This window comes from Convolutriloba macropyga, chromosome 9, assembly GCF_964194025.1.
Source record: "Convolutriloba macropyga chromosome 9, txConMacr16.3, whole genome shotgun sequence".
Lineage (NCBI taxonomy): Eukaryota > Metazoa > Xenacoelomorpha > Acoela > Convolutidae > Convolutriloba > Convolutriloba macropyga.
Window position 1 is genome coordinate 63994875 of NC_134476.1, and position 71686 is coordinate 64066560.

A 71686-nucleotide genomic window follows, 5' to 3' on the forward strand; every position below is an offset into this window, starting at 1 on the left:
GCGCGGATACTTTTTTGGAAATTGGTGAAAACTTGTCAAAAATGGTTCGCTGTGCCAGATTTTTTTATTTTATCCCCAACTATGGCTCAAGTGGAGCATGCCCACAAAAAATGAGCCAATTCGGACTAAAATTGACGATTTGGTGGCCAAAACAAAGTTCGGTGATCGAAAAAGTTAAGCCTCATCGAGCGCGGATACTTTTTTGGAAATTGGTGAAAACTTGTCAAAAATGGTTCGCTGTGCCAGATTTTTTTATTTTATCCCCAACTACGGCTCAAGTGGAGCATGCCCACAAAAAATGAGCCAATTGGGACTAAAATTGACGATTTGGTGGCCAAAACAAAGTTCGGTGATCGAAGAAGTTAAGCCTCATCGAGCGCGGATACTTTTTTTGGAAATTGGTGAAAACTTGTCAAAAATGGTTCGCTGTGCCAGATTTTTTTATTTTATCCCCAACTATGGCTCAAGTGGAGCATGCCCACAAAAAATGAGCCAATTCGGACTAAAATTGACGATTTGGTGGCCAAAACAAAGTTCGGTGATCGAAAAAGTTAAGCCTCATCGAGCGCGGATACTTTTTTGGAAATTGGTGAAAACTTGTCAAAAATGGTTCGCTGTGCCAGATTTTTTTTATTTTATCCCCAACTACGGCTCAAGTGGAGCATGCCCACAAAAAATGAGCCAATTCGGACTCAAATTGACGATTTGGTGGCCAAAACAAAGTTCGGTGATCGAAAAAGTTAAGCTTCATCGAGCGCGGATACTTTTTTGGAAATTGGTGAAAACTTGTCAAAAATGGTTCGCTGTGCCAGATTTTTTTATTTTATCCCCAACTACGGCTCAAGTGGAGCATGCCCACAAAAAATGAGCCAATTGGGACTAAAATTGACGATTTGGTGGCCAAAACAAAGTTCGGTGATCGAAAAAGTTAAGCCTCATCGAGCGCGGATACTTTTTTTGGAAATTGGTGAAAACTTGTCAAAAATGGTTCGCTGTGCCAGATTTTTTTATTTTATCCCCAACTATGGCTCAAGTGGAGCATGCCCACAAAAAATGAGCCAATTCGGACTAAAATTGACGATTTGGTGGCCAAAACAAAGTTCGGTGATCGAAAAAGTTAAGCCTCATCGAGCGCGGATACTTTTTTGGAAATTGGTGAAAACTTGTCAAAAATGGTTCGCTGTGCCAGATTTTTTTATTTTATCCCCAACTATGGCTCAAGTGGAGCATGCCCACAAAAAATGAGCCAATTCGGACTAAAATTGACGATTTGGTGGCCAAAACAATGTTCGGTGATCGAAAAAGTTAAGCCTCATCGAGCGCGGATACTTTTTTGGCAATTGGTGAAAACTTGTCAAAAATGGTTCGCTGTGCCAGATTTTTTTTATTTTATCCCCAACTACGGCTCAAGTGGAGCATGCCCACAAAAAATGAGCCAATTCGGACTCAAATTGACGATTTGGTGGCCAAAACAAAGTTCGGTGATCGAAAAAGTTAAGCCTCATCGAGCGCGGATACTTTTTTTGGAAATTGGTAAAAACTTGTCAAAAATGGTTCGCTGTGCCAGATTTTTTTATTTTATCCCCAACTATGGCTCAAGTGGAGCATGCCCACAAAAAATGAGCCAATTCGGACTAAAATTGACGATTTGGTGGACAAAACAAAGTTCGGTGATCGAAAAAGTTAAGCCTCATCGAGCGCGGATACTTTTTTGGAAATTGGTGAAAACTTGTCAAAAATGGTTCGCTGTGCCAGATTTTTTTATTTTATCTCCAACTACGGCTCAAGTGGAGCATGCCCACAAAAAATGAGCCAATTCGGACTAAAATTGACGATTTGGTGGCCAAAACAAAGTTCGGTGATCGAAAAAGTTAAGCCTCACCGAGCGCGGATACTTTTTTGGAAATTGGTGAAAACTTGTCAAAAATGGTTCGTTGTGCCAGATTTTTTAATTTTATCCCCAACTATGGCTCAAGTGGAACATGCCCACAAAAAATGAGCCATTTCGGACTAAAATTGACGATTTGGTGGCCAAAACAAAGTTCGGTGATCGAAAAAGTTAAGCCTCATCGAGCGCGGATACTTTTTTGGAAATTGGTGAAAACTTGTCAAAAATGGTTCGCTGTGCCAGATTTTTTTATCTTATCCCCAACTATGGCTCAAGTGGAGCATGCCCACAAAAAATGAGCCAATTCGGACTAAAATTGACGATTTGGTGGCCAAAACAAAGTTCGGTGATCGAAAAAGTTAAGCCTCATCGAGCGCGGATACTTTTTTGGAAATTGGTGAAAACTTGTCAAAAATGGTTCGCTGTGCCAGATTTTTTTATTTTATCCCCAACTACGGCTCAAGTGGAGCATGCCCACAAAAAATGAGCCAATTGGGACTAAAATTGACGATTTGGTGGCCAAAACAAAGTTCGGTGATCGAAGAAGTTAAGCCTCATCGAGCGCGGATACTTTTTTTGGAAATTGGTGAAAACTTGTCAAAAATGGTTCGCTGTGCCAGATTTTTTTATTTTATCCCCAACTATGGCTCAAGTGGAGCATGCCCACAAAAAATGAGCCAATTCGGACTAAAATTGACGATTTGGTGGCCAAAACAAAGTTCGGTGATCGAAAAAGTTAAGCCTCATCGAGCGCGGATACTTTTTTGGAAATTGGTGAAAACTTGTCAAAAATGGTTCGCTGTGCCAGATTTTTTTTATTTTATCCCCAACTACGGCTCAAGTGGAGCATGCCCACAAAAAATGAGCCAATTCGGACTCAAATTGACGATTTGGTGGCCAAAACAAAGTTCGGTGATCGAAAAAGTTAAGCTTCATCGAGCGCGGATACTTTTTTGGAAATTGGTGAAAACTTGTCAAAAATGGTTCGCTGTGCCAGATTTTTTTATTTTATCCCCAACTACGGCTCAAGTGGAGCATGCCCACAAAAAATGAGCCAATTGGGACTAAAATTGACGATTTGGTGGCCAAAACAAAGTTCGGTGATCGAAAAAGTTAAGCCTCATCGAGCGCGGATACTTTTTTTGGAAATTGGTGAAAACTTGTCAAAAATGGTTCGCTGTGCCAGATTTTTTTATTTTATCCCCAACTATGGCTCAAGTGGAGCATGCCCACAAAAAATGAGCCAATTCGGACTAAAATTGACGATTTGGTGGCCAAAACAAAGTTCGGTGATCGAAAAAGTTAAGCCTCATCGAGCGCGGATACTTTTTTGGAAATTGGTGAAAACTTGTCAAAAATGGTTCGCTGTGCCAGATTTTTTTATTTTATCCCCAACTATGGCTCAAGTGGAGCATGCCCACAAAAAATGAGCCAATTCGGACTAAAATTGACGATTTGGTGGCCAAAACAATGTTCGGTGATCGAAAAAGTTAAGCCTCATCGAGCGCGGATACTTTTTTGGCAATTGGTGAAAACTTGTCAAAAATGGTTCGCTGTGCCAGATTTTTTTTATTTTATCCCCAACTACGGCTCAAGTGGAGCATGCCCACAAAAAATGAGCCAATTCGGACTCAAATTGACGATTTGGTGGCCAAAACAAAGTTCGGTGATCGAAAAAGTTAAGCCTCATCGAGCGCGGATACTTTTTTGGAAATTGGTGAAAACTTGTCAAAAATGGTTCGCTGTGCCAGATTTTTTTAATTTATCCCCAACTACGGCTCAAGTGGAGCATACCCACAAAAAATGAGCCAATTCGGACTAAAATTGACGATTTGGTGGCCAAAACAAAGTTCGGTGATCGAAAAAGTTAAGCCTCATCGAGCGCGGATACTTTTTTGGAAATTGGTGAAAACTTGTCAAAAATGGTTCGCTGTGCCAGAGTTTTTTATTTTATCCCAAACTATGGCTCAAGTGGAGCATGCCCACAAAAAATGAGCCAATTCGGACTAAAATTGACGATTTGGTGGCCAAAACAAAGTTCGGTGATCGAAAAAGTTAAGCCTCATCGAGCGCGGATACTTTTTTGGAAATTGGTGAAAACTTGTCAAAAATGGTTCGCTGTGCCAGATTTTTTTATTTTATCCCCAACTACGGCTCAATTGGAGCATGCCCACAAAAAATGAGCCAATTCGGACTAAAATTGACGATTTGGTGGCCAAAACAAAGTTCGGTGATCGAAAAAGTTAAGCCTCATCGAGCGCGGATACTTTTTTGGAAATTGGTGAAAACTTGTCAAAATTGGTTCGCTGTGCCAGATTTTTTTATTTTATCCCCAACTATGGCTCAAGTGGAGCATGCCCACAAAAAATGAGCCAATTCGGACTAAAATTGACGATTTGGTGGCCAAAACAAAGTTCGGTGATCGAAAAAGTTAAGCCTCATCGAGCGCGGATACTTTTTTGGAAATTGGTGAAAACTTGTCAAAAATAGTTTGCTGTGCCAGATTTTTTTATTTTATCCCCCACTATGGCTCAAGTGGAGCATGCCCACAAAAAATGAGCCATTTCGGACTAAAATTGACGATTTGGTGGCCAAAACTAAGTTCGGTGATCGAAAAAGTTAAGCCTCATCGAGCGCGGATACTTTTTTGGAAATTGTTGAAAACTTGTCAAAAATGGTTCGCTGTGCCAGATTTTTTTATTTTATCCCCAACTACGGCTCAAGTGGAGCATACCCACAAAAAATGAGCCAATTCGGACTAAAATTGACGATTTGGTGGCCAAAACAAAGTTCGGTGATCGAAAAAGTTAAGCCTCATCGAGCGCGGATACTTTTTTGGAAATTGGTGAAAACTTGTCAAAAATGGTTCGCTGTGCCAGGTTTTTTTATTTTATCCCCAACTATGGCTCAAGTGGAGCATGCCCACAAAAAATGAGCCAATTCGGACTAAAATTGACGATTTGGTGGCCAAAACAAAGTTCGGTGATCGAAAAAGTTAAGCCTCATCGAGCGCGGATACTTTTTTGGAAATTGTTGAAAACTTGTCAAAAATAGTTTGCTGTGCCAGATTTTTTTATTTTATCCCCCACTATGGCTCAAGTGGAGCATGCCCACAAAAAATGAGCCATTTCGGACTAAAATTGACGATTTGGTGGCCAAAACTAAGTTCGGTGATCGAAAAAGTTAAGCCTCATCGAGCGCGGATACTTTTTTGGAAATTGGTGAAAACTTGTCAAAAATGGTTCGCTGTGCCAGATTTTTTTTATTTTATCCCCAACTATGGCTCAAGTGGAGCATGCCCACAAAAAATGAGCCATTTCGGACTAAAATTGACGATTTGGTGGCCAAAACAAAGTTCGGTGATCGAAAAAGTTAAGCCTCATCGAGCGCGGATACTTTTTTGGAAATTGGTCAAAACTTGTCAAAAATGGTTCGCTGTGCCAGATCTTTTTATTTTATCCCCAACTATGGCTCAAGTGGAGCATGCCCACAAAAAATGAGCCATTTCGGACTAAAATTGACGATTTGGTGGCCAAAACAAAGTTCGGTGATCGAAAAAGTTAAGCCTCATCGAGCGCGGATACTTTTTTGGAAATTGGTGAAAACTTGTCAAAAATGGTTCGTTGTGCCAGATTTTTTTATTTTATCCCCAACTATGGCTCAAGTGGAGCATGCCCACAAAAAATGAGCCATTTCGGACTAAAATTGACGATTTGGTGGCCAAAACAAAGTTCGGTGATCGAAAAAGTTAAGCCTCATCGAGCGCGGATACTTTTTTGGAAATTGGTAAAAACTTGTCAAAAATGGTTCGCTGTGCCAGATTTTTTTATTTTATCCCCAACTAAGGCTCAAGTGGAGCATGCCCACAAAAAATGAGCCAATTCGGACTAAAATTGACGATTTGGTGGCCAAAACAATGTTCGGTGCTCGAAAAAGTTAAGCCTCATCGAGCGCGGATACTTTTTTGGAAATTGTTGAAAACTTGTCAAAAATGGTTCGCTGTGCCAGATTTTTTTATTTTATCCCCAACTACGGCTCAAGTGGAGCATACCCACAAAAAATGAGCCAATTCGGACTAAAATTGACGATTTGGTGGCCAAAACAAAGTTCGGTGCTCGAAAAAGTTAAGCCTCATCGAGCGCGGATACTTTTTTGGAAATTGGTGAAAACTTGTCAAAAATGGTTCGCTGTGCCAGATTTTTTTATTTTATCCCCAACTATGGCTTAAGTGGAGCATGCCCACAAAAAATGAGCCAATTCGGACTAAAATTGACGATTTGGTGGCCAAAACAAAGTTCGGTGCTCGAAAAAGTTAAGCCTCATCGAGCGCGGATACTTTTTTGGAAATTGGTGAAAACTTGTCAAAAATGGTTCGTTGTGCCAGATTTTTTTATTTTATCCCCAACTACGGCTCAAGTGGAGCATACCCACAAAAAATGAGCCAATTCGGACTAAAATTGACGATTTGGTGGCCAAAACAAAGTTCGGTGCTCGAAAAAGTTAAGCCTCATCGAGCGCGGATACTTTTTTGGAAATTGGTGAAAACTTGTCAAAAATGGTTCGCTGTGCCAGATTTTTTTATTTTATCCCCAACTATGGCTTAAGTGGAGCATGCCCACAAAAAATGAGCCAATTCGGACTAAAATTGACGATTTGGTGGCCAAAACAAAGTTCGGTGCTCGAAAAAGTTAAGCCTCATCGAGCGCGGATACTTTTTTGGAAATTGGTGAAAACTTGTCCAAAATGGTTCGCTGTGCCAGATTTTTTTGTTTTATCCCTAACTATGGCTCAAGTGGAGCATGCCCACAAAAAATGAGCCAATTCGGACTAAAATTGACGATTTGGTGGCCAAAACAATGTTCGGTGATCGAAAAAGTTAAGCCTCATCGAGCGCGGATACTTTTTTGGAAATTGGTGAAAACTTGTCAAAAATGGTTCGCTGTGCCAGATTTTTTTATTTTATCCCCAACTATGGCTTAAGTGGAGCATGCCCACAAAAAATGAGCCAATTCGGACTAAAATTGACGATTTGGTGGCCAAAACAAAGTTCGGTGATCGAAAAAGTTAAGCCTCATCGAGCGCGGATACTTTTTTGGAAATTGGTGAAAACTTGTCAAAAATGGTTCGCTGTGCCAGATTTTTTTATTTTATCCCCAACTATGGCTCAAGTGAAGCATGCCCACAAAAAATGAGCCATTTCGGACTAAAATTGACGATTTGGTGGCCAAAACAAAGTTCGGTGATCGAAAAAGTTAAGCCTCATCGAGCGCGGATACTTTTTTGGAAATTGGTGAAAACTTGTCAAAAATGGTTCGCTGTGCCAGATTTTTTTATTTTATCCCCAACTATGGCTCAAGTGGAGCATGCCCACAAAAAATGAGCCAATTCGGGCTAAAATTGACGATTTGGTGGCCAAAACAAAGTTCGGTGATCGAAAAAGTTAAGCCTCATCGAGCGCGGTTACTTTTTTGGAAATTGTTGAAAACTTGTCAAAAATGGTTCACTGTGCCAGATTTTTTTATTTTATCCCCAACTACGGCTCAAGTGGAGCATACCCACAAAAAATGAGCCAATTCGGACTAAAATTGACGATTTGGTGGCCAAAACAAAGTTCGGTGATCGAAAAAGTTAAGCCTCATCGAGCGCGGATACTTTTTTGGAAATTGGTGAAAACTTGTCAAAAATGGTTCGCTGTGCCAAATTTTTTTGTTTTATCCCCAACTATTGCTCAAGTGGAGCATGCCCACAACAAATGAGCCAATTCGGACTAAAATTGACGATTTGGTGGCCAAAACAAAGTTCGGTGATCGAAAAAGTTAAGCCTCATCGAGCGCGGATACTTTTTTGGAAATTGTTGAAAACTTGTCAAAAATGGTTCGCTGTGCCAAATTTTTTTATTTTATCCCCAACTACGGCTCAAGTGGAGCATACCCACAAAAAATGAGCCAATTCGGACTAAAATTGACGATTTGGTGGCCAAAACAAAGTTCGGTGATCGAAAAAATTAAGCCTCATCGAGCGCGGATACTTTTTTGGAAATTGGTGAAAACTTGTCAAAAATGGTTCGCTGTGCCAGATTTTTTATTTTATCCCCAACTATGGCTCAAGTGGAGCATGCCCACAAAAAATGAGCCATTTCGGACTAAAATTAACGATTTGGTGGCCAAAACAAAGTTCGGTGATCGAAAAAGTTAAGCCTCATCGAGCGCGGATACTTTTTTGGAAATTGGTGAAAACTTGTCAAAAATGGTTCGCTGTGCCAGATTTTTTTATTCTATCCCCAACTATGGCTCAAGTGGAGCATGCCCACAAAAAATGAGCCATTTCGGACTATAATTGACGATTTGGTGGCCAAAACAAAGTTCGGTGATCGAAAAAGTTAAGCCTCATCGAGCGCGGATACTTTTTTGGAAATTGTTGAAAACTTGTCAAAAATGGTTCGCTGTGCCAGATTTTTTTATTTTATCCCCAACTACGGCTCAAGTGGAGCATACCCACAAGAAATGAGCCAATTCGGACTAAAATTGACGATTTGGTGGCCAAAACAAAGTTCGGTGATCGAAAAAGTTAAGCCTCATCGAGCGCAGATACTTTTTTGGAAATTGGTGAAAACTTGTCAAAAATGGTTCGCTGTGCCAGATTTTTTTTATTTTATCCCCAACTATGGCTCAAGTGGAGCATGCCCACAAAAAATGAGCCATTTCGGACTAAAATTGACGATTTGGTGGCCAAAACAATGTTCGGTGATCGAAAAAGTTAAGCCTCATCGAGCGCGGATACTTTTTTGGAAATTGGTGAAAACTTGTCAAAAATGGTTCGCTGTGCCAGATTTTTTTGTTTTATCCCCAACTATGGCTCAAGTGGAGCATGCCCACAAAAAATGAGCCAATTCGGACTAAAATTGACGATTTGGTGGCCAAAACAAAGTTCGGGATCGAAAAAGTTAAGCCTCATCGAGCGCGGATACTTTTTTGGAAATTGTTGAAAACTTGCCAAAAATGGTTCGCTGTGCCAGATTTTTTTATTTTATCCCCAACTACGGCTCAAGTGGAGCATACCCACAAAAAATGAGCCAATTCGGACTAAAATTGACGATTTGGTGGCCAAAACAAAGTTCGGTGATCGAAAAAGTTAAGCCTCATCGAGCGCAGATACTTTTTTGGAAATTGGTGAAAACTTGTCAAAAATGGTTCGCTGCGCCAGATTTTTTTATTTTATCCCCAACTATGGCTCAAGTGGAGCATGCCCACAAAAAATGAGCCAATTCGGACTAATATTGACGATTTGGTGGCCAAAACAAAGTTCGGGATCGAAAAAGTTAAGCCTCATCGAGCGCGGATACTTTTTTGGAAATTGTTGAAAACTTGCCAAAAATGGTTCGCTGTGCCAGATTTTTTTATTTTATCCCCAACTACGGCTCAAGTGGAGCATACCCACAAAAAATGAGCCAATTCGGACTAAAATTGACGATTTGGTGGCCAAAACAAAGTTCGGTGATCGAAAAAGTTAAGCCTCATCGAGCGCAGATACTTTTTTGGAAATTGGTGAAAACTTGTCAAAAATGGTTCGCTGCGCCAGATTTTTTTATTTTATCCCCAACTACGGCTCAAGTGGAGCATGCCCACAAAAAATGAGCCATTTCGGACTAAAATTGACGATTTGGTGGTCAAAACAAAGTTCGGTGATCGAAAAAGTTAAGCCTCATCGAGCGCGGATACTTTTTTGGAAATTGTTGAAAACTTGTCAAAAATGGTTCGCTGTGCCAGATTTTTTATTTTATACCCAACTACGGCTCAAGTGGAGCATACCCACAAAAACTGAGCCAATTCGGACTAAAATTGACGATTTGGTGGCCAAAACAAAGTTCGGTGATCGAAAAAGTTAAGCCTCATCGAGCGCAGATACTTTTTTGGGAATTGGTGAAAACTTGTCAAAAATGGTTCGCTGTGCCAGATTTTTTTATTTTATCCCCAACTATGGCTCAAGTGGAGCATGCCCACAAAAAATGAGCCAATTCGGACTAAAATTGACGATTTGGTGGCCAAAACAAAGTTCGGTGATCGAAAAAGTTAAGCCTCATCGAGCGCGGATACTTTTTTGGAAATTGGTAAAAACTTGTCAAAAATGGTTCGCTGTGCCAGATTTTTTTATTTTATCCCCAACTATGGCTCAAGTGGAGCATGCCCACAAAAAATGAGCCATTTCGGACTAAAATTGACGATTTGGTGGTCAAAACAAAGTTCGGTGATCGAAAAAGTTAAGCCTCATCGAGCGCGGATACTTTTTTGGAAATTGTTGAAAACTTGTCAAAAATGGTTCGCTGTGCCAGATTTTTTATTTTATACCCAACTACGGCTCAAGTGGAGCATACCCACAAAAACTGAGCCAATTCGGACTAAAATTGACGATTTGGTGGCTAAAACAAAGTTCGGTGATCGAAAAAGTTAAGCCTCATCGAGCGCAGATACTTTTTTGGAAATTGGTGAAAACTTGTCAAAAATGGTTCGCTGTGCCAGATTTTTTTATTTTATCCCCAACTATGGCTCAAGTGGAGCATGCCCACAAAAAATGAGCCAATTCGGACTAAAATTGACGATTTGGTGGCCAAAACAAAGTTCGGTGATCGAAAAAGTTAAGCCTCATCGAGCGCGGATACTTTTTTGGAAATTGGTGAAAACTTGTCAAACATGGTTCGCTGTGCCAGATTTTTTTATTTTATCCCCAACTATGGCTCAAGTGGAGCATGCCCACAAAAAATGAGCCATTTCGGACTAAAATTGACGATTTGGTGGCCAAAACAAAGTTCGGTGATCGAAAAAGTTAAGCCTCATCGAGCGCAGATACTTTTTTGGAAATTGGTGAAAACTTGTCAAAAATGGTTCGCTGTGCCAGATTTTTTTGTTTTATCCCCAGCTATGGCTCAAGTGGAGCATGCCCACAAAAAATGAGCCAATTCGGACTAAAATTGACGATTTGGTGGCTAAAACAAAGTTCGGGATCGAAAAAGTTAAGCCTCATCGAGCGCGGATACTTTTTTGGAAATTGTTGAAAACTTGCCAAAAATGGTTCGCTGTGCCAGATTTTTTTCTTTTATCCCCAACTACGGCTCAAGTGGAGCATACCCACAAAAAATGAGCCAATTCGGACTAAAATTGACGATTTGGTGGCCAAAACAAAGTTCGGTGATCGAAAAAGTTAAGCCTCATCGAGCGCAGATACTTTTTTGGAAATTGGTGAAAACTTGTCAAAAATGGTTCGCTGCGCCAGATTTTTTTATTTTATCCCCAACTATGGCTCAAGTGGAGCATGCCCACAAAAAATGAGCCATTTCGGACTAAAATTGACGATTTGGTGGTCAAAACAAAGTTCGGTGATCGAAAAAGTTAAGCCTCATCGAGCGCGGATACTTTTTTGGAAATTGTTGAAAACTTGTCAAAAATGGTTCGCTGTGCCAGATTTTTTATTTTATACCCAACTACGGCTCAAGTGGAGAATACCCACAAAAACTGAGCCAATTCGGACTAAAATTGACGATTTGGTGGCCAAAACAAAGTTCGGTGATCGAAAAAGTTAAGCCTCATCGAGCGCAGATACTTTTTTGGAAATTGGTGAAAACTTGTCAAAAATGGTTCGCTGTGCCAGATTTTTTTATTTTATCCCCAACTATGGCTCAATTGGAGCATGCCCACAAAAAATGAGCCAATTCGGACTAAAATTGACGATTTGGTGGCCAAAACAAAGTTCGGTGATCGAAAAAGTTAAGCCTCATCGAGCGCGGATACTTTTTTGGAAATTGGTGAAAACGTGTCAAAAATGGTTCGCTGTGCCAGATTTTTTTATTTTATCCCCAACTATGGCTCAAGTGGAGCATGCCCACTAAAAATGAGCCATTTTGGACTAAAATTGACGATTTGGTGGCCAAAACAATGTTCGGTGATCGGAAAAGTTAAGCCTCATCGAGCGCGGATACTTTTTTTGAAATTGGTGAAAACTTGTCAAAAATGGTTCGCTGTGCCAGATTTTTTTATTTTATCCCCAACTATGGCTCAAGTGGAGCATGCCCACAAAAAATGATCCAATTCGGACTAAAATTGACGATTTGGTGGCCAAAACAAAGTTCGGTGATCAAAAAAGTTAAGCCTCATCGAGCGCGGATACTTTTTTGGAAATTGTTGAAAACTTGTCAAAAATGGTTCGCTGTGCCAGATTTTTTATTTTATCCCCAACTACGGCTCAAGTGGAGCATACCCACAAAAAATGAGCCAATTCGGACTAAAATTGACGATTTGGTGGCCAAAACAAAGTTCGGTGATCGAAAAAGTTAAGCCTCATCGAGCGCGGATACTTTTTTGAAAATTGTTGAAATCTTGTCAAAAATGGTTCGCTGTGCCAGATTTTTTTATTTTATCCCCAACTACGGCTCAAGTGGAGCATACCCACAAAAAATGAGCCAATTCGGACTAAAATTGACGATTTGGTGGCCAAAACAAAGTTCGGTGATCGAAAAAGTAAGCCTCATCGAGCGCAGATACTTTTTTGGAAATTGGTGAAAACTTGTCAAAAATGGTTCGCTGTGCCAGATTTTTTTATTTTATCCCCAACTACGGCTCAAGTGGAGCATACACACAAAAACTGAGCCAATTCGGACTGAAATTGACGATTTGGTGGCCAAAACAAAGTTCGGTGATCGAAAAAGTTAAGCCTCATCGAGCGCGGATACTTTTTTGGAAATTGGTAAAAACTTGTCAAAAATGGTTCGCTGTGCCAGATTTTTTTATTTTATCCCCAACTATGGCTCAAGTGGAGCATGCCCACAAATAATGAGCAATTTCGGACTAAAATTGACGATTTGGTGGCCAAAACAAAGTTCGGTGATCGAAAAAGTTAAGCCTCATCGAGCGCGGATACTTTTTTGGAAATTGGTGAAAACTTGTCAGAAATGGTTCGCTGTGCCAGATTTTTTTACTTTATCCCCAACTATGGCTCAAGTGGAGCATGCCCACAAAAAATGAGCCATTTCGGACTAAAATTGACGATTTGGTGGCCAAAACTAAGTTCGGTGATCGAAAAAGTTAAGCCTCATCGAGCGCGGATACTTTTTTGGAAATTGGTGCAAACTTGTCAAAAATGGTTCGCTGTGCCAGATTTTTTTATTTTATCCCCAACTATGGCTCAAGTGGAGCATGACCACAAAAAATGAGCCAATTCGGACTAAAATTGACGATTTGGTGGCCAAAACAAAGTTCGGTGATCGAAAAAGTTAAGCCTCATCGAGCGCGGATACTTTTTGTAAATGACAATTTCAGCAATAACCATTGCTCCAAACACACCCCATATACTTGTAAAGGCCATTCTAATAGTTCCCCTGCTCGCGTTTACTGTATATTTGGTATTTGGAACTGTCTCGGAAACATCAATACTAATTGTAAAATTTCCCTTTACTGAACTAACTTTTAAGTTGTGCAAATCGCTGAGTTCCATTCTTTAGGCTGCACTCCGCTAACGCAGAGTGCATTCAAATTAAACTTATCAAATAGAGTTGATACTTACCTATTTAATAAGTTTATCACAACAATTAGGCTAAAAGCAACTGAGCTATGATTTTCCCAAGTACCGGCCTAAACCCACTGAAGTCATGCCTCCGGTTCAATGTCCGGTTGAACAGGTTCCTCGGACCCAATTCATCTCTCCCTTGTTTTGGGGCCGTTCCACTGTATTGTGGAAGGTTGGAAGCAAAAAGTTTGTGCGTTGGTCATAATAAACTGTATGGCTACGAATTGCATAAATTATAACACAAACGTGGCTAAAATTGCATGTATTAAAAGACTATTTTGCAAACCGCAAGGCGGCGAGTTAAAGTGATCCTGTATATGAATATAAGACTACAATACAATACTGTTGTATATAAATTCGCCCCCACTTACGCAATTGCCTACGACCATACCATGTTGAATGCACCGGTTCTCGTCCGATCACCGAAGTTAAGCAACATTGGGCCTGGTTAGTACTTGGATGGGTGACCGCTTGGGAACACCAGGTGTTGTAGGCTTTTAATTTTGAGTATTCAAACCTCATAGAATACTTTTATTCGATATTTACACATTTTAGAGCCTCAAAAAGCCTCGGTGATCGAAAAAGTTAAGCCTCATCGAGCGCGGATACTTTTTTGGAAATTGGTAAAAACTTGTCCAAAATGGTTCGCTGTGCAAGATTTTTTTTTATTTTATCCCCAACTATGGCTCAAGTGGATCATGCCCATAAAAAATGAGCCAATTCGGACTAAAATTGACGATTTGGTGGCCAAAACAAAGTTCGGTGATCGAAAAAGTTAAGCCTCATCGAGCGCGGATACTTTTTTGGAAATTGGTGAAAACTTGTCAAAAATGGTTCGCTGTGCCAGATTTTTTTTATTTTATCCCCAACTATGGCTCAAGTGGAGCATGCCCACAAAAAATGAGCCAATTCGGACTAAAATTGACGATTTGGTGGCCAAAACAAATTCTGTGATCGAAAAAGTTAAGCCTTATCGAGCGCGGATACTTTTTTTGGAAATTGTTGAAAACTTGTCAAAAATGGTTCGCTGTGCCAGATTTTTTTTTATCCCTAACTACGGCTCAAGTGGAGCATGCCTACAAAAAATGAGCCCATTCGGACTAAAATTGACGATTTGGTGGCCAAAACAATGTTCGGTGATCGAAAAAGTTAAGCCTCATCGAGCGCGGATACTTTTTTGGAAATTGGTGAAAACTTGTCAAAAATGGTTCGCTGTGCCAGATTTTTTTTATTTTATCCCCAACTATGGCTCAAGTGGAGCATGCCCATAAAAAATGAGCCAATTCGGACTAAAATTAACGATTTGGTGGCCAAAACAAAGTTCGGTGATCGAAAAAGTTAAGCCTTATCGAGCGCGGATACTTTTTTTGGAAATTGTTGAAAACTTGTCAAAAATGGTTCGCTGTGCCAGATTTTTTTTTATCCCCAACTACGGCTCAAGTGGAGCATGCCTACAAAAAATGAGCCAATTCGGACTAAAATTGACGATTTGGTGGCCAAAACAAAGTTCGGTGATCGAAAAAGTTAAGCCTCATCGAGCGCGGATACTTTTTTGGAAATTGGTAAAAACTTGTCCAAAATGGTTCGCTGTGCCAGATTTTTTTTATTTTATCCCCAACTATGGCTCAAGTGGAGCATGCCCATAAAAAATGAGCCAATTCGGACTAAAATTGACGATTTGGTGGCCAAAACAAAGTTCTGTGATCGAAAAAGTTAAGCCTTATCGAGCGCGGATACTTTTTTTGGAAATTGTTGAAAACTTGTCAAAAATGGTTCGCTGTGCCAGATTTTTTTTTAATCCCCAACTACGGCTCAAGTGGAGCATGCTCACAAAAAATGAGCCAATTCGGACTAAAATTGACGATTTGGTGGCCAAAACAAAGTTCGGTGATCGAAAAAGTTAAGCCTCATCGAGCGCGGATACTTTTTTGGAAATTGGTGAAAACTTGTCAAAAATGGTTCGCTGTGCCAGATTTTTTTTATTTTATCCCCAACTATGGCTCAAGTGGAGCATGCCCACAAAAAATGAGCCAATTCGGACTAAAATTGACGATTTGGTGGCCAAAACAAAGTTCTGTGATCGAAAAAGTTAAGCCTTATCGAGCGCGGATACTTTTTTTGGAAATTGTTGAAAACTTGTCAAAAATGGTTCGCTGTGCCAGATTTTTTTTTATCCCCAACTACGGCTCAAGTGGAGCATGCCTACAAAAAATGAGCCAATTCGGACTAAAATTGACGATTTGGTGGCCAAAACAAAGTTCGGTGATCGAAAAAGTTAAGCCTCATCGAGCGCGGATACTTTTTTGGAAATTGGTGAAAACTTGTCAAAAATGGTTCGCTGTGCCAGATTTTTTTATCTTATCCCGAACTATGGCTTAAGTGGAGCTTGCCCACAAAAAATGAGCCATTTCGGACTAAAATTGACGATTTGGTGGCCAAAACAAAGTTCGGTGATCGAAAAAGTTAAGCCTCATCGAGCGCGGATACTTTTTTGGAAATTGGTGAAAACTTGTCAAAAATGGTTCGCTGTGCCAGATTTTTTTATTTTATCTCCAACTACGGCTCAAGTGGAGCATGCCTACAAAAATGAGCCAATTCGGACTAAAATTGACGATTTGGTGGCCAAAACAAAGTTCAGTGATCGAAAAAGTTAAGCCTCATCGAGCGCGGATACTTTTTTGGAAATTGGTAAAAACTTGTCAAAAATGGTTCGCTGTGCCAGATTTTTTTATTTTATCCCCAACTATGGCTCAAGTGGAGCATGCCCACAAAAAATGAGCCATTTCGGACTAAAATTGACGATTTGGTGGCCAAAACAAAGTTCGGTGATCGAAAAAGTTAAGCCTCATCGAGCGCGGATACTTTTTTGGAAATTGGTGAAAACTTGTCAAAAATGGTTCGCTGTGCCAGATTTTTTTATTTTATCCCCAACTATGGCTCAAGTGGAGCATGCCCACAAAAAATGAGCCAATTCGGACTAAAATTGACGATTTGGTGGCCAAAACAAAGTTCGGTGATCGAAAGTTAAGCCTCATCGAGCGCGGATACTTTTTTTGGAAATTGTTGAAAACTTGTCAAAAATGGTTCGCTGTGCCAGATTTTTTTTTATCCTCAACTACGGCTCAAGTGGAGCATGCCCACAAAAAATGAGCCAATTCGGACTAAAATTGACGATTTGGTGGCCAAAACAAAGTTCGGTGATCGAAAAAGTTAAGCCTCATCGAGCGCGGATACTTTTTTGGAAATTGGTGAAAACTTGTCAAAAATGGTTCGCTGTGCCAGATTTTTTTATTTTATCCCCAACTATGGCTCAAGTGGAGCATGCCCACAAAAAATGAGCCATTTCGGACTAAAATTGACGATTTGGTGGCCAAAACAAAGTTCGGTGATCGAAAAAGTTAAGCCTCATCGAGCGCGGATACTTTTTTGGAAATTGGTGAAAACTTGTCAAAAATGGTTCGCTGTGCCAGATTTTTTTATTTTATCCCCAACTATGGCTCAAGTGGAGCATGCCCACAAAAAATGAGCCATTTCGGACTAAAATTGACGATTTGGTGGCCAAAACAAAGTTCGGTGATCGAAAAAGTTAAGCCTCATCGAGCGCGGATACTTTTTTGGAAATTGGTGAAAACTTGTCAAAAATGGTTCGCTGTGCCAGATTTTTTTATTTTATCTCCAACTACGGCTCAAGTGGAGCATGCCTACAAAAAATGAGCCAATTCGGACTAAAATTGACGATTTGGTGGCCAAAACAAAGTTCGGTGATCGAAAGTTAAGCCTCATCGAGCGCGGATACTTTTTTTGGAAATTGTTGAAAACTTGTCAAAAATGGTTCGCTGTGCCAGATTTTTTTTTTATCCCCAACTACGGCTCAAGTGGAGCATGCCCACAAAAAATGAGCCAATTCGGACTAAAATTGACGATTTGGTGGCCAAAACAAAGTTCGGTGATCGAAAAAGTTAAGCCTCATCGAGCGCGGATACTTTTTTGGAAATTGGTGAAAACTTGTCAAAAATGGTTCGCTGTGCCAGATTTTTTTATTTTATCCCCAACTATGGCTCAAGTGGAGCATGCCCACAAAAAATGAGCCATTTCGGACTAAAATTGACGATTTGGTGGCCAAAACAAAGTTCGGTGATCGAAAAAGTTAAGCCTCATCGAGCGCGGATACTTTTTTGGAAATTGGTGAAAACTTGTCAAAAATGGTTCGCTGTGCCAGATTTTTTTATTTTATCCCCAACTATGGCTCAAGTGGAGCATGCACACAAAAAATGAGCCATTTCGGACTAAAATTGACGATTTGGTGGCCAAAACAAAGTTCGGTGATCGAAAAAGTTAAGCCTCATCGAGCGCGGATACTTTTTTGGAAATTGGTGAAAACTTGTCAAAAATGGTTCGCTGTGCCAGATTTTTTTATTTTATCCCCAACTATGGCTCAAGTGGAGCATGCCCACAAAAAATGAGCCATTTCGGACTAAAATTGACGATTTGGTGGCCAAAACAAAGTTCGGTGATCGAAAAAGTTAAGCCTCACCGAGCGCGGATACTTTTTTGGAAATTGGTGAAAACTTGTCAAAAATGGTTCGCTGTGCCAGATTTTTTTATTTTATCTCCAACTACGGCTCAAGTGGAGCATGCCTACAAAAAATGAGCCAATTCGGACTAAAATTGACGATTTGTTGGCCAAAACAAAGTTCGGTGATGGAAAGTTAAGCCTCATCGAGCGCGGATACTTTTTTGGAAATTGGTGAAAACTTGTCAAAAATGGTTCGCTGTGCCAGATTTTTTTATTTTATCCCCAACTATGGCTCAAGTGGAGCATGCCCACAAAAAATGAGCCATTTCGGACTAAAATTGACGATTTGGTGGCCAAAACAAAGTTCGGTGATCGAAAAAGTTAAGCCTCATCGAGCGCGGATACTTTTTTGGAAATTGGTGAAAACTTGTCAAAAATGGTTCGCTGTGCCAGATTTTTTTATTTTATCCCCAACTATGGCTCAAGTGGAGCATGCCCACAAAAAATGAGCCATTTCGGACTAAAATTGACGATTTGGTGGCCAAAACAAAGTTCGGTGATCGAAAAAGTTAAGCCTCATCGAGCGCGGATACTTTTTTGGAAATTGGTGAAAACTTGTCAAAAATGGTTCGCTGTGCCAGATTTTTTTATTTTATCCCCAACTATGGCTCAAGTGGAGCATGCCCACAAAAAATGAGCCATTTCGGACTAAAATTGACGATTTGGTGGCCAAAACAAAGTTCGGTGATCGAAAAAGTTAAGCCTCATCGAGCGCGGATACTTTTTTGGAAATTGGTGAAAACTTGTCAAAAATGGTTCGCTGTGCCAGATTTTTTTATTTTATCTCCAACTACGGCTCAAGTGGAGCATGCCTACAAAAAATGAGCCAATTCGGACTAAAATTGACGATTTGGTGGCCAAAACAAAGTTCGGTGATCGAAAGTTAAGCCTCATCGAGCGCGGATACTTTTTTTGGAAATTGTTGAAAACTTGTCAAAAATGGTTCGCTGTGCCAGATTTTTTTTTTATCCCCAACTACGGCTCAAGTGGAGCATGCCCACAAAAAATGAGCCAATTCGGACTAAAATTGACGATTTGGTGGCCAAAACAAAGTTCGGTGATCGAAAAAGTTAAGCCTCATCGAGCGCGGATACTTTTTTGGAAATTGGTGAAAACTTGTCAAAAATGGTTCGCTGTGCCAGATTTTTTTATTTTATCCCCAACTATGGCTCAAGTGGAGCATGCCCACAAAAAATGAGCCATTTCGGACTAAAATTGACGATTTGGTGGCCAAAACAAAGTTCGGTGATCGAAAAAGTTAAGCCTCATCGAGCGCGGATACTTTTTTGGAAATTGGTGAAAACTTGTCAAAAATGGTTCGCTGTGCCAAATTTTTTTATTTTATCTCCAACTACGGCTCAAGTGGAGCATGCCTACAAAAAATGAGCCAATTCGGACTAAAATTGACGATTTGGTGGCCAAAACAAAGTTCGGTGATCGAAAAAGTTAAGCCTCATCGAGCGCGGATACTTTTTTGGAAATTGGTAAAAACTTGTCAAAAATGGTTCGCTGTGCCAGATTTTTTTATTTTATCCCCAACTATGGCTCAAGTGGAGCATGCCCACAAAAAATGAGCCATTTCGGACTAAAATTGACGATTTGGTGGCCAAAACAAAGTTCGGTGATCGAAAAAGTTAAGCCTCATCGAGCGCGGATACTTTTTTGGAAATTGGTGAAAACTTGTCAAAAATGGTTCGCTGTGCCAGATTTTTTTATTTTATCCCCAACTATGGCTCAAGTGGAGCATGCCCACAAAAAATGAGCCAATTCGGACTAAAATTGACGATTTGGTGGCCAAAACAAAGTTCGGTGATCGAAAGTTAAGCCTCATCGAGCGCGGATACTTTTTTTGGAAATTGTTGAAAACTTGTCAAAAATGGTTCGCTGTGCCAGATTTTTTTTTATCCCCAACTACGGCTCAAGTGGAGCATGCCCACAAAAAATGAGCCAATTCGGACTAAAATTGACGATTTGGTGGCCAAAACAAAGTTCGGTGATCGAAAAAGTTAAGCCTCATCGAGCGCGGATACTTTTTTGGAAATTGGTGAAAACTTGTCAAAAATGGTTCGCTGTGCCAGATTTTTTTATTTTATCCCCAACTATGGCTCAAGTGGAGCATGCCCACAAAAAATGAGCCATTTCGGACTAAAATTGACGATTTGGTGGCCAAAACAAAGTTCGGTGATCGAAAAAGTTAAGCCTTATCGAGCGCGGATACTTTTTTTGGAAATTGTTGAAAACTTGTCAAAAATGGTTCGCTGTGCCAGATTTTTTTATTTTATCTCCAACTACGGCTCAAGTGGAGCATGCCTACAAAAATGAGCCAATTTGGACTAAAATTGACGATTTGGTGGCCAAAACAAAGTTCGGTGATCGAAAGTTAAGCCTCATCGAGCGCGGATACTTTTTTTGGAAATTGTTGAAAACTTGTCAAAAATGGTTCGCTGTGCCAGATTTTTTTTTATCCCCAACTACGGCTCAAGTGGAGCATGCCCACAAAAAATGAGCCAATTCGGACTAAAATTGACGATTTGGTGGCCAAAACAAAGTTCGGTGATCGAAAAAGTTAAGACTCATCGAGCGCGGATACTTTTTTGGAAATTGGTGAAAACTTGTCAAAAATGGTTCGCTGTGCCAGATTTTTTTTATTTTATCCCCAACTATGGCTCAAGTGGAGCATGCCCATAAAAAATGAGCCAATTCGGACTAAAATTGACGATTTGGTGGCCAAAACAAAGTTCGGTGATCGAAAAAGTTAAGCCTTATCGAGCGCGGATACTTTTTTTGGAAATTGTTGAAAACTTGTCAAAAATGGTTCGCTGTGACAGATTTTTTTTATCCCCAACTACGGCTCAAGTGGAGCATGCCTACAAAAAATGAGCCAATTCGGACTAAAATTGACGATTTGGTGGCCAAAACAAAGTTCGGTGATCGAAAAAGTTAAGCCTCATCGAGCGCGGATACTTTTTTGGAAATTGGTAAAAACTTGTCCAAAATGGTTCGCTGTGCCAGATTTTTTTTATTTTATCCCCAACTATGGCTCAAGTGGAGCATGCCCATAAAAAATGAGCCAATTCGGACTAAAATTGACGATTTGGTGGCCAAAACAAAGTTCTGTGATCGAAAAAGTTAAGCCTTATCGAGCGCGGATACTTTTTTTGGAAATTGTTGAAAACTTGTCAAAAATGGTTCGCTGTGCCAGATTTTTTTTTAATCCCCAACTACGGCTCAAGTGGAGCATGCTCACAAAAAATGAGCCAATTCGGACTAAAATTGACGATTTGGTGGCCAAAACAAAGTTCGGTGATCGAAAAAGTTAAGCCTCATCGAGCGCGGATACTTTTTTGGAAATTGGTGAAAACTTGTCAAAAATGGTTCGCTGTGCCAGATTTTTTTTATTTTATCCCCAACTATGGCTCAAGTGGAGCATGCCCACAAAAAATGAGCCAATTCGGACTAAAATTGACAATTTGGTGGCCAAAACAAAGTTCTGTGATCGAAAAAGTTAAGCCTTATCGAGCGCGGATACTTTTTTTGGAAATTGTTGAAAACTTGTCAAAAATGGTTCGCTGTGCCAGATTTTTTTTTATCCCCAACTACGGCTCAAGTGGAGCATGCCTACAAAAAATGAGCCAATTCGGACTAAAATTGACGATTTGGTGGCCAAAACAAAGTTCGGTGATCGAAAAAGTTAAGCCTCATCGAGCGCGGATACTTTTTTGGAAATTGGTGAAAACTTGTCAAAAATGGTTCGCTGTGCCAGATTTTTTTTATCTTATCCCGAACTATGGCTTAAGTGGAGCATGCCCACAAAAAATGAGCCAATTCGGACTAAAATTGACGATTTGGTGGCCAAAACAAAGTTCTGTGATCGAAAAAGTTAAGCCTTATCGAGCGCGGATACTTTTCTTAGAAATTGTTGAAAACTTGTCAAAAAAGGTTCGCTGTGCCAGATTTTTTTTTATCCCCAACTACGGCTTAAGTGGAGCATGCCTACAAAAAATGAGCCAATTCGGACTAAAATTGACGATTTGGTGGCCAAAACAAAGTTCTGTGATCGAAAAAGTTAAGCCTTATCGAGCGCGGATACTTTTTTTGGAAATTGTTGAAAACTTGTCAAAAATGGTTCGCTGTGCCAGATTTTTTTTTATCCCCAACTACGGCTCAAGTGGAGCATGCCTACAAAAAATGAGCCAATTCGGACTAAAATTGACGATTTGGTGGCCAAAACAAAGTTCGGTGATCGAAAAAGTTAAGCCTCATCGAGCGCGGATACTTTTTTGGAAATTGGTAAAAACTTGTCCAAAATGGTTCGCTGTGCCAGATTTTTTTTATTTTATCCCCAACTATGGCTCAAGTGGAGCATGCCCATAAAAAATGAGCCAATTCGGACTAAAATTGACGATTTGGTGGCCAAAACAAAGTTCTGTGATCGAAAAAGTTAAGCCTTATCGAGCGCGGATACTTTTTTTGGAAATTGTTGAAAACTTGTCAAAAATGGTTCGCTGTGCCAGATTTTTTTTTAATCCCCAACTACGGCTCAAGTGGAGCATGCTCACAAAAAATGAGCCAATTCGGACTAAAATTGACGATTTGGTGGCCAAAACAAAGTTCGGTGATCGAAAAAGTTAAGCCTCATCGAGCGCGGATACTTTTTTGGAAATTGGTGAAAACTTGTCAAAAATGGTTCGCTGTGCCAGATTTTTTTTATTTTATCCCCAACTATGGCTCAAGTGGAGCATGCCCACAAAAAATGAGCCAATTCGGACTAAAATTGACGATTTGGTGGCCAAAACAAAGTTCTGTGATCGAAAAAGTTAAGCCTTATCGAGCGCGGATACTTTTTTTGGAAATTGTTGAAAACTTGTCAAAAATGGTTCGCTGTGCCAGATTTTTTTTATCCCCAACTACGGCTAAAGTGGAGCATGCCTACAAAAAATGAGCCAATTCGGACTAAAATTGACGATTTGGTGGCCAAAACAAAGTTCTGTGATCGAAAAAGTTAAGCCTTATCGAGCGCGGATACTTTTTTTGGAAATTGTTGAAAACTTGTCAAAAATGGTTCGCTGTGCCAGATTTTTTTTTATCCCCAACTACGGCTCAAGTGGAGCATGCCTACAAAAAATGAGCCAATTCGGACTAAAATTGACGATTTGGTGGCCAAAACAAAGTTCGGTGATCGAAAAAGTTAAGCCTCATCGAGCGCGGATACTTTTTTGGAAATTGGTAAAAACTTGTCCAAAATGGTTCGCTGTGCCAGATTTTTTTTATTTTATCCCCAACTATGGCTCAAGTGGAGCATGCCCATAAAAAATGAGCCAATTCGGACTAAAATTGACGATTTGGTGGCCAAAACAAAGTTCGGTGATCGAAAAAGTTAAGCCTTATCGAGCGCGGATACTTTTTTTGGAAATTGTTGAAAACTTGTCAAAAATGGTTCGCTGTGCCAGATTTTTTTTTATCCCCAACTACGGCTCAAGTGGAGCATGCCTACAAAAAATGAGCCAATTCGGACTAAAATTGACGATTTGGTGGCCAAAACAAAGTTCGGTGATCGAAAAAGTTAAGCCTCATCGAGCGCGGATACTTTTTTGGAAATTGGTAAAAACTTGTCCAAAATGGTTCGCTGTGCCAGATTTTTTTTTAATCCCCAACTACGGCTCAAGTGGAGCATGCTCACAAAAAATGAGCCAATTCGGACTAAAATTGACGATTTGGTGGCCAAAACAAAGTTCGGTGATCGAAAAAGTTAAGCCTCATCGAGCGCGGATACTTTTTTGGAAATTGGTGAAAACTTGTCAAAAATGGTTCGCTGTGCCAGATTTTTTTTATTTTATCCCCAACTATGGCTCAAGTGGAGCATGCCCACAAAAAATGAGCCAATTCGGACTAAAATTGACGATTTGGTGGCCAAAACAAAGTTCTGTGATCGAAAAAGTTAAGCCTTATCGAGCGCGGATACTTTTTTTGGAAATTGTTGAAAACTTGTCAAAAATGGTTCGCTGTGCCAGATTTTTTTTATCCCCAACTACGGCTCAAGTGGAGCATGCCTACAAAAAATCAGCCAATTCGGACTAAAATTGACGATTTGGTGGCCAAAACAAAGTTCGGTGATCGAAAAAGTTAAGCCTCATCGAGCGCGGATACTTTTTTGGAAATTGGTAAAAACTTGTCCAAAATGGTTCGCTGTGCCAGATTTTTTTTATTTTATCCCCAACTATGGCTCAAGTGGAGCATGCCCATAAAAAATGAGCCAATTCGGACTAAAATTGACGATTTGGTGGCCAAAACAAAGTTCTGTGATCGAAAAAAAAACTTGTCCAAAATGGTTCGCTGCGCCAGATTTTTTTTGTTTTATCCCTAATTATGGCTCAAGTGGAGCATGCCCACAAAAAATGAGCCAATTCGGACTAAAATTGACGATTTGGTGACCAAAACAAAGTTCGGTGATCGAAAAAGTTAAGCCTCATCGAGCGCGGATACTTTTTTGGAAATCGGTAAAAACTTGTCCAAAATGGTTCGCTGTGCCAGATTTTTTTGTTTTATCCCTAACTATGGCTCAAGTGGAGCATGCCCACAAAAAATGAGCCAATTCGGACTAAAATTGACGATTTGGTGACCAAAACAAAGTTCGGTGATCGAAAAAGTTAAGCCTCATCGAGCGCGGATACTTTTTTGGAAATCGGTAAAAACTTGTCCAAAATGGTTCGCTGTGCCAGATTTTTTTGTTTTATCCATAACTATGGCTCAAGTGGAGCATGCCCACAAAAAATGAGCCAATTCGGACTAAAATTGACGATTTGGTGACCAAAACAAAGTTCGGTGATCGAAAAAGTTAAGCCTCATCGAGCGCGGATACTTTTTTGGAAATCGGTAAAAAACTTGTCCAAAATGGTTCGCTGTGCCAGATTTTTTTGTTTTATCCCTAACTATGGCTCAAGTGGAGCATGCCCACAAAAAATGAGCCTATTCGGACTAAAATTGACGATTTGGTGACCAAAACAAAGTTCGGTGATCGAAAAAGTTAAGCCTCATCGAGCGCGGATACTTTTTTGGAAATCGGTAAAAACTTGTCCAAAACGGTTCGCTGTGCATAATTTTTTTGTTTTATCCCTAACTATGGCTCAAGTGGAGCATGCCCACAAAAAATGAGCCTATTCGGACTAAAATTGACGATTTGGTGACCAAAACAAAGTTCGGTGATCGAAAAAGTTAAGCCTCATCGAGCGCGGATACTTTTTTGGAAATCGGTAAAAAACTTGTCCAAAATGGTTCGCTGTGCCAGATTTTTTTGTTTTATCCCTAACTATGGCTCAAGTGGAGCATGCCCACAAAAAATGAGCCAATTCGGACTAAAATTGACGATTTGGTGACCAAAACAAAGTTCGGTGATCGAAAAAGTTAAGCCTCATCGAGCGCGGATACTTTTTTGGAAATCGGTAAAAACTTGTCCAAAATGGTTCGCTGTGCCAGATTTTTTTGTTTTATCCCTAACTATGGCTCAAGTGGAGCATGCCCACAAAAAATGAGCCAATTCGGACTAAAATTGACGATTTGGTGACCAAAACAAAGTTCGGTGATCGAAAAAGTTAAGCCTCATCGAGCGCGGATACTTTTTTGGAAATCGGTAAAAACTTGTCCAAAATGGTTCGCTGTGCCAGATTTTTTTGTTTTATCCATAACTATGGCTCAAGTGGAGCATGCCCACAAAAAATGAGCCAATTCGGACTAAAATTGACGATTTGGTGACCAAAACAAAGTTCGGTGATCGAAAAAGTTAAGCCTCATCGAGCGCGGATACTTTTTTGGAAATCGGTAAAAAACTTGTCCAAAATGGTTCGCTGTGCCAGATTTTTTTGTTTTATCCCTAACTATGGCTCAAGTGGAGCATGCCCACAAAAAATGAGCCTATTCGGACTAAAATTGACGATTTGGTGACCAAAACAAAGTTCGGTGATCGAAAAAGTTAAGCCTCATCGAGCGCGGATACTTTTTTGGAAATCGGTAAAAACTTGTCCAAAATGGTTCGCTGTGCCAGATTTTTTTGTTTTATCCCTAACTATGGCTCAAGTGGAGCATGCCCACAAAAAATGAGCCAATTCGGACTAAAATTGACGATTTGGTGACCAAAACAATGTTCGGTGATCGAAAAAGTTAAGCCTCATCGAGCGCGGATACTTTTTTGGAAATCGGTAAAAACTTGTCCAAAATGGTTCGCTGTGCCAGATTTTTTTGTTTTATCCATAACTATGGCTCAAGTGGAGCATGCCCACAAAAAATGAGCCTATTCGGACTAAAATTGACGATTTGGTGACCAAAACAAAGTTCGGTGATCGAAAAAGTTAAGCCTCATCGAGCGCGGATACTTTTTTGGAAATCGGTAAAAACTTGTCCAAAACGGTTCGCTGTGCATAATTTTTTTGTTTTATCCCTAACTATGGCTCAAGTGGAGCATGCCCACAAAAAATGAGCCTATTCGGACTAAAATTGACGATTTGGTGACCAAAACAAAGTTCGGTGATCGAAAAAGTTAAGCCTCATCGAGCGCGGATACTTTTTTGGAAATCGGTAAAAAACTCGTCCAAAATGGTTCGCTGTGCCAGATTTTTTTGTTTTATCCCTAACTATGGCTCAAGTGGAGCATGCCCACAAAAAATGAGCCTATTCGGACTAAAATTGACGATTTGGTGACCAAAACAAAGTTCGGTGATCGAAAAAGTTAAGCCTCATCGAGCGCGGATACTTTTTTGGAAATCGGTAAAAACTTGTCCAAAATGGTTCGCTGTGCCAGATTTTTTTATTTTATCCCCAACTATGGCTCAAGTGGAGCATGCCCACAAAAAATGAGCCATTTCCGACTAAAATTGACGATTTGGTGGCCAAAACAAAGTTCGGTGATCGAAAAAGTTAAGCCTCATCGAGCGCGGATACTTTTTTGGAAATCGGTAAAAACTTGTCCAAAATGGTTCGCTGTGCCAGAATTTTTTGTTTTATCCCTAACTATGGCCCAAGTGGAGCATGCCCACAAAAAATGAGCCAATTCGGACTAAAATTGACGATTTGGTGGCCAAAACAAAGTTCTGTGATCGAAAAAGTTAAGCCTTATCGAGCGCGGATACTTTTTTTGGAAATTGTTGAAAACTTGTCAAAAATGGTTCGCTGTGCCAGATTTTTTTTTATCCCCAACTACGGCTCAAGTGGAGCATGCCTACAAAAAATGAGCCAATTCGGACTAAAATTGACGATTTGGTGGCCAAAACAAAGTTCGGTGATCGAAAAAGTTAAGCCTCATCGAGCGCGGATACTTTTTTGGAAATTGGTGAAAACTTGTCAAAAATGGTTCGCTGTGCCAGATTTTTTTATCTTATCCCGAACTATGGCTTAAGTGGAGCATGCCCACAAAAAATGAGCCAATTCGGACTAAAATTGACGATTTGGTGGCCAAAACAAAGTTCTGTGATCGAAAAAGTTAAGCCTTATCGAGCGCGGATACTTTTTTTGGAAATTGTTGAAAACTTGTCAAAAATGGTTCGCTGTGCCAGATTTTTTTTTATCCCCAACTACGGCTTAAGTGGAGCATGCCTACAAAAAATGAGCCAATTCGGACTAAAATTGACGATTTGGTGGCCAAAACAAAGTTCTGTGATCGAAAAAGTTAAGCCTTATCGAGCGCGGATACTTTTTTTGGAAATTGTTGAAAACTTGTCAAAAATGGTTCGCTGTGCCAGATTTTTTTTTATCCCCAACTACGGCTCAAGTGGAGCATGCCTACAAAAAATGAGCCAATTCGGACTAAAATTGACGATTTGGTGGCCAAAACAAAGTTCGGTGATCGAAAAAGTTAAGCCTCATCGAGCGCGGATACTTTTTTGGAAATTGGTAAAAATTTGTCCAAAATGGTTCGCTGTGCCAGATTTTTTTTATTTTATCCCCAACTATGGCTCAAGTGGAGCATGCCCATAAAAAATGAGCCAATTCGGACTAAAATTGACGATTTGGTGGCCAAAACAAAGTTCTGTGATCGAAAAAGTTAAGCCTTATCGAGCGCGGATACTTTTTTTGGAAATTGTTGAAAACTTGTCAAAAATGGTTCGCTGTGCCAGATTTTTTTTTAATCCCCAACTACGGCTCAAGTGGAGCATGCTCACAAAAAATGAGCCAATTCGGACTAAAATTGACGATTTGGTGGCCAAAACAAAGTTCGGTGATCGAAAAAGTTAAGCCTCATCGAGCGCGGATACTTTTTTGGAAATTGGTGAAAACTTGTCAAAAATGGTTCGCTGTGCCAGATTTTTTTTATTTTATCCCCAACTATGGCTCAAGTGGAGCATGCCCACAAAAAATGAGCCAATTCGGACTAAAATTGACGATTTGGTGGCCAAAACAAAGTTCTGTGATCGAAAAAGTTAAGCCTTATCGAGCGCGGATACTTTTTTTGGAAATTGTTGAAAACTTGTCAAAAATGGTTCGCTGTGCCTGATTTTTTTTTTATCCCCAACTACGGCTCAAGTGGAGCATGCCTACAAAAAATGAGCCAATTCGGACTAAAATTGACGATTTGGTGGCCAAAACAAAGTTCGGTGATCGAAAAAGTTAAGCCTCATCGAGCGCGGATACTTTTTTGGAAATTGGTGAAAACTTGTCAAAAATGGTTCGCTGTGCCAGATTGTTTTATCTTATCCCGAACTATGGCTTAAGTGGAGCATGCCCACAAAAAATGAGCCATTTCGGACTAAAATTGACGATTTGGTGGCCAAAACAAAGTTCGGTGATCGAAAAAGTTAAGCCTCATCGAGCGCGGATACTTTTTTGGAAATTGGTAAAAACTTGTCAAAAATGGTTCGCTGTGCCAGATTTTTTTATTTTATCTCCAACTATGGCTCAAGTGGAGCATGCCCACAAAAAATGAGCCATTTCGGACTAAAATTGACGATTTTGTGGCCAAAACAATGTTCGGTGATCGAAAAAGTTAAGCCTCATCGAGCGCGGATACTTTTTTGGAAATTGGTGAAAACTTGTCAAAAATGGTTCGCTGTGCCAGATTTTTTTATTTTATCCCCAACTATGGCTCAAGTGGAGCATGCCCACAAAAAATGAGCCAATTCGGACTAAAATTGACGATTTGGTGGCCAAAACAAAGTTCGGTGATCGAAAAAGTTAAGCCTCATCGAGCGCGGATACTTTTTTTGGAAATTGTTGAAAACTTGTCAAAAATGGTTCGCTGTGCCAGATTTTTTTTTATCCCCAACTACGGCTCAAGTGGAGCATGCCTACAAAAATGAGCCAATTCGGACTAAAATTGACGATTTGGTGGCCAAAACAAAGTTCGGTGATCGAAAAAGTTAAGCCTCATCGAGCGCGGATACTTTTTTGGAAATTGGTGAAAACTTGTCAAAAATGGTTCGCTGTGCCAGATTTTTTTATTTTATCCCCAACTATGGCTCAAGTGGAGCATGCCCACAAAAAATGAGCCATTTCGGACTAAAATTGACGATTTGGTGGCCAAAACAAAGTTCGGTGATCGAAAAAGTTAAGCCTCATCGAGCGCGGATACTTTTTTGGAAATTGGTGAAAACTTGTCAAAAATGGTTTGCTGTGCCAGATTTTTTTAATTTATCCCCAACTATGGCTCAAGTGGAGCATGCCCACAAAAAATGAGCCATTTCGGACTAAAATTGACGATTTGGTGGCCAAAACAAAGTTCGGTGATCGAAAAAGTTAAGCCTCATCGAGCGCGGATACTTTTTTGGAAATTGGTGAAAACTTGTCAAAAATGGTTCGCTGTGCCAGATTTTTTTATTTTATCCCCAAATATGGCTCAAGTGGAGCATGCCCACAAAAAATGAGCCATTTCGGACTAAAATTGACGATTTGGTGGCCAAAACTAAGTTCGGTGATCGAAAAAGTTAAGCCTCATCGAGCGCGGATACTTTTTGTAAATGACAATTTCAGCAATAACCATTGCTCCAAACACACCCCATATACTTGTAAAGGCCATTCTAATAGTTCCCCTGCTTGCGTTTGCTGTATATTTGGTATTTGGAACTGTCTCGGAAACATCAATACTAATTGTAAAATTTCCCTTTATTAAACTAACTTTTAAGTTGTGCAAATCGCTGAGTTCCATTCTTTAGGCTACACTCCGCTAACGCAGAGTGCATTCAATTAAAATTTATCAAATAGAAATGATACTTACCTATTTAATAAGTTTATCACAACAATTAGGCTAAAAGCACTTGAGCTATGATTTTCCCAAGTACCGGCCTAAACCCACTGAAGTCATGCCTCCGGTTCAATGTCCGGTTGAACAGGTTCCTCGGACCCAATTCATCTCTCCCTTGTTTTGGGGCCGTTCCACTGTATTGTGGAAGGTTGGAAGCAAAAAGTTTGTGCGTTGGTCATATTACACTGTATGGCTACGAATTGCATAAATTATAACACAAACGTGGCTAAAATTGTATGTATTAAGTGACTATTTTGCAAACCGCAAGGCGGCGAGTTAAAGTGATCCTGTATATGAATATAAGACTACAATACACTACTGTTGTATATAAATTCGCCCCCACTTACGCAAATGCCTACGACCATACCATGTTGAATGCACCGTTCTCGTCCGATCACCGAAGTTAAGCAACATTGGGCCTGGTTAGTACTTGGATGGGTGACCGCTTGGGAACACCAGGTGTTGTAGGCTTTTTATTTTGAGTATTCAAACCTTATAGAATACTTTTATTCGATATTTTCACATTTTAGAGCCTCAAAAAGCCTCGCTGATCGAAAAAGTTAAGCCTCATCGAGCGCGGATACTTTTTTGGAAATTGGTAAAAACTTGTCCAAAATAGTTCGCTGTGCCAGATTTTTTTTATTTTATCCCCAACTATGGCTCAAGTGGAGCATGCCCACAAAAAATGAGCCAATTCGGACTAAAATTGACGATTTGGTGGCCAAAACAATGTTCGGTGATCGAAAAAGTTAAGCCTCATCGAGCGCGGATACTTTTTTTGGAAATTGTTGAAAACTTGTCAAAAATGGTTCGGTGTGCCAGATTTTTTTATTTTATCCCCAACTACGGCTCAAGTGGAGCATGCCCACAAAAAATGAGCCATTTCGGACTAAAATTGGCGATTTGGTGGCCAAAACAAAGTTCGGTGATCGAAAAAGTTAAGCCTCATCGAGCGCGGATACTTTTTTGGAAATTGGTAAAAACTTGTCCAAAAAAGTTCGCTGTGCCAAATTTTTTTTATTTCATCCCCAACTATGGCTCAAGTGGAGCATGCCCACAAAAAATGAGCCAATTCGGACTAAAATTGACGATTTGGTGGCCAAAACAAAGTTCGGTGATCGAAAAAGTTAAGCCTCATCGAGCGCGGATACTTTTTTTGGAAATTGTTGAAAACTTGTCAAAAATGGTTCGCTGTGCCAGATTTTTTTTATTTTATCCCCAACTATGGCTCAAGTGGAGCATGCCCACAAAAAATGAGCCATTTCGGACTAAAATTGGCGATTTGGTGGCCAAAACAAAGTTCGGTGATCGAAAAAGTTAAGCCTCATCGAGCGCGGACACTTTTTTGGAAATTGGTGAAAACTTGTCAAAAATGGTTCGCTGTGCCAGATTTTTTTATCCCCAACTATGGCTCAAGTGGAGCATGCCCACAAAAAATGAGCCATTTCGGACTAAAATTGACGATTTGGTGGCCAAAACAAAGTTCGGTGATCGAAAAAGTTAAGCCTCATCGAGCGCGGATACTTTTTTTGGAAATTGTTAAAAACTTGTCAAAAATGGTTCGCTGTGCCAGATTTTTTTATTTTATCCCCAACTATGGCTCAAGTGGAGCATGCCCACAAAAAATGAGCCATTTCGGACTAAAATTGACGATTTGGTGGCCAAAACAAAGTTCGGTGATCGAAAAAGTTAAGCCTCATCGAGCGCGGATACTTTTTTTGGAAATTGTTAAAAACTTGTCAAAAATGGTTCGCTGTGCCAGATTTTTTTATTTTATCCCCAACTATGGCTCAAGTGGAGCATGCCCACAAAAAATGAGCCATTTCGGACTAAAATTGACGATTTGGTGGCCAAAACAAAGTTCGGTGATCGAAAAAGTTAAGCCTCATCGAGCGCGGATACTTTTTTGGAAATTGGTGAGAACTTGTCAAAAATGGTTCGCTGTGCCGGATTTTTTTATTTTATCCCCAACTATGGCTCAAGTGGAGCATGCCCACAGAAAATGAGCCAATTCGGACTAAAATTGACGATTTGGTGGCCAAAACAAAGTTCGGTGATCGAAAAAGTTAAGCCTCATCGAGCGCGGACACTTTTTTGGAAATTGGTGAAAACTTGTCAAAAATGGTTCGCTGTGCCAGATTTTTTTATTTTATCCCCAACTATGGCTCAAGTGGAGCATGCCCACAAAAAATGAGCCATTTCGGACTAAAATTGACGATTTGGTGGCCAAAACAAAGTTCGGTGATCGAAAAAGTTAAGCCTCATCGAGCGCGGATACTTTTTTTGGAAATTGTTAAAAACTTGTCAAAAATGGTTCGCTGTGCCAGATTTTTTTATTTTATCCCCAACTATGGCTCAAGTGGAGCATGCCCACAAAAAATGAGCCATTTCGGACTAAAATTGACGATTTGGTGGCCAAAACAAAGTTCGGTGATCGAAAAAGTTAAGCCTCATCGAGCGCGGATACTTTTTTTGGAAATTGTTAAAAACTTGTCAAAAATGGTTCGCTGTGCCAGATTTTTTTATTTTATCCCCAACTATGGCTCAAGTGGAGCATGCCCACAAAAAATGAGCCATTTCGGACTAAAATTGACGATTTGGTGGCCAAAACAAAGTTCGGTGATCGAAAAAGTTAAGCCTCATCGAGCGCGGATACTTTTTTGGAAATTGGTGAGAACTTGTCAAAAATGGTTCGCTGTGCCGGATTTTTTTATTTTATCCCCAACTATGGCTCAAGTGGAGCATGCCCACAAAAAATGAGCCATTTCGGACTAAAATTGACGATTTGGTGGCCAAAACAAAGTTTGGTGATCGAAAAAGTTAAGCCTCATCGAGCGCGGATACTTTTTTTGGAAATTGTTGAAAACTTGTCAAAAATGTTCGCTGTGCCAGATTTTTTTATTTTATCCCCAACTACGGCTCAAGTGGAGCATGCCCACAGAAAATGAGCCAATTCGGACTAAAATTGACGATTTGGTGGCCAAAACAAAGTTCGGTGATCGAAAAAGTTAAGCCTCATCGAGCGCAGAAATTTTTTTGGAAATTGGTGAAAACTTGTCAAAAATGGTTCGCTGTGCCAGATTTTTTTATTTTATCCCCAACTATGGCTCAAGTGGAGCATGCCCACAAAAAATGAGCCATTTCGGACTAAAATTGACGATTTGGTGGCCAAAACAAAGTTCGGTGATCGAAAAAGTTAAGCCTCATCGAGCGCGGATACTTTTTTGGAAATTGGTGAAAACTTGTCAAAAATGGTTCGCTGTGCCAGATTTTTTTATTTTATCCCCAACTATGGCTCAAGTGGAGCATACCCACAAAAAATGAGCCATTTCGGACTAAAATTGACGATTTGGTGGCCAAAACAAAGTTCGGTGATCGAAAAAGTTAAGCCTCATCGAGCGCGGATACTTTTTTTGGAAATTGTTGAAAACTTGTCAAAAATGGTTCGCTGTGCCAGATTTTTTTATTTTATCCCCAACTACGGCTCAAGTGGAGCATGCCCACAAAAAATTAGCCAATTCGGACTAAAATTGACGATTTGGTGGCCAAAACAAAGTTCGGTGATCGAAAAAGTTAAGCCTCATCGAGCGCGGATACTTTTTTGGAAATTGGTTAAAACTTGTCAAAAATGGTTCGCTGTGCCAGATTTTTTTTATTTTATCCCCAACTATGGCTCAAGTGGAGCATGCCCACAAAAAATGAGCCAATTGGGACTAAAATTGACGATTTGGTGGCCAAAACAAAGTTCGGTGATCGAAAAAGTTATGCCTCATCGAGCGCGGATACTTTTTTTGGAAATTGTTGAAAACTTGTCAAAAATGGTTCGCTGTGCCAGATTTTTTTATTTTATCCCCAACTACGGCTCAAGTGGAGCATGCCCACAAAAAATGAGCCAATTCGGACTAAAATTGACGATTTGGTGGCCAAAACAAAGTTCGGTGATCGAAAAAGTTAAGCCTCATCGAGCGCGGATACTTTTTTGGAAATTGGTGAAAACTTGTCAAAAATGGTTCGCTGTGCCAGATTTTTTTTTATCCCCAACTATGGCTCAAGTGGAGCATGCCCACAAAGAATGAGCCATTTCGGACTAAAATTGACGATTTGGTGGCCAAAACAAAGTTCGGTGATCGAAAAAGTTAAGCCTCATCGAGCGCGGATACTTTTTTGGAAATTGGTGAAAACTTGTCAAAAATGGTTCGCTGTACCAGATTTTTTTATCTTATCCCCAACTATCGCTCAAGTGGAGCATGCCCACAAAAAATGAGCCATTTCGGACTAAAATTGACGATTTGGTGGCCAAAACAATGTTAGGTGATCGAAAAAGTTAAGCCTCATCGAGCGCGGATACTTTTTTTGGAAATTGTTGAAAACTTGTCAAAAATGGTTCGCTGTGCCAGATTTTTTTATTTTATCCCCAATTACGGCTCAAGTGGAGCATGCCCACAAAAAATGAGCCAATTCGGACTAAAATTGACGATTTGGTGGCCAAAACAAAGTTCGGTGATCAAAAAAGTTAAGCCTCATCGAGCGCGGATACTTTTTTGGAAATTGGTGAAAACTTGTCAAAAATGGTTCGCTGTGCCAGATTTTTTTCTTTTATCCCCAACTATGGCTCAAGTGGAGCATGCCCACAAAAAATGAGCCATTTCGGACTAAAATTGACGATTTGGTGGCCAAAACAAAGTTCGGTGATCGAAAAAGTTAAGCCTCATCGAGCGCGGATACTTTTTTGGAAATTGGCGAAAACTTGTCAAAAATGGTTCGCTGTGCCAGATTTTTTTATTTTATCCCCAACTATGGCTCAAGTGGAGCATGCCCACAAAAAATGAGCCATTTCGGACTAAAATTGACGATTTGGTGGCCAAAACAATGTTCGGTGATCGAAAAAGTTAAGCCTCATCGAGCGCGGATACTTTTTTTGGAAATTGTTGAAAACTTGTCAAAAATGGTTCGCTGTGCGTGATTTTTTATTTTATCCCCAACTACGGCTCAAGTGGAGCATGCCCACAAAAAATGAGCCAATTCGGGCTAAAATTGACGATTTGGTGGCCAAAACAAAGTTCGGTGATCGAAAAAGTTAAGCCTCATCGAGCGCGGATACTTTTTTGGAAATTGGTAAAAACTTGTCAAAAATGGTTCGCTGTGCCAGATTTTTTTATTTTATCCCCAACTATTGCTCAAGTGGAGCATGCCCACAAAAAATGAGCCATTTCGGACTAAAATTGACGATTTGTTGGCCAAAACTAAGTTCGGTGATCGAAAAAGTTAAGCCTCATCGAGCGCGGATACTTTTTGTAAATGACAATTTCAGCAATAACCATTGCTCCAAACACACTCCATATACTTGTAAAGGCCATTCTAATAGTTCCCCTGCTTGCGTTTACTGTATATTTGGTATTTGGAACTGTCTCGGAAACATCAATACTATTTGTAAAATTTCCCTTTATTAAACTAACTTTTAAGTTGTGCAAATCGCTGAGTTCCATTCTTTAGGCTGCACTCCGCTAACGCAGAGTGCATTCAAATAAAACTTATCAAATAGAGTTGATACTTACCTATTTAATAAGTTTATCACAACAATTAGGCTAAAAGCAATTGAGCTATGATTTTCCCAAGTACCGGCCTAAACCCACTGAAGTCGTGCCTCCGGTTCAATGTCCGGTTGAACAGGTTCCTCGGACCCAATTCATCTCTCCCTTGTTTTGGGGCCGTTCCACTGTATTGTGGAAGGTTGGAAGCAAAAAGTTTGTGCGTTGGTCATAATACACTGTATGGCTACGAATTGCATAAATTATAACACAAACGTGGCTAAAATTGCATGTATTAAGTGACTATTTTGCAAACCGCAAGGCGGCGAGTTAAAGTGATCCTGTATATGAATATAAGACTACAATACAATACTGTTGTATATAAATTCGCCCCCACTTACGCAAATGCCTACGACCATACCATGTTGAATGCACCGGTTCTCGTCCGATCACCGAAGTTAAGCAACATTGGGCCTGGTTAGTAATTGGATGGGTGACCCCTTGGGAACACCAGGTGCTGTAGGCTTTTTATTTTGAGTATTCAAACCTCATAGAATACTTTTATTCGATATTTACACATTTTAGAGCCTCAAAAAGCCTCGGTGATCGAAAAAGTTAAGCCTCATCGAGCGCGGATACTTTTTTGGAAATTGGTAAAAACTTGTCCAAAATGGTTCGCTGTGCCCGATTTTTTTTATTTTATCCCCAACTACGGCTCAAGTGGAGCATGCCCACAAAAAATGAGCCAATTCGGACTAAAATTGACGATTTGGTGGCCAAAACAAAGTTCGGTGATCGAAAAAGTTAAGCCTCATCGAGCGCGGATACTTTTTTGGAAATTGGTGAAAACTTGTCAAAAATGGTTCGCTGTGCCAGATTTTTTTATTTTATTTATCCCCAACTATGGCTCAAGTGGAGCATGCCCACAAAAAATGAGCCAATTCGGACTAAAATTGACGATTTGGTGGCCAAAACAAAGTTCGGTGATCGAAAAAGTTAAGCCTCATCGAGCGCGGATACTTTTTTGGAAATTGGTGAAAACTTGTCAAAAATGGTTCGCTGTGCCAGATATTTTTATTTTATTTATCCCCAACTATGGCTCAAGTGGAGCATGCCCACAAAAATGAGCCATTTCGGACTAAAATTGACGATTTGGTGGCCAAAACAAAGTTCGGTGATCGAAAAAGTTAAGCCTCACCGAGCGCGGATACTTTTTTGGAAATTGGTGAAAATTTGTCAAAAATGGTTCGCTGTGCCAGATTTTTTTATTTTATCCCCAACTATGGCTCAAGTGGAGCATACCCACAAAAAATGAGCCATTTCGGACTAAAATTCACGATTTGGTGGCCAAAACAAAGTTCGGTGATCGAAAAAGTTAAGCCTCATCGAGCGCGGATACTTTTTTGGAAATTGGTGAAAACTTGTCAAAAATGGTTCGGCTGTGCCAGATTTTTTTATTTTATCCCCAACTATTGCTCAAGTGGAGCATGCCCACAAAAAATGAGCCATTTCGGACTAAAATTGACGATTTGGTGGCCAAAACAAAGTTCGGTGATCGAAAAAGTTAAGCCTCATCGAGCGCGGATACTTTTTTGGAAATTGGTGAAAACTTGTCAAAAATGGTTCGCTGTGCCAGATTTTTTTATTTTATTTATCCCCAACTATGGCTCAAGTGGAGCATGCCCACAAAAAATGAGCCATTTCGGACTAAAATTGACGATTTGGTGGCCAAAACAAAGTTCGGTGATCGAAAAAGTTAAGCCTCACCGAGCGCGGATACTTTTTTGGAAATTGTTAAAAACTTGTCCAAAATAGTTCGCTGTGCCCGATTTTTTTTATTTTATCCCCAACTATGGCTCAAGTGGAGCATGCCCACAAAAAATGAGCCAATTCGGACTAAAATTGACGATTTGGTGGCCAAAACAAAGTTCGGTGATCGAAAAAGTTAAGCCTCACCGAGCGCGGATACTTTTTTTGGAAATTGTTGAAAACTTGTCAAAAATGGTTCGCTGTGCCAGATTTTTTTATTTTATCCCCAACTATGGCTCAAGTGGAGCATGCCCACAAAAAATGAGCCAATTCGGACTAAAATTGACGATTTGGTGGCCAAAACAAAGTTCGGTGATCGAAAAAGTTAAGCCTCATCGAGCGCGGATACTTTTTTGGAAATTGGTAAAAACTTGTCCAAAATGGTTCGCTGTGCCCGATTTTTTTTATTTTATCCCCAACTATGGCTCAAGTGGAGCATGCCCACAAAAAATGAGCCAATTCGGACTAAAATCGACGATTTGGTGGCCAAAACAAAGTTCGGTGATCGAAAAAGTTAAGCCTCATCGAGCGCGGATACTTTTTTTTGGAAATTGTTGAAAACTTGTCAAAAATGGTTCGCTGTGCCAGATTTTTTTATTTTATCCCCAACTACGGCTCAAGTGGAGCATGCCCACAAAAAATGAGCCAATTCGGACTAAAATTGACGATTTGGTGGCCAAAACAAAGTTCGGTGATCGAAAAAGTTAAGCCTCATCGAGCGCGGATACTTTTTTGGAAATTGGTGAAAACTTGTCAAAAATGGTTCGCTGTGCCAGATTTTTTTATTTTATTTATCCCCAACTATGGCTCAAGTGGAGCATGCCCACAAAAATGAGCTATTTCGGACTAAAATTGACGATTTGGTGGCCAAAACAAAGTTCGGTGATCGAAAAAGTTAAGCCTCACCGAGCGCGGATACTTTTTTGGAAATTGGTGAAAACTTGTCAAAAATGGTTCGCTGTGCCAGATTTTTTTATTTTATCCCCAACTATGGCTCAAGTGGAGCATGCCCACAAAAAATGAGCCATTTCGGACTAAAATTGACGATTTGGTGGCCAAAAACAAAGTTCGGTGATCGAAAAAGTTAAGCCTCATCGAGCGCGGATACTTTTTTGGAAATTGGTGAAAACTTGTCAAAAATGGTTCGCTGTGCCAGATTTTTTTATTTTATCCCCAACTATTGCTCAAGTGGAGCATGCCCACAAAAAGTTGAGCCATTTCGGACTAAAATTGACGATTTGGTGGCCAAAACAAAGTTCGGTGATCGAAAAAGTTAAGCCTCACCGAGCGCGGATACTTTTTTGGAAATTGGTAAAAACTTGTCCAAAATGGTTCGCTGTGCCCGATTTTTTTTATTTTATCCCCAACTATGGCTCAAGTGGAGCATGCCCACAAAAAATGAGCCAATTCGGACTAAAATTGACGATTTGGAGGCCAAAACAAAGTTCGGTGATCGAAAAAGTTAAGCCTCACCGAGCGCGGATACTTTTTTGGAAATTGGTAAAAACTTGTCCAAAATGGTTCGCTGTGCCCGATTTTTTTTATTTTATCCCCAACTATGGCTCAAGTGGAGCATGCCCACAAAAAATGAGCCAATTCGGACTAAAATTGACGATTTGGTGGCCAAAACAAAGTTCGGTGATCGAAAAAGTTAAGCCTCATCGAGCGCGGATACTTTTTTTGGAAATTGTTGAAAACTTGTCAAAAATGGTTCGCTGTGCCAGATTTTTTTATTTTATCCCCAACTACAAGTGGAGCATGCCCACAAAAAATGAGCCAATTCGGACTAAAATTGACGATTTGGTGGCCAAAACAAAGTTCGGTGATCGAAAAAGTTAAGCCTCATCGAGCGCGGATACTTTTTTGGAAATTGGTGAAAATTTGTCCAAAATGGTTCGCTGTGCCCGATTTTTTTTTTATTTTATCCCCAACTATGGCTCAAGTGGAGCATGCCCACAAAAAATGAGCCAATTCGGACTAAAATTGACGATTTGGTGGCCAAAAACAAAGTTCGGTGATCGAAAAAGTTAAGCCTCATCGAGCGCGGATACTTTTTTTGGAAATTGTTGAAAACTTGTCAAAAATGGTTCGCTGTGCCAGATTTTTTTATTTTATCCCCAACTACAAGTGGAGCATGCCCACAAAAAATGAGCCAATTCGGACTAAAATTGACGATTTGGTGGCCAAAACAACGTTCGGTGATCGAAAAAGTTAAGCCTCATCGAGCGCGGATACTTTTTTGGAAATTGGTGAAAATTTGTCAAAAATGGTTCGCTGTGCCAGATTTTTTTATTTTATCCCCAACTATTGCTCAAGTGGAGCATGCCCACAAAAAATGAGCCAATTCGGACTAAAATTGACGATTTGGTGGCCAAAACAAAGTTCGGTGATCGAAAAAGTTAAGCCTCATCGAGCGCGGATACTTTTTTGGAAATTGGTGAAAATTTGTCCAAAATGGTTTGCTGTGCCCGATTTTTTTTATTTTATCCCCAACTATGGCTCAAGTGGAGCATGCCCACAAAAAATGAGCCAATTCGGACTAAAATTGACGATTTGGTGGCCAAAACAAAGTTCGGTGATCGAAAAAGTTAAGCCTCATCGAGCGCGGATACTTTTTTTGGAAATTGTTGAAAACTTGTCAAAAATGGTTCGCTGTGCCAGATTTTTTTATTTTATCCCCAACTACAAGTGGAGCATGCCCACAAAAAATGAGCCAATTCGGACTAAAATTGACGATTTGGTGGCCAAAACAACGTTCGGTGATCGAAAAAGTTAAGCCTCATCGAGCGCGGATACTTTTTTGGAAATTGGTGAAAATTTGTCAAAAATGGTTCGCTGTGCCAGATTTTTTTATTTTATCCCCAACTATTGCTCAAGTGGAGCATGCCCACAAAAAATGAGCCATTTCGGACTAAAATTGACGATTTGGTGGCCAAAACTAAGTTCGGTGATCGAAAAAGTTAAGCCTCATCGAGCGCGGATACTTTTTTGGAAATTGGTGAAAACTTGTCAAAAATGGTTCGCTGTGCCAGATTTTTTTATTTTATTTATCCCCAACTATGGCTCAAGTGGAGCATGCCCACAAAAAATGAGCCATTTCGGACTAAAATTGACGATTTGGTGGCCAAAACAAAGTTCGGTGATCGAAAAAGTTAAGCCTCACCGAGCGCGGATACTTTTTTGGAAATTGGTGAAAACTTGTCAAAAATGGTTCGCTGTGCCAGATTTTTTTATTTTATCCCCAACTATGGCTCAAGTGGAGCATGCCCACAAAAAATGAGCCATTTCGGACTAAAATTGACGATTTGGTGGCCAAAACAAAGTTCGGTGATCGAAAAAGTTAAGCCTCATCGAGCGCGGATACTTTTTTGGAAATTGGTGAAAACTTGTCAAAAATGGTTCGCTGTGCCAGATTTTTTTATTTTATCCCCAACTATTGCTCAAGTGGAGCATGCCCACAAAAAATGAGCCATTTCGGACTAAAATTGACGATTTGGTGGCCAAAACAAAGTTCGGTGATCGAAAAAGTTAAGCCTCATCGAGCGCGGATACTTTTTTGGAAATTGGTGAAAACTTGTCAAAAATGGTTCGCTGTGCCAGATTTTTTTATTTTATTTATCCCCAACTATGGCTCAAGTGGAGCATGCCCACAAAAAATGAGCCATTTCGGACTAAAATTGACGATTTGGTGGCCAAAACAAAGTTCGGTGATCGAAAAAGTTAAGCCTCACCGAGCGCGGATACTTTTTTGGAAATTGGTAAAAACTTGTCCAAAATGGTTCGCTGTGCCCGATTTTTTTTATTTTATCCCCAACTATGGCTCAAGTGGAGCATGCCCACAAAAAAATGAGCCAATTCGGACTAAAATTGACGATTTGGTGGCCAAAACAAAGTTCGGTGATCGAAAAAGTTAAGCCTCATCGAGCGCGGATACTTTTTTTGGAAATTGTTGAAAACTTGTCAAAAATGGTTCGTTGTGCCAGATTTTTTTATTTTATCCCCAACTACAAGTGGGGCATGCCCACAAAAAATGAGCCAATTCGGACTAAAATTGACGATTTGGTGGCCAAAACAAAGTTCGGTGATCGAAAAAGTTAAGCCTCATCGAGCGCGGATACTTTTTTGGAAATTGGTGAAAATTTGTCCAAAATGGTTCGCTGTGCCCGATTTTTTTTATTTTATCCCCAACTATGGCTCAAGTGGAGCATGCCCACAAAAAAATGAGCCAATTCGGACTAAAATTGACGATTTGGTGGCCAAAACAAAGTTCGGTGATCGAAAAAGTTAAGCCTCATCGAGCGCGGATACTTTTTTTGGAAATTGTTGAAAACTTGTCAAAAATGGTTTCGCTGTGCCAGATTTTTTTATTTTATCCCCAACTACAAGTGGAGCATGCCCACAAAAAATGAGCCAATTCGAACTAAAATTGACGATTTGGTGGCCAAAACAAAGTTCGGTGATCGAAAAAGTTAAGCCTCATCGAGCGCGGATACTTTTTTGGAAATTGGTGAAAATTTGTCAAAAATGGTTCGCTGTGCCAGATTTTTTTATTTTATCCCCAACTATTGCTCAAGTGGAGCATGCCCACAAAAAATGAGCCATTTCGGACTAAAATTGACGATTTGGTGGCCAAAACCTAGTTCGGTGATCGAAAAAGTTAAGCCTCATCGAGCGCGGATACTTTTTGTAAATGACAATTTCAGCAATAAACCATTGCTCCAAACACACTCCATATACTTGTAAAGGCCATTCTAATAGTTCCCCTGCTTTCGTTTACTGTATATTTGGTATTTGAATGCACTCTGCGTTAGCGGAGTGCAGCCTAAAGAATGGAACTCAGCGATTTGCACAACTTAAAAGTTAGTTTAATAAAGGGAAATTTTTATTAAACTAACTTTTAAGTTGTGCAAATCGCTGAGTTCCATTCTTTAGGCTGCACTCCGCTAACGCAGAGTGCATTCAAATAAAACTTATCAAATAGAGTTGATACTTACCTATTTAATAAGTTTATCACAACAATTAGGCTAAAAGCAATTGAGCTATGATTTTCCCAAGTACCGGCCTAAACCCACTGAAGTCGTGCCTCCGGTTCAATGTCCGGTTGAACAGGTTCCTCGGACCCAATTCATCTCTCCCTTGTTTTGGGGCCGTTCCACTGTATTGTGGAAGGTTGGAAGCAAAAAGTTTGTGCGTTGGTCATAATACACTGTATGGCTACGAATTGCATAAATTATAACACAAACGTGGCTAAAATTGCATGTATTAAGTGACTATTTTGCAAACCGCAAGGCGGCGAGTTAAAGTGATCCTGTATATGAATATAAGACTACAATACAATACTGTTGTATATAAATTCGCCCCCACTTACGCAAATGCCTACGACCATACCATGTTGAATGCACCGGTTCTCGTCCGATCACCGAAGTTAAGCAACATTGGGCCTGGTTAGTACTTGGATGGGTGACCCCTTGGGAACACCAGGTGCTGTAGGCTTTTTATTTTGAGTATTCAAACCTCATAGAATACTTTTATTCGATATTTACACATTTTAGAGCCTCAAAAAGCCTCGGTGATCGAAAAAGTTAAGCCTCATCGAGCGCGGATACTTTTTTGGAAATTGGTAAAAACTTGTCCAAAATGGTTCGCTGTGCCCGATTTTTTTTTATCCCCAACTATGGCTCAAGTGGAGCATGCCCACAAAAAATGAGCCAATTCGGACTAAAATTGACGATTTGGTGGCCAAAACAAAGTTCGGTGATCGAAAAAATTAAGCCTCATCGAGCGCGGATACTTTTTTTGGAAATTGTTGAAAACTTGTCAAAAATGGTTCGCTGTGCCAGATTTTTTTATTTTATCCCCAACTACGGCTCAAGTGGAGCATGCCCACAAAAAATGAGCCAATTCGGACTAAAATTGACGATTTGGTGGCCAAAACAAAGTTCGGTGATCGAAAAATTTAAGCCTCATCGAGCGCGGATACTTTTTGGGAAATTGGTGAAAACTTGTCAAAAATGGTTCGCTGTGCCAGATTTTTTTATTTTATTTATCCCCAACTATGGCTCAAGTGGAGCATGCCCACAAAAAATGAGCCATTTCGGACTAAAATTGACGATTTGGTGGCCAAAACAAAGTTCGGTGATCGAAAAAGTTAAGCCTCCCCGAGCGCGGATACTTTTTTGGAAATTGCTTTATATCCCCAACTATGGCTCAAGTGGAGCATGCCCACAAAAAATGAGCCAATTCGGACTAAAATTGACGATTTGATGGCCAAAACAAAGTTCGGTGATCGAAAAAGTTAAGCCTCATCGAGCGCGGATACTTTTTTGGAAATTGGTAAAAACTTGTCCAAAATGGTTCGCTGTGCCCGATTTTTTTTTATCCCCAACTATGGCTCAAGTGGAGCATGCCCACAAAAAATGAGCCAATTCGGACTAAAATTGACGATTTGGTGGCCAAAACAAAGTTCGGTGATCGAAAAAATTAAGCCTCATCGAGCGCGGATACTTTTTTTGGAAATTGTTGAAAACTTGTCAAAAATGGTTCGCTGTGCCAGATTTTTTTATTTTATCCCCAACTACGGCTCAAGTGGAGCATGCCCACAAAAAATGAGCCAATTCGGACTAAAATTGACGATTTGATGGCCAAAACAAAGTTCGGTGATCGAAAAAGTTAAGCCTCATCGAGCGCGGATACTTTTTTGGAAATTGGTAAAAACTTGTCCAAAATGGTTCGCTGTGCCAGATTTTTTTATTTTATCCCCAACTATGGCTCAAGTGGAGCATGCCCACAAAAAATGAGCCAATTCGGACTAAAATTGACGATTTGGTGGCCAAAACAAAGTTCGGTGATCGAAAAAGTTAAGCCTCATCGAGCGCGGATACTTTTTTGGAAATTGGTGAAAACTTGTCAAAAATGGTTCGCTGTGCCAGATTTTTTTTATTTTATCCCCAACTATGGCTCAAGTGGAGCATGCCCACAAAAAATGGGCCAATTCGGACTAAAATTGACGATTTGGTGGCCAAAACAAAGTTCGGTGATCGAAAAAGTTAAGCCTCATCGAGCGCGGATACTTTTTTGGAAATTGGTAAAATTTTGTCAAAAATGGTTCGCTGTGCCAGATTTTTTTATTCTATCCCCAACTATGGCTCAAGTGGAGCGTGCCCACAAAAAATGAGCCAATTCGGACTAAAATTGACGATTTGGTGGCCAAAACAACGTTCGGTGATCGAAAAAGTTAAGCCTCATCGAGCGCGGATACTTTTTTGGAAATTGGTGAAAACTTGTCCAAAATGGTTCGCTGTGCCAGATTTTTTTAATTTATCCCCAACTATGGCTCAAGTGGAGCATGCCCACAAAAAATGAGCCAATTCGGACTAAAATTGACGATTTGGTGGCCAAAACAAAGTTCGGTGATCGAAAAAGTTAAGCCTCATCGAGCGCGGATACTTTTTTGGAAATTGGTGAAAACTTGTCGAAAATGGTTCGCTGTGCCAGATTTTTTTATTTTATCCCCAACTATGGCTCAAGTGGAGCATGCCCACAAAAAATGAGCCAATTCAGACTAAAATTGACGATTTGGTGGCCAAAACAAAGTTCGGTGATCGAAAAAGTTAAGCCTCATCGAGCGCGGATACTTTTTTGGAAATTGGTGAAAACTTGTCAAAAATGGTTCGCTGTGCCAGATTTTTTTATTTTATCCCCAACTATGGCTCAAGTGGAGCATGCCCACAAAAAATGAGCCAATTCGGACTAAAATTGACGATTCGGTTGCCAAAACAAAGTTCGGTGATCGAAAAAGTTAAGCCTCATCGAGCGCGGATACTTTTTTGGAAATTGGTGAAAACTTGTCAAAAATGGTTCGCTGTGCCAGATTTTTTTTATTTTATCCCCAACTATGGCTCAAGTGGAGCATGCCCACAAAAAATGAGCCAATTCGGACTAAAATTGACGATTTGGTGGCCAAAACAAAGTTCGGTGATCGAAAAAGTTAAGCCTCATCGAGCGCGGATACTTTTTTGGAAATTGGTGAAAACTTGTCAAAAATGGTTCGCTGTGCCAGATTTTTTTATTTTATCCCCAACTATGGCTCAAGTGGAGCATGCCCACAAAAAATGAGCCAATTCAGACTAAAATTGACGATTTGGTGGCCAAAACAAAGTTCGGTGATCGAAAAAGTTAAGCCTCATCGAGCGCGGATACTTTTTTGGAAATTGGTGAAAACTTGTCAAAAATGGTTCGCTGTGCCAGATTTTTTTATTTTATCCCCAACTATGGCTCAAGTGGAGCATGCCCACAAAAAATGAGCCAATTCGGACTAAAATTGACGATTCGGTTGCCAAAACAAAGTTCGGTGATCGAAAAAGTTAAGCCTCATCGAGCGCGGATACTTTTTTGGAAATTGGTAAAAACTTGTCCAAAATGGTTCGCTGTGCCAGATTTTTTTATTTTATCCCCAACTATGGCTCAAGTGGAGCATGCCCACAAAAAATGAGCCAATTCGGACTAAAATTGACGATTTGGTGGCCAAAACAAAGTTCGGTGATCGAAAAAGTTAAGCCTCATCGAGCGCGGATACTTTTTTGGAAATTGGTGAAAACTTGTCAAAAATGGTTCGCTGTGCCAGATTTTTTTTATTTTATCCCCAACTATGGCTCAAGTGGAGCATGCCCACAAAAAATGGGCCAATTCGGACTAAAATTGACGATTTGGTGGCCAAAACAAAGTTCGGTGATCGAAAAAGTTAAGCCTCATCGAGCGCGGATACTTTTTTGGAAATTGGTAAAATTTTGTCAAAAATGGTTCGCTGTGCCAGATTTTTTTATTCTATCCCCAACTATGGCTCAAGTGGAGCGTGCCCACAAAAAATGAGCCAATTCGGACTAAAATTGACGATTTGGTGGCCAAAACAACGTTCGGTGATCGAAAAAGTTAAGCCTCATCGAGCGCGGATACTTTTTTGGAAATTGGTGAAAACTTGTCCAAAATGGTTCGCTGTGCCAGATTTTTTTAATTTATCCCCAACTATGGCTCAAGTGGAGCATGCCCACAAAAAATGAGCCAATTCGGAATAAAATTGACGATTTGGTGGCCAAAACAAAGTTCGGTGATCGAAAAAGTTAAGCCTCATCGAGCGCGGATACTTTTTTGGAAATTGGTGAAAACTTGTCGAAAATGGTTCGCTGTGCCAGATTTTTTTATTTTATCCCCAACTATGGCTCAAGTGGAGCATGCCCACAAAAAATGAGCCAATTCAGACTAAAATTGACGATTTGGTGGCCAAAACAAAGTTCGGTGATCGAAAAAGTTAAGCCTCATCGAGCGCGGATACTTTTTTGGAAATTGGTGAAAACTTGTCAAAAATGGTTCGCTGTGCCAGATTTTTTTATTTTATCCCCAACTATGGCTCAAGTGGAGCATGCCCACAAAAAATGAGCCAATTCGGACTAAAATTGACGATTCGGTTGCCAAAACAAAGTTCGGTGATCGAAAAAGTTAAGCCTCATCGAGCGCGGATACTTTTTTGGAAATTGGTGAAAACTTGTCAAAAATGGTTCGCTGTGCCAGATTTTTTTTATTTTATCCCCAACTATGGCTCAAGTGGAGCATGCCCACAAAAAATGAGCCAATTCGGACTAAAATTGACGATTTGGTGGCCAAAACAAAGTTCGGTGATCGAAAAAGTTAAGCCTCATCGAGCGCGGATACTTTTTTGGAAATTGGTGAAAACTTGTCAAAAATGGTTCGCTGTGCCAGATTTTTTTATTTTATCCCCAACTATGGCTCAAGTGGAGCATGCCCACAAAAAATGAGCCATTTCGGACTAAAATTGACGATTTGGTGGCCAAAACAAAGTTCGGTGATCGAAAAAGTTAAGCCTCATCGAGCGCGGATACTTTTTTGGAAATCGGTAAAAACTTGTCCAAAATGGTTCGCTGTGCCAGATTTTTTTGTTTTATCCCTAACTATGGCTCAAGTGGAGCATGCCCACAAAAAATGAGCCAATTCGGACTAAAATTGACGATTTGGTGACCAAAACAAAGTTCGGTGATCGAAAAAGTTAAGCCTCATCGAGCGCGGATACTTTTTTGGAAAGCGGTAAAAACTAGTTCAAAATGGTTCGCTGTGCCAGATTTTTTTGTTTTATCCCCAACTATGGCTCAAGTGGAGCATGCCCACAAAAAATGAGCCAATTCGGACTAAAATTGACGATTTGGTGGCCAAAACAAAGTTCGGTGATCGAAAAAGTTAAGCCTCATCGAGCGCGGATACTTTTTTGGAAATTGGTGAAAACTTGTCGAAAATGGTTCGCTGTGCCAGATTTTTTTATTTTATCCCCAACTATGGCTCAAGTGGAGCATGCCCACAAAAAATGAGCCAATTCAGACTAAAATTGACGATTTGGTGGCCAAAACAAAAGTTCGGTGATCGAAAAAGTTAAGCCTCATCGAGCGCGGATACTTTTTTGGAAATTGGTAAAATTTTGTCAAAAATGGTTCGCTGTGCCAGATTTTTTATTCTATCCCCAACTATGGCTCAAGTGGAGCGTGCCCACAAAAAATGAGCCAATTCGGACTAAAATTGACGATTTGGTGGCCAAAACAACGTTCGGTGATCGAAAAAGTTAAGCCTCATCGAGCGCGGATACTTTTTTGGAAATTGGTGAAAACTTGTCCAAAATGGTTCGCTGTGCCAGATTTTTTTATTTTATCCCCAACTATGGCTCAAGTGGAGCATGCCCACAAAAAATGAGCCAATTCGGACTAAAATTGACGATTTGGTGGCCAAAACAAAGTTCGGTGATCGAAAAAGTTAAGCCTCATCGAGCGCGGATACTTTTTTGGAAATTGGTGAAAACTTGTCGAAAATGGTTCGCTGTGCCAGATTTTTTTTATTTTATCCCCAACTATGGCTCAAGTGGAGCATGCCCACAAAAAATGAGCCAATTCAGACTAAAATTGACGATTTGGTGGCCAAAACAAAGTTCGGTGATCGAAAAAGTTAAGCCTCATCGAGCGCGGATACTTTTTTGGAAATTGGTGAAAACTTGTCAAAAATGGTTCGCTGTGCCAGATTTTTTTATTTTATCCCCAACTATGGCTCAAGTGGAGCATGCCCACAAAAAATGAGCCAATTCGGACTAAAATTGACGATTTGGTGGCCAAAACAAAGTTCGGTGATCGAAAAAGTTAAGCCTCATCGAGCGCGGATACTTTTTTGGAAATTGGTGAAAACTTGTCAAAAATGGTTCGCTGCGCCAGATTTTTTTTATTTTATCCCCAACTATGGCTCAAGTGGAGCATGCCCACAAAAAATGAGCCAATTCGGACTAAAATTGACGATTTGGTGGCCAAAACAAAGTTCGGTGATCGAAAAAGTTAAGCCTCATCGAGCGCGGATACTTTTTTGGAAATCGGTAAAAACTTGTCCAAAATGGTTCGCTGTGCCAGATTTTTTTGTTTTATCCCTAACTATGGCTCAAGTGGAGCATGCCCACAAAAAATGAGCCAATTCAGACTAAAATTGACGATTTGGTGGCCAAAACAAAGTTCGGTGATCGAAAAAGTTAAGCCTCATCGAGCGCGGATACTTTTTTGGAAATTGGTGAAAACTTGTCAAAAATGGTTCGCTGTGCCAGAATTTTTTATTTTATCCCCAACTATGGCTCAAGTGGAGCATGCCCACAAAAAATGAGCCAATTCGGACTAAAATTGACGATTTGGTGGCCAAAACAAAGTTCGGTGATCGAAAAAGTTAAGCCTCATCGAGCGCGGATACTTTTTTGGAAATTGGTGAAAACTTGTCAAAAATGGTTCGCTGCGCCAGATTTTTTTTATTTTATCCCCAACTATGGCTCAAGTGGAGCATGCCCACAAAAAATGAGCCAATTCGGACTAAAATTGACGATTTGGTGGCCAAAACAAAGTTCGGTGATCGAAAAAGTTAAGCCTCATCGAGCGCGGATACTTTTTTGGAAATTGGTGAAAACTTGTCAAAAATGGTTCGCTGTGCCAGATTTTTTTATTTTATCCCCAACTATGGCTCAAGTGGAGCATGCCCACAAAAAATGAGCCATTTCGGACTAAAATTGACGATTTGGTGGCCAAAACAAAGTTCGGTGATCGAAAAAGTTAAGCCTCATCGAGCGCGGATACTTTTTTGGAAATCGGTAAAAACTTGTCCAAAATGGTTCGCTGTGCCAGATTTTTTTGTTTTATCCCTAACTATGGCTCAAGTGGAGCATGCCCACAAAAAATGAGCCAATTCGGACTAAAATTGACGATTTGGTGACCAAAACAAAGTTCGGTGATCGAAAAAGTTAAGCCTCATCGAGCGCGGATACTTTTTTGGAAAGCGGTAAAAACTAGTTCAAAATGGTTCGCTGTGCCAGATTTTTTTGTTTTATCCCCAACTATGGCTCAAGTGGAGCATGCCCACAAAAAATGAGCCGTTTCGGACTAAAATTGACGATTTGGTGGCCAAAACAATGTTCGGTGATCGAAAAAGTTAAGCCTCATCGAGCGCGGATACTTTTTTGGAAATTGGTGAAAACTTGTCAAAAATGGTTCGCTGTGCCAGATTTTTTTGTTTTATCCCTAACTATGGCTCAAGTGGAGCATGCCCACAAAAAATGAGCCAATTCGGACTAAAATTGACGATTTGGTGACCAAAACAAAGTTCGGTGATCGAAAAAGTTAAGCCTCATCGAGCGCGGATACTTTTTTGGAAATCGGTAAAAACTTGTCCAAAATGGTTCGCTGTGCCAGATTTTTTTGTTTTATCCCCAACTATGGCTCAAGTGGAGCATGCCCACAAAAAATGAGCCATTTCAGACTAAAATTGACGATTTGGTGGCCAAAACAATGTTCGGTGATCGAAAAAGTTAAGCCTCATCGAGCGCGGATACTTTTTTGGAAATTGGTGAAAACTTGTCAAAAATGGTTCGTTGTGCCAGATTTTTTTATTTTATCCCCAACAATGGCTCAAGTGGAGCATGCCCACAAAAAATGAGCCATTTCGGACTAAAATTGACGATTTGGTGGCCAAAACAAAGTTCGGTGATCGAAAAAGTTAAGCCTCATCGAGCGCGGATACTTTTTTGGAAATTGGTGAAAACTTGTCAAAAATGGTTCGCTGTGCCAGATTTTTTTATTTTATCCCCAACTATGGCTCAAGTGGAGCATGCCCACAAAAAATGAGCCATTTCCGACTAAAATTGACGATTTGGTGGCCAAAACAAAGTTCGGTGATCGAAAAAGTTAAGCCTCATCGAGCGCGGATACTTTTTTGGAAATCGGTAAAAACTTGTCCAAAATGTTTCGCTGTGCCAGAATTTTTTGTTTTATCCCTAACTATGGCCCAAGTGGAGCATGCCCACAAAAAATGAGCCAATTCGGACTAAAATTGACGATTTGGTGACCAAAACAAAGTTCAGTGATCGAAAAAGTTAAGCCTCATCGAGCGCCGATACTTTTTTGGAAATCGGTAAAAACTTGTCCAAAATGGTTCGCTGTGCCAGATTTTTTTGTTTTATCCCTAACTATGGCTCAAGTGGAGCATGCCCACAAAAAATGAGCCAATTCGGACTAAAATTGACGATTTGGTGACCAAAACAAAGTTCGGTGATCGAAAAAGTTAAGCCTCATCGAGCGCGGATACTTTTTTGGAAATCGGTAAAAACTTGTCCAAAATGGTTCGCTGTGCCAGATTTTTTTGTTTTATCCCCAACTATGGCTCAAGTGGAGCATGCCCACAAAAAATGAGCCATTTCAGACTAAAATTGACGATTTGGTGGCCAAAACAATGTTCGGTGATCGAAAAAGTTAAGCCTCATCGAGCGCGGATACTTTTTTGGAAATTGGTGAAAACTTGTCAAAAATGGTTCGTTGTGCCAGATTTTTTTATTTTATCCCCAACTATGGCTCAAGTGGAGCATGCCCACAAAAAATGAGCCATTTCGGACTAAAATTGACGATTTGGTGGCCAAAACAAAGTTCGGTGATCGAAAAAGTTAAGCCTCATCGAGCGCGGATACTTTTTTGGAAATTGGTGAAAACTTGTCAAAAATGGTTCGCTGTGCCAGATTTTTTTATTTTATCCCCAACTATGGCTCAAGTGGAGCATGCCCACAAAAAATGAGCCATTTCCGACTAAAATTGACGATTTGGTGGCCAAAACAAAGTTCGGTGATCGAAAAAGTTAAGCCTCATCGAGCGCGGATACTTTTTTGGAAATCGGTAAAAACTTGTCCAAAATGGTTCGCTGTGCCAGAATTTTTTGTTTTATCCCTAACTATGGCCCAAGTGGAGCATGCCCACAAAAAATGAGCCAATTCGGACTAAAATTGACGATTTGGTGACCAAAACAAAGTTCAGTGATCGAAAAAGTTAAGCCTCATCGAGCGCCGATACTTTTTTGGAAATCGGTAAAAACTTGTCCAAAATGGTTCGCTGTGCCAGATTTTTTTGTTTTATCCCTAACTATGGCTCAAGTGGAGCATGCCCACAAAAAATGAGCCAATTCGGACTAAAATTGACGATTTGGTGACCAAAACAAAGTTCGGTGATCGAAAAAGTTAAGCCTCATCGAGCGCGGATACTTTTTTGGAAATCGGTAAAAACTTGTCCAAAATGGTTCGCTGTGCCAGATTTTTTTGTTTTATCCCTAACTATGGCTCAAGTGGAGCATGCCCACAAAAAATGAGCCAATTCGGACTAAAATTGACGATTTGGTGACCAAAACAAAGTTCGGTGATCGAAAAAGTTAAGCCTCATCGAGCGCGGATACTTTTTTTGGAAATCGGTAAAAACTTGTCCAAAATGGTTCGCTGTGCCAGATTTTTTTGTTTTATCCCTAACTATGGCTCAAGTGGAGCATGCCCACAAAAAATGAGCCAATTCGGACTAAAATTGACGATTTGTTGACCAAAACAAAGTTCGGTGATCGAAAAAGTTAAGCCTCATCGAGCGCGGATACTTTTTTGGAAATCGGTAAAAACTTGTCCAAAATGGTTCGCTGTGCCAGATTTTTTTGTTTTATCCCCAATTATGGCTCAAGTGGAGCATGCCCACAAAAAATGAGCCAATTCTGACTAAAATTGACGATTTGGTGGCCAAAACAAAGTTCGGTGATCGAAAAAGTTAAGCCTCATCGAGCGCGGATACTTTTTTGGAAATCGGTAAAAACTTGTCCAAAATGGTTCGCTGTGCCAGATTTTTTTGTTTTATCCCTAACTATGGCTCAAGTGGAGCATGCCCACAAAAAATGAGCCAATTCGGACTAAAATTGACGATTTGGTGACCAAAACAAAGTTCGGTGATCGAAAAAGTTAAGCCTCATCGAGCGCGGATACTTTTTTGGAAATCGGTAAAAACTTGTCCAAAATGGTTCGCTGTGCCAGATTTTTTTGTTTTATCCCCAACTATGGCTCAAGTGGAGCATGCCCACAAAAAATGAGCCATTTCGGACTAAAATTGACGATTTGGTGGCCAAAACAAAGTTCGGTGATCGAAAAAGTTAAGCCTCATCGAGCGCGGATACTTTTTTGGAAATCGGTAAAAACTTGTCCAAAATGGTTCGCTGTGCCAGATTTTTTTGTTTTATCCCTAACTATGGCTCAAGTGGAGCATGCCCACAAAAAATGAGCCAATTCGGACTAAAATTGACGATTTGGTGGCCAAAACAATGTTCGGTGATCGAAAAAGTTAAGCCTCATCGAGCGCGGATACTTTTTTGGAAATTGGTGAAAACTTGTCCAAAATGGTTCGCTGTGCCAGATTTTTTTGTTTTATCCCTAACTATGGCTCAAGTGGAGCATGCCCACAAAAAATGAGCCAATTCGGACTAAAATTGACGATTTGGTGGCCAAAACAATGTTCGGTGATCGAAAAAGTTAAGCCTCATCGAGCGCGGATACTTTTTTGGAAATTGGTGAAAACTTGTCAAAAATGGTTCGCTGTGCCAGATTTTTTTATTTTATCCCCAACTATGGCTCAAGTGGAGCATGCCCACAAAAAATGAGCCATTTCGGACTAAAATTGACGATTTGGTGGCCAAAACAAAGTTCGGTGATCGAAAAAGTTAAGCCTCATCGAGCGCGGATACTTTTTTGGAAATTGGTGAAAACTTGTCAAAAATGGTTCGCTGTGCCAGATTTTTTTATTTTATCCCCAACTATGGCTCAAGTGGAGCATGCCCACAAAAAATGAGCCATTTCGGACTAAAATTGACGATTTGGTGGCCAAAACAAAGTTCGGTGATCGAAAAAACTAAGCCTCATCGAGCGCGGATACTTTTTTGGAAATCGGTAAAAACTTGTCCAAAATGGTTCGCTGTGCCAGAATTTTTTGTTTTATCCCTAACTATTGCCCAAGTGGAGCATGCCCACAAAAAATGAGCCAATTCGGACTGAAATTGACGATTTGGTGACCAAAACAAAGTTCGGTGATTGAAAAAGTTAAGCCTCATCGAGCGCGGATACTTTTTTGGAAATCGGTAAAAACTTGTCCAAAATGGTTCGCTGTGCCAGAATTTTTTGTTTTATCCCTAACTATGGCCCAAGTGGAGCATGCCCACAAAAAATGAGCCAATTCGGACTAAAATTGACGATTTGGTGGCCAAAACAAAGTTCGGTGATCGAAAAAGTTAAGCCTCATCGAGCGCGGATACTTTTTTGGAAATTGGTGAAAACTTGTCAAAAATGGTTCGCTGTGCCAGATTTTTTTATTTTATCCCCAACTATGGCTCAAGTGGAGCATGCCCACAAAAAATGAGCCATTTCGGACTAAAATTGACGATTTGGTGGCCAAAACAAAGTTCGGTGATCGAAAAAGTTAAGCCTCATCGAGCGCGGATACTTTTTTGGAAATCGGTAAAAACTTGTCCAAAATGGTTCGCTGTGCCAGAATTTTTTGTTTTATCCCTAACTATGGCCCAAGTGGAGCATGCCCACAAAAAATGAGCCAATTCGGACTAAAATTGACGATTTGGTGACCAAAACAAAGTTCGGTGATCGAAAAAGTTAAGCCTCATCGAGCGCGGATACTTTTTTGGAAATCGGTAAAAACTTGTCCAAAATGGTTCGCTGTGCCAGATTTTTTTGTTTTATCCCTAACTATGGCTCAAGTGGAGCATGCCCACAAAAAATGAGCCAATTCGGACTAAAATTGACGATTTGGTGACCAAAACAAAGTTCGGTGATCGAAAAAGTTAAGCCTCATCGAGCGCGGATACTTTTTTGGAAATCGGTGAAAACTTGTCCAAAATGGTTCGCTGTGCCAGATTTTTTTATCTTATCCCCAACTATGGCTCAAGTGGAGCATGCCCACAAAAAATGAGCCAATTCGGACTAAAATTGACGATTTGGTGACCAAAACAAAGTTCGGTGATCGAAAAAGTTAAGCCTCATCGAGCGCGGATACTTTTTTGGAAATTGGTGAAAACTTGTCAAAAATGGTTCGCTGTGCCAGATTTTTTTATTTTATCCCCAACTATGGCTCAAGTGGAGCATGCCCACAAAAAATGAGCCATTTCGGACTAAAATTGACGATTTGGTGGCCAAAACAAAGTTCGGTGATCGAAAAAGTTAAGCCTCATCGAGCGCGGATACTTTTTTGGAAATCGGTAAAAACTTGTCCAAAATGGTTCGCTGTGCCAGAATTTTTTGTTTTATCCCTAACTATGGCCCAAGTGGAGCATGCCCACAAAAAATGAGCCAATTCGGACTAAAATTGACGATTTGGTGACCAAAACAAAGTTCGGTGATCGAAAAAGTTAAGCCTCATCGAGCGCGGATACTTTTTTGGAAATCGGTAAAAACTTGTCCAAAATGGTTCGCTGTGCCAGATTTTTTTATCTTATCCCCAACTATGGCTCAAGTGGAGCATGCCCACAAAAAATGAGCCAATTCGGACTAAAATTGACGATTTGGTGACCAAAACAAAGTTCGGTGATCGAAAAAGTTAAGCCTCATCGAGCGCGGATACTTTTTTGGAAATTGGTGAAAACTTGTCAAAAATGGTTCGCTGTGCCAGATTTTTTTATTTTATCCCCAACTATGGCTCAAGTGGAGCATGCCCACAAAAAATGAGCCATTTCGGACTAAAATTGACGATTTGGTGGCCAAAACAAAGTTCGGTGATCGAAAAAGTTAAGCCTCATCGAGCGCGGATACTTTTTTGGAAATCGGTAAAAAACTTGTCCAAAATGGTTCGCTGTGCCAGAATTTTTTGTTTTATCCCTAACTATGGCCCAAGTGGAGCATGCCCACAAAAAATGAGCCAATTCGGACTAAAATTGACGATTTGGTGACCAAAACAAAGTTCGGTGATCGAAAAAGTTAAGCCTCATCGAGCGCGGATACTTTTTTGGAAATCGGTAAAAACTTGTCCAAAATGGTTCGCTGTGCCAGATTTTTTTGTTTTATCCCTAACTATGGCTCAAGTGGAGCATGCCCACAAAAAATGAGCCAATTCGGACTAAAATTGACGATTTGGTGACCAAAACAAAGTTCGGTGATCGAAAAAGTTAAGCCTCATCGAGCGCGGATACTTTTTTGGAAATCGGTAAAAACTTGTCCAAAATGGTTCGCTGTGCCAGATTTTTTTATCTTATCCCCAACTATGGCTCAAGTGGAGCATGCCCACAAAAAATGAGCCAATTCGGACTAAAATTGACGATTTGGTGATCAAAACAAAGTTCGGTGATCGAAAAAGTTAAGCCTCATCGAGCGCGGATACTTTTTTGGAAATCGGTAAAAACTTGTCCAAAATGGTTCGCTGTGCCAGATTTTTTTGTTTTATCCCTAACTATGGCTCACGTGGAGCATGCCCACAAAAAATGAGCCAATTCGGACTAAAATTGACGATTTGGTGACCAAAACAAAGTTCGGTGATCGAAAAAGTTAAGCCTCATCGAGCGCGGATACTTTTTTGGAAATCGGTAAAAACTTGTCCAAAATGGTTCGCTGTGCCAGATTTTTTTGTTTTATCCCCAACTATGGCTCAAGTGGAGCATGCCCACAAAAAATGAGCCATTTCGAACTAAAATTGACGATTTGGTGGCCAAAACAAAGTTCGGTGATCGAAAAAGTTAAGCCTCATCGAGCGCGGATACTTTTTTGGAAATCGGTAAAAACTTGTCCAAAATGGTTCGCTGTGCCAGATTTTTTTGTTTTATCCCCAACTACGGCTCAAGTGGAGCATGCCCACAAAAAATGAGCCATTTCGGACTAAAATTGACGATTTGGTGGCCAAAACAAAGTTCGGTGATTGAAAAAGTTAAGCCTCATCGAGCGCGGATACTTTTTTGGAAATCGGTAAAAACTTGTCCAAAATGGTTCGCTGTGCCAGATTTTTTTGTTTTATCCCTAACTATGGCTCAAGTGGAGCATGCCCAAAAAAAATGAGCCAATTCGGACTAAAATTGACGATTTGGTGACCAAAATAAAGTTCGGTGATCGAAAAAGTTAAGCCTCATCGAGCGCGGATACTTTTTTGGAAATCGGTAAAAACTTGTCCAAAATGGTTCGCTGTGCCAAATTTTTTTGTTTTATCCCCAACTATGGCTCAAGTGGAGCATGCCCACAAAAAATGAGCCAATTTGGACTAAAATTGACGATTTGGTTGCCAAAACAAAGTTCGGTGATCGAAAAAGTTAAGCCTCATCGAGCGCGGATACTTTTTTGGAAATTGGTAAAAACTTGTCAAAAATGGTTCGTTGTGCCAGATTTTTTTATTCTATCCCCAACTATGGCTCAAGTGGAGCATGCCCACAAAAAATGAGCCAATTCGGACTAAAATTGACGATTTGGTGACCAAAACAAAGTTCGGTGATCGAAAAAGTTAAGCCTCATCGAGCGCGGATACTTTTTTGGAAATCGGTAAAAACTTGTCCAAAATGGTTCGCTGTGCCAGATTTTTTTGTTTTATCCCTAACTATGGCTCAAGTGGAGCATGCCCACAAAAAATGAGCCAATTCGGACTAAAATTGACGATTTGGTGACCAAAACAAAGTTCGGTGATCGAAAAAGTTAAGCCTCATCGAGCGCGGATACTTTTTTGGAAATCGGTAAAAACTTGTCCAAAATGGTTCGCTGTGCCAGATTTTTTTGTTTTATCCCCAACTATGGCTCAAGTGGAGCATGCCCACAAAAAATGAGCCATTTCAGACTAAAATTGACGATTTAGTGGCCAAAACAATGTTCGGTGATCGAAAAAGTTAAGCCTCATCGAGCGCGGATACTTTTTTGGAAATTGGTGAAAAATTGTCAAAAATGTTTCGCTGTGCCAGATTTTTTTATTTTATCCCCAACTATGGCTCAAGTGGAGCATGCCCACAAAAAATGAGCCATTTCGGACTAAAATTGACGATTTGGTGGCCAAAACAAAGTTCGGTGATCGAAAAAGTTAAGCCTCATCGAGCGCGGATACTTTTTTGGAAATTGGTGAAAACTTGTCAAAAATGGTTCGCTGTGCCAGATTTTTTTATTTTATCCCCAACTATGGCTCAAGTGGAGCATGCCCACAAAAAATGAGCCATTTCGGACTAAAATTGACGATTTGGTGGCCAAAACAAAGTTCGGTGATCGAAAAAGTTAAGCCTCATCGAGCGCGGATACTTTTTTGGAAACCGGTAAAAACTTGTCCAAAATGGTTCGCTGTGCCAGATTTTTTTGTTTTATCCCTAACTATGGCTCAAGTGGAGCATACCCACAAAAAATGAGCCAATTCGGACTAAAATTGACGATTTGGTGACCAAAACAAAGTTCGGTGATCGAAAAAGTTAAGCCTCATCGAGCGCGGATACTTTTTTGGAAATCGGTAAAAACTTGTCCAAAATGGTTCGCTGTGCCAGATTTTTTTGTTTTATCCCTAACTATGGCTCAAGTGGAGCATGCCCACAAAAAATGAGGCAATTCGGACTAAAATTGACGATTTGGTGACCAAAACAAAGTTCGGTGATCGAAAAAGTTAAGCCTCATGTAGCGCGGATACTTTTTTGGAAATCGGTAAAAACTTGTCCAAAATGGTTCGCTGTGCCAGATTTTTTTGTTTTATCCCTAACTATGGCTCAAGTGGAGCATGCCCACAAAAAATGAGCCAATTCGGACTAAAATTGACGATTTGGTGACCAAAACAATGTTCGGTGATCGAAAAAGTTAAGCCTCATCGAGCGCGGATACTTTTTTGGAAATCGGTAAAAACTTGTCCACAATGGTTCGCTGTGCCAGATTTTTTTGTTTTATCCCTAACTATGGCTTAAGTGGAGCATGCCCACAAAAAATGAGCCAATTCGGACTAAAACTGACGATTTGGTGACCAAAACAAAGTTCGGTGATCGAAAAAGTTAAGCCTCATCGAGCGCGGATACTTTTTTGGAAATCGGTAAAAACTTGTCCAAAATGGTTCGCTGTGCCAGATTTTTTTTTTATCCCTAACTATGGCTCAAGTGGAGCATGCCCACAAAAAATGAGCCAATTCGGACTAAAATTGACGATTTGTTGACCAAAACAAAGTTCGGTGATCGAAAAAGTTAAGCCTCATCGAGCGCGGATACTTTTTTGGAAATCGGTAAAAACTTGTCCAAAATGGTTCGCTGTGCCAGATTTTTTTGTTTTATCCCTAACTATGGCTCAAGTGGAGTGTGCCCACAAAAAATGAGCCAATTCGGACTAAAATTGACGATTTGGTGACCAAAACAAAGTTCGGTGATCGAAAAAGTTAAGCCTCATCGAGCGCGGATACTTTTTTGGAAATCGGTAAAAACTTGTCCAAAATGGTTCGCTGTGCCAGATTTTTTTGTTTTATCCCTAACTATGGCTCAAGTGGAGCATGCCCACAAAAAATGAGCCAATTCGGACTAAAATTGACGATTTGGTGACCAAAACAAAGTTCGGTGATCGAAAAAGTTAAGCCTCATCGAGCGCGGATACTTTTTTGGAAATCGGTAAAAACTTGTCCAAAATGGTTCGCTGTGCCAGATTTTTTTGTTTTATCCCTAACTATGGCTCAAGTGGAGCATGCCCACAAAAAATGAGCCAATTCGGACTAAAATTGACGATTTGGTGACCAAAACAAAGTTCGGTGATCGAAAAAGTTAAGCCTCATCGAGCGCGGATACTTTTTTGGAAATCGGTAAAAACTTGTCCAAAATGGTTCGCTGTGCCAGGTTTTTTTTGTTTTATCCCTAACTATGGCTCAAGTGGAGCATGCCCACAAAAAATGAGCCAATTCGGACTAAAATTGACGATTTGGTGACCAAAACAAAGTTCGGTGATCGAAAAAGTTAAGCCTCATCGAGCGCGGATACTTTTTTGGAAATCGGTAAAAACTTGTCCAAAATGGTTCGCTGTGCCATATTTTTTTGTTTTATCCTTAACTATGGCTCAAGTGGAGCATGCCCACAAAAATTGAGCCAATTCGGACTAAAATTGACGATTTGGTGACCAAAACAAAGTTCGGTGATCGAAAAAGTTAAGCCTCATCGAGCGCGGATACTTTTTTGGAAATCGGTAAAAACTTGTCCAAAATGGTTCGCTGTGCCAGATTTTTTTGTTTAATCCCTAACTATGGCTCAAGTGGAGCATGCCCACAAAAAATGAGCCAATTCGGACTAAAATTGACGATTTGGTGACCAAAACAAAGTTCGGTGATCGAAAAAGTTAAGCCTCATCGAGCGCGGATACTTTTTTGGAAATCGGTAAAAACTTGTCCAAAATGGTTCGCTGTGCCAGATTTTTTTGTTTTATCCCTAACTATGGCTCAAGTGGAGCATGCCCACAAAAAATGAGCCAATTCGGACTAAAATTGACGATTTGGTGACCAAAACAAAGTTCGGTGATCGAAAAAGATAAGCCTCATCGAGCGCGGATACTTTTTTGGAAATCGGTAAAAACTTGTCCAAAATGGTTCGCTGTGCCAGATTTTTTTGTTTTATCCCTAACTATGGCTCAAGTGGAGCATGCCGACAAAAAATGAGCCAATTCGGACTAAAATTGACGATTTGGTGACCAAAACAAAGTTCGGTGATCGAAAAGGTTAAGCCTCATCGAGCGCGGATACTTTTTTGGAAATCGGTAAAAACTAGTCCAAAATGGTTCGCTGTGCCAGATTATTTTGTTTTATCCCTAACTATGGCTCAAGTGGAGCATGCCCACAAAAAATGAGCCAATTCGGACTAAAATTGACGATTTGGTGACCAAAACAAAGTTCGGTGATCGAAAAAGTTAAGCCTCATCGAGCGCGGATACTTTTTTGGAAATCGGTAAAAACTTGTTCAAAATGGTTCGCTGTGCCAGATTTTTTTGTTTTATCCCTAACTATGGCTCAAGTGGAGCATGCCCACAAAAAATGAGCCAATTCGGACTAAAATTGACGATTTGGTGACCAAAACAAAGTTCGGTGATCGAAAAAGTTAAGCCTCATCGAGCGCGGATACTTTTTTGGAAATCGGTAAAAACTTGTCCAAAATGGTTCGCTGTGCCAGATTTTTTTGTTTTATCCCTAACTATGGCTCAAGTGGAGCATGCCCACAAAAAATGAGCCAATTCGGACTAAAATTGACGATTTGGTGACCAAAACAAAGTTCGGTGATCGAAAAAGTTAAGCCTCATCGAGCGCGGATACTTTTTTGGAAATCGGTAAAAACTTGTCCAAAATGGTTCGCTGTGCCAGCTTTTTTTGTTTTATCCCTAACTATGGCTCAAGTGGAGCATGCCCACAAAAAATGAGCCAATTCGGACTAAAATTGACGATTTGGTGACCAAAACAAAGTTCGGTGAACGAAAAAGTTAAGCCTCATCGAGCGCGGATACTTTTTTGGAAATCGGTAAAAACTTGTCCAAAATGGTTCGCTGTGCCAGATTTTTTTGTTTTATCCCTAACTATGGCTCAAGTGGAGCATGCCCACAAAAAATGAGCCAATTCGGACTAAAATTGACGATTTGGTGACCAAAACAAAGTTCGGTGATCGAAAAAGTTAAGCCTCATCGAGCGCGGATACTTTTTCGGAAATCGGTAAAAACTTGTCCAAAATGGTTCGCTGTGCCAGATTTTTTTGTTTTATCCCTAACTATGGCTCAAGTGGAGCATGCCCACAAAAAATGAGCCAATTCGGACTAAAATTGACGATTTGGTGACCAAAACAAAGTTCGGTGATCGAAAAAGTTGAGCCTCATCGAGCGCGGATACTTTTTCGGAAATCGGTAAAAACTTGTCCAAAATGGTTCGCTGTGCCAGATTTTTTTGTTTTATCCCTAACTATGGCTCAAGTGGAGCATGCCCACAAAAAATGAGCCAATTCGGACTAAAATTGACGATTTGGTGACCAAAACAAAGTTCGGTGATCGAAAAAGTTAAGCCTCATCGAGCGCGGATACTTTTTTGGAAATTGGTAAAAACTTGTCCAAAATGGTTCGCTGTGCCAGATTTTTTTGTTTTATCCCTAACTATGGCTCAAGTGGAGCATGCCCACAAAAAATGAGCCAATTCGGACTAAAATTGACGATTTGGTGACCAAAACAAAGTTCGGTGATCGAAAAAGTTAAGCCTCATCGAGCGCGGATACTTTTTTGGAAATCGGTAAAAACTTGTCCAAAATGGTTCGCTGTGCCAGATTTTTTTGTTTTATCCCTAACTATGGCTCAAGTGGAGCATGCCCACAAAAAATGAGCCAATTCGGACTAAAATTGACGATTTGGTGACCAAAACAAAGTTCGGTGATCGAAAAAGTTAAGCCTCATCGAGCGCGGATACTTTTTTGGAAATCGGTAAAAACTTGTCCAAAATTGTTCGCTGTGCCAGATTTTTTTGTTTTATCCTTAACTATGGCTCAAGTGGAGCATGCCGACAAAAAATGAGCCAATTCGGACTAAAATTGACGATTTGGTGACCAAAACAAAGTTCGGTGATCGAAAAAGTTAAGCCTCATCGAGCGCGGATACTTTTTTGGAAATCGGTAAAAACTTGTCCAAAATGGTTCGCTGTGCCAGATTTTTTTGTTTTATCCCTAACTATGGCTCAAGTGGAGCATGCCCACAAAAAATGAGCCAATTCGGACTAAAATTGACGATTTGGTGACCAAAACAAAGTTCGGTGATCGAAAAAGTTAAGCCTCATCGAGCGCGGATACTTTTTTGGAAATCGGTAAAAACTTGTCCAAAATGGTTCGCTGTGCCAGATTTTTTTGTTTTATCCCTAACTATGGCTCAAGTGGAGCATGCCCACAAAAAATGAGCCAATTCGGACTAAAATTGACGATTTGGTGACCAAAACAAAGTTCGGTGATCGAAAAAGTTAAGCCTCATCGAGCGCAGATACTTTTTTGGAAATCGGTAAAAACTTGTCCAAAATGGTTCGCTGTGCCAGATTTTTTTGTTTTATCCCTAACTATGGCTCAAGTGGAGCATGCCCACAAAAAATGAGCCAATTCGGACTAAAATTGACGATTTGGTGACCAAAACAAAGTTCGGTGATCGAAAAAGTTAAGCCTCATCGAGCGCGGATACTTTTTTGGAAATCGGTAAAAACTTGTCCAAAATGGTTCGCTGTGCCAGATTTTTTTGTTTTATCCCTAACTATGGCTCAAGTGGAGCATGCCCACAAAAAATGAGCCAATTCGGACTAAAATTGACGATTTGGTGACCAAAACAAAGTTCGGTGATCGAAAAAGTTAAGCCTCATCGAGCGCGGATACATTTTTGGAAATCGGTAAAAACTTGTCCAAAATGGTTCGCTGTGCCAGATTTTTTTGTTTTATCCCTAACTAGGGCTCAAGTGGAGCATGCCCACAAAAAATGAGCCAATTCGGACTAAAATTGACGATTTGGTGACCAAAACAAAGTTCGGTGGTCGAAAAAGTTAAGCCTCATCGAGCGCGGATACTTTTTTGGAAATCGGTAAAAACTTGTCCAAAATGGTTCGCTGTGCCAGATTTTTTTGTTTTATCCCTAACTATGGCTCAAGTGGAGCATGCCCACAAAAAATGAGCCAATTCGGACTAAAATTGACGATTTGGTGACCAAAACAAAGTTCGGTGATCGAAAAAGTTAAGCCTCATCGAGCGCGGATACTTTTTTGGAAATCGGTAAAAACTTGTCCAAAATGGTTCGCTGTGCCAGATTTTTTTGTTTTATCCCTAACTATGGCTCAAGTGGAGCATGCCCACAAAAAATGAGCCAATTCGGACTAAAATTGACGATTTGTAGACCAAAACAAAGTTCGGTGATTGAAAAAATTAAGCCTCATCGAGCGCGGATACTTTTTTGGAAATCGGTAAAAACTTGTCCAAAATGGTTCGCTGTGCCAGATTTTTTTGTTTTATCCCTAACTATGGCTCAAGTGGAGCATGCCCACAAAAAATGAGCCAATTCGGACTAAAATTGACGATTTGGTGACCAAAACAAAGTTCGGTGATCGAAAAAGTTAAGCCTCATCGAGCGCGGATACTTTTCTGGAAATCGGTAAAAACTTGTCCAAAATGGTTCGCTGTGCCAGATTTTTTTGTTTTATCCCTAACTATGGCTCAAGTGGAGCATGCCCACAAAAAATGAGCCAATTCGGACTAAAATTGACGATTTGGTGACCAAAACAAAGTTCGGTGATCGAAAAAGTTAAGCCTCATCGAGCGCGGATACTTTTTTGGAAATCGGTAAAAACTTGTCCAAAATGGTTCGCTGTGCCAGATTTTTTTGCTTTATCCCTAACTATGGCTCAAGTGGAGCATGCCCACAAAAAATGAGCCAATTCGGACTAAAATTGACGATTTGGTGACCAAAACAAAGTTCGGTGATCGAAAAAGTTAAGCCTCATCGAGCGCGGATACTTTTTTGGAAATCGGTAAAAACTTGTCCAAAATGGTTCGCTGTGCCAGATTTTTTTGTTTTATCCCTAACTATGGCTCAAGTGGAGCCTGCCCACAAAAAATGAGCCAATTCGGACTAAAATTGACGATTTGGTGACCAAAACAAAGTTCGGTGATCGAAAAAGTTAAGCCTCATCGAGCGCGGATACTTTTTTGGAAATCGGTAAAAACTTGTCCAAAATGGTTCGCTGTGCCAGATTTTTTTGTTTTATCCCTAACTATGGCTCAAGTGAAGCATGCCCACAAAAAATGAGCCAATTCGGACTAAAATTGACGATTTGGTGACCAAAACAAAGTTCGGTGATCGAAAAAGTTAAGCCTCATCGAGCGCGGATACTTTTTTGGAAATCGGTAAAAACTTGTCCAAAATGGTTCGCTGTGCCAGATTTTTTTGTTTTATCCCTAACTATGGCTCAAGTGGAGCATGCCCACAAAAAATGAGCCAATTCGGACTAAAATTGACGATTTGCTGACCAAAACAAAGTTCGGTGATCGAAAAAGTTAAGCCTCATCGAGCGCGGATACTTTTTTGGAAATCGGTAAAAACTTGTCCAAAATGGTTCGCTGTGCCAGATTTTTTTGGTTTATCCCTAACTATGGCTCAAGTGGAGCATGCCCACAAAAAATGAGCCAATTCGGACTAAAATTGACGATTTGGTGACCAAAACAAAGTTCGGTGATCGAAAAAGTTAAGCCTCATCGAGCGCGGATACTTTTTTGGAAATCGGTAAAAACTTGTCCAAAATGGTTCGCTGTGCCAGATTTTTTTGTTTTATCCCTAACTATGGCTCAAGTGGAGCATGCCCACAAAAAATGAGCCAATTCGGACTAAAATTGACGATTTGGTGACCAAAACAAAGTTCGGTGATCGAAAAAGTTAAGCCTCATCGAGCGCGGATACTTTTTTGGAAATCGGTAAAAACTTGTCCAAAATGGTTCGCTGTGCCAGATTTTTTTGTTTTATCCCTAACTATGGCTCAAGTGGAGCATGCCCACAAAAAAAGAGCCAATTCGGACTAAAATTGACGATTTGGTGACCAAAACAAAGTTCGGTGATCGAAAAAGTTAAGCCTCATCAAGCGCGGATACTTTTTTGGAAATCGGTAAAAACTTGTCCAAAATGGTTCGCTGTGCCAAATTTTTTTGTTTTATCCCTAACTATGGCTCAAGTGGAGCATGCCCACAAAAAATGAGCCAATTCGGACTAAAATTGACGATTTGGTGACCAAAACAAAGTTCGGTGATCGAAAAAGTTAATCCTCATCGAGCGCGGATACTTTTTTGGAAATCGGTAAAAACTTGTCCAAAATGGTTCGCTGTGCCAGATTTTTTTTGTTTTATCCCCTAACTATGGCTCAAGTGGAGCATGCCCACAAAAAATGAGCCAATTCGGACTAAAATTGACGATTTGGTGACCAAAACAAAGTTCGGTGATCGAAAAAGTTAAGCCTCATCGAGCGCGGATACTTTTTTGGAAATCGGTAAAAACTTGTCCAAAATGGTTCGCTGTGCCAGATTTTTTTGTTTTACCCCTAACTATGGCTCAAGTGGAGCATGCCCACAAAAAATGAGCCAATTCGGACTAAAATTGACGATTTGGTGACCAAAACAAAGTTCGGTGATCGAAAAAGTTAAGCCTCATCGAGCGCGGATACTTTTTTGGAAATCGGTAAAAACTTGTCCAAAATGGTTCGCTGTGCCAGATTTTTTTGTTTTATCCCTAACTATGGCTCAAGTGGAGCATGCCCACAAAAAATGAGCCAATTCGGACTAAAATTGACGATTTGGTGACCAAAACAAAGTTCGGTGATCGAAAAAGTTAAGCCTCATCGAGCGCGGATACTTTTTTGGAAATCGGTAAAAACTTGTCCAAAATGGTTCGCTGTGCCAGATTTTTTTGTTTTATCCCTAACTATGGCTCAAGTGGAGCATGCCCACAAAAAATGAGCCAATTCGGACTAAAATTGACGATTTGGTGACCAAAACAAAGTTCGGTGATCGAAAAAGTTAAGCCTCATCGAGCGCGGATACTTTTTTGGAAATCGGTAAAAACTTGTCCAAAATGGTTCGCTGTGCCAGATTTTTTTGTTTTATCCCTAACTATGGCTCAAGTGGAGCATGCCCACAAAAAATGAGCCAATTCGGACTAAAATTGACGATTTGGTGACCAAAACAAAGTTCGGTGATCAAAAAAGTTAAGCCTCATCGAGCGCGGATACTTTTTTGGAAATCGGTAAAAACTTGTCCAAAATGGTTCGCTGCGCCAGATTTTTTTGTTTTATCCCTAACTATGGCTCAAGTGGAGCATGCCCACAAAAAATGAGCCAATTCGGACTAAAATTGACGATTTGGTGACCAAAACAAAGTTCGGTGATCGAAAAAGTTAAGCCTCATCGAGCGCGGATACTTTTTTGGAAATCGGTAAAAACTTGTCCAAAATGGTTCGCTGTGCCAGATTTTTTTGTTTTATCCCTAACTATGGCTCAAGTGGAGCATGCCCACAAAAAATGAGCCAATTCGGACTAAAATTGACGATTTGGTGACCAAAACAAAGTTCGGTGATCGAAAAAGTTAAGCCTCATCGAGCGCGGATACTTTTTTTGGAAATCGGTAAAAACTTGTCCAAAATGGTTCGCTGTGCCAGATTTTTTTTGTTTTATCCCTAACTATGGCTCAAGTGGAGCATGCCCACAAAAAATGAGCCAATTTGGACTAAAATTGACGATTTGGTGACCAAAACAAAGTTCGGTGATCGAAAAAGTTAAGCCTCATCGAGCGCGGATACTTTTTTGGAAATCGGTAAAAACTTGTCCAAAATGGTTCGCTGTGCCAGATTTTTTTGTTTTATCCCTAACTATGGCTCAAGTGGAGCATGCCCACAAAAAATGAGCCAATTCGGACTAAAATTGACGATTTGGTGACCAAAACAAAGTTCGGTGATCGAAAAAGTTAAGCCTCATCGGGCGCGGATACTTTTTTGGAAATCGGTAAAAACTTGTCCAAAATGGTTCGCTGTGCCAGATTTTTTTGTTTTATCCTTAACTATGGCTCAAGTGGAGCATGCCCACAAAAAATGAGCCAATTCGGACTAAAATTGACGATTTGGTGACCAAAACAAAGTTCGGTGATCGAAAAAGTTAAGCCTCATCGAGCGCGGATACTTTTTTGGAAATCGGTAAAAACTTGTCCAAAATGGTTCGCTGTGCCAGATTTTTTTGTTTTATCCCTAACTATGGCTCAAGTGGAGCATGCCCACAAAAAATGAGCCAATTCGGACTAAAATTGACGATTTGGTGACCAAAACAAAGTTCGGTGATCGAAAAAGTTAAGCCTCATCGAGCGCGGATACTTTTTTGGAAATCGGTAAAAACTTGTCCAAAATGGTTCGCTGTGCCAGATTTTTTTGTTTTATCCCTAACTATGGCTCAAGTGGAGCATGCCCACAAAAAATGAGCCAATTCGGACTAAAATTGACGATTTGGTGACCAAAACAAAGTTCGGTGATCGAAAAAGTTAAGCCTCATCGAGCGCGGATACTTTTTTGGAAATCGGTAAAAACTTGTCCAAAATGGTTCGCTGTGCCAGATTTTTTTGTTTTATCCCTAACTATGGCTCAAGTGGAGCATGCCCACAAAAAATGAGCCAATTCGGACTAAAATTGACGATTTGGTGACCAAAACAAAGTTCGGTGATCGAAAAAGTTAAGCCTCATCGAGCGCGGATACTTTTTTGGAAATCGGTAAAAACTTGTCCAAAATGGTTCGCTGTGCCAGATTTTTTTGTTTTATCCCTAACTATGGCTCAAGTGGAGCATGCCCACAAAAAATGAGCCAATTCGGACTAAAATTGACGATTTGGTGACCAAAACAAAGTTCGGTGATCGAAAAAGTTAAGCCTCATCGAGCGCGGATACTTTTTTGGAAATCGGTAAAAACTTGTCCAAAATGGTTCGCTGTGCCAGATTTTTTTGTTTTATCCCTAACTATGGCTCAAGTGGAGCATGCCCACAAAAAATGAGCCAATTCGGACTAAAATTGACGATTTGGTGACCAAAACAAAGTTCGGTGATCGAAAAAGTTAAGCCTCATCGAGCGCGGATACTTTTTTGGAAATCGGTAAAAACTTGTCCAAAATGGTTCGCTGTGCCAGATTTTTTTGTTTTATCCCTAACTATGGCTCAAGTGGAGCATGCCCACAAAAAATGAGCCAATTCGGACTAAAATTGACGATTTGGTGACCAAAACAAAGTTCGGTGATCGAAAAAGTTAAGCCTCATCGAGCGCGGATACTTTTTTGGAAATCGGTAAAAAACTTGTCCAAAATGGTTCGCTGTGCCAGATTTTTTTTGTTTTATCCCTAACTATGGCTCAAGTGGAGCATGCCCACAAAAAATGAGCCAATTCGGACTAAAATTGACGATTTGGTGACCAAAACAAAGTTCGGTGATCGAAAAAGTTAAGCCTCATCGAGCGCGGATACTTTTTTGGAAATCGGTAAAAACTTGTCCAAAATGGTTCGCTGTGCCAGATTTTTTTGTTTTATCCCTAACTATGGCTCAAGTGGAGCATGCCCACAAAAAATGAGCCAATTCGGACTAAAATTGACGATTTGGTGACCAAAACAAAGTTCGGTGATCGAAAAAGTTAAGCCTCATCGAGCGCGGATACTTTTTTGGAAATCGGTAAAAACTTGTCCAAAATGGTTCGCTGTGCCAGATTTTTTTGTTTTATCCCTAACTATGGCTCAAGTGGAGCATGCCCACAAAAAATGAGCCAATTCGGACTAAAATTGACGATTTGGTGACCAAAACAAAGTTCGGTGATCGAAAAAGTTAAGCCTCATCGAGCGCGGATACTTTTTTGGAAATCGGTAAAAACTTGTCCAAAATGGTTCGCTGTGCCAGATTTTTTTGTTTTATCCCTAACTATGGCTCAAGTGGAGCATGCCCACAAAAAATGAGCCAATTCGGACTAAAATTGACGATTTGGTGACCAAAACAAAGTTCGGTGATCGAAAAAGTTAAGCCTCATCGAGCGCGGATACTTTTTTGGAAATCGGTAAAAACTTGTCCAAAATGGTTCGCTGTGCCAGATTTTTTTGTTTTATCCCTAACTATGGCTCAAGTGGAGCATGCCCACAAAAAATGAGCCAATTCGGACTAAAATTGACGATTTGGTGACCAAAACAAAGTTCGGTGATCGAAAAAGTTAAGCCTCATCGAGCGCGGATACTTTTTTGGGAAATCGGTAAAAACTTGTCCAAAATGGTTCGCTGTGCCAGATTTTTTTGTTTTATCCCTAACTATGGCTCAAGTGGAGCATGCCCACAAAAAATGAGCCAATTCGGACTAAAATTGACGATTTGGTGACCAAAACAAAGGTTCGGTGATCGAAAAAGTTAAGCCTCATCGAGCGCGGATACTTTTTTGGAAATCGGTAAAAACTTGTCCAAAATGGTTCGCTGTGCCAGATTTTTTTGTTTTATCCCTAACTATGGCTCAAGTGGAGCATGCCCACAAAAAATGAGCCAATTCGGACTAAAATTGACGATTTGGTGACCAAAACAAAGTTCGGTGATCGAAAAAGTTAAGCCTCATCGAGCGCGGATACTTTTTTGGAAATCGGTAAAAACTTGTCCAAAATGGTTCGCTGTGCCAGATTTTTTTGTTTTATCCCTAACTATGGCTCAAGTGGAGCATGCCCACAAAAAATGAGCCAATTCGGACTAAAATTGACGATTTGGTGACCAAAACAAAGTTCGGTGATCGAAAAAGTTAAGCCTCATCGAGCGCGGATACTTTTTTGGAAATCGGTAAAAACTTGTCCAAAATGGTTCGCTGTGCCAGATTTTTTTGTTTTATCCCTAACTATGGCTCAAGTGGAGCATGCCCACAAAAAATGAGCCAATTCGGACTAAAATTGACGATTTGGTGACCAAAACAAAGTTCGGTGATCGAAAAAGTTAAGCCTCATCGAGCGCGGATACTTTTTTGGAAATCGGTAAAAACTTGTCCAAAATGGTTCGCTGTGCCAGATTTTTTTGTTTTATCCCTAACTATGGCTCAAGTGGAGCATGCCCACAAAAAATGAGCCAATTCGGACTAAAATTGACGATTTGGTGACCAAAACAAAGTTCGGTGATCGAAAAAGTTAAGCCTCATCGAGCGCGGATACTTTTTTGGAAATCGGTAAAAACTTGTCCAAAATGGTTCGCTGTGCCAGATTTTTTTGTTTTATCCCTAACTATGGCTTAAGTGGAGCATGCCCACAAAAAATGAGCCAATTCGTACTAAAATTGACGATTTGGTGACCAAAACAAAGTTCGGTGATCGAAAAAGTTAAGCCTCATCGAGCGCGGATACTTTTTTGGAAATCGGTAAAAACTTGTCCAAAATGGTTCGCTGTGCCAGATTTTTTTTGTTTTATCCCTAACTATGGCTCAAGTGGAGCATGCCCACAAAAAATGAGCCAATTCGGACTAAAATTGACGATTTGGTGTCCAAAACAAAGTTCGGTGATCGAAAAAGTTAAGCCTCATCGAGCGCGGATACTTTTTTGGAAATCGGTAAAAACTTGTCCAAAATGGTTCGCTGTGCCAGATTTTTTTGTTTTATCCCTAACTATGGCTCAAGTGGAGCATGCCCACAAAAAATGAGCCAATTCGGACTAAAATTGACGATTTGGTGACCAAAACAAAGTTCGGTGATCGAAAAAGTTAAGCCTCATCGAGCGCGGATACTTTTTTGGAAATCGGTAAAAACTTGTCCAAAATGGTTCGCTGTGCCAGATTTTTTTTGTTTTATCCCTAACTATGGCTCAAGTGGAGCATGCCCACAAAAAATGAGCCAATTCGGACTAAAATTGACGATTTGGTGACCAAAACAAAGTTCGGTGATCGAAAAAGTTAAGCCTCATCGAGCGCGGATACTTTTTTGGAAATCGGTAAAAACTTGTCCAAAATGGTTCGCTGTGCCAGATTTTTTTTGTTTTATCCCTAACTATGGCTCAAGTGGAGCATGCCCACAAAAAATGAGCCAATTCGGACTAAAATTGACGATTTGGTGACCAAAACAAAGTTCGGTGATCGAAAAAGTTAAGCCTCATCGAGCGCGGATACTTTTTTGGAAATCGGTAAAAACTTGTCCAAAATGGTTCGCTGTGCCAGATTTTTTTGTTTTATCCCTAACTATGGCTCAAGTGGAGCATGCCCACAAAAAATGAGCCAATTCGGACTAAAATTGACGATTTGGTGAC

At 40.2% G+C, this 71686-nt stretch overlaps 4 non-coding genes across 4 annotated transcripts; all 4 read left to right on the plus strand.

Moving 5' to 3' along the window:
- Window positions 1-13818: 13818 nt before the first annotated feature.
- LOC142346669 (5S ribosomal RNA) lies at window positions 13819-13937 on the plus strand. Its single transcript, XR_012759717.1, has one exon. It is a non-coding gene; the product is annotated as a 5S ribosomal RNA (ribosomal RNA).
- Window positions 13938-30593: 16656 nt separating this feature from the next.
- LOC142347250 (5S ribosomal RNA) lies at window positions 30594-30711 on the plus strand. The gene has a single exon (XR_012760262.1). It is a non-coding gene; the product is annotated as a 5S ribosomal RNA (ribosomal RNA).
- A 5464-nt stretch (window positions 30712-36175) lies between these two features.
- LOC142347200 (5S ribosomal RNA) lies at window positions 36176-36294 on the plus strand. The gene has a single exon (XR_012760216.1). It is a non-coding gene; the product is annotated as a 5S ribosomal RNA (ribosomal RNA).
- A 6657-nt stretch (window positions 36295-42951) lies between these two features.
- On the plus strand, window positions 42952-43070 carry LOC142347013 (5S ribosomal RNA). The gene has a single exon (XR_012760041.1). It is a non-coding gene; the product is annotated as a 5S ribosomal RNA (ribosomal RNA).
- The last annotated feature ends 28616 nt before the right edge of the window (window positions 43071-71686 follow it).